Source organism: Pelecanus crispus, chromosome 7 (genome assembly GCF_030463565.1).
Source record: "Pelecanus crispus isolate bPelCri1 chromosome 7, bPelCri1.pri, whole genome shotgun sequence".
Classification (NCBI taxonomy): domain Eukaryota; kingdom Metazoa; phylum Chordata; class Aves; order Pelecaniformes; family Pelecanidae; genus Pelecanus; species Pelecanus crispus.
Genome location: NC_134649.1, coordinates 11440594 through 11501541, shown reverse-complemented (window position 1 = coordinate 11501541; position 60948 = coordinate 11440594). Strand labels below are relative to the sequence as shown.

The window sequence follows — 60948 nt, the reverse complement described above, 5'->3', positions numbered from 1 at the left end:
TTCAGACTATGGTCTCAGGAACGAAATGGTAGCCCCCAAACTCTCAACCCAACCAGAGGAAATTCACCCCAATCATTACTCATTTCTTACGTAACACAACAGCTCATTTAACATGTAAACACAAGGCATGATGGCTCTCATTTGAAGCTTCTATTGTTGGCAAGTAATACTTCACAGGTATCAGAAATACCTTAGTTAATGTCTCCATATTTCCCCCATTTCTAAGATGCTTTCTTTTCCTTACAGAAGCTTCAGCTATTTAACATCAAACCAAACAATTGCACAAAAACTACAGCACCAAGCTTTGCTAAATGAAACCGCCGGAGAGCACACGCAGGAGAAAAGAATTTGACCGTGGCTGTTGAGTGGGCTAGAAGTCAAATGAGTTTAAATAAAACTAATATTAACACATTCCTTAATTGAAATGATTAATTCTTAGCAGAAATAAATTAAGATCAGCATGATCTTACTGTAGGCTAGTTGGTGACCCAGCCAGACTTTTGTGCAGATTAGGGTTTTGACTGTGCCTGTTCCGACTGCGAACAGATGAAAACATTGTGTTGCAACCTGGGACTTTACATTTGTGGAGCTGGCGGAGATGCACAGTTTTGTAATGAGCCCTGAAAGTTCCTTTATTACTGTAAGTTTTTTGACATATATGACAAGTTATTGGCAAACTGGAAGGTAAATTTGTAAAGTTTTGATGAGCTTTCTCAATTAAAGTACAGTCTTGGTAGAGTTCATCATTGGGCATTAGGCCGGGTCCTTCACAGCTTTCATCACTATCATCCAAGGGCATGGTGCATATTTCACTTCCTCCATCAGAATCCCAAGAAGAATGAGCACTGCTCTCAGATTTAATGCTGGAAGTAGTGCTTAGATCCAGAACAGCTCCATCATTCAATGGATCGTATCCGTAACTCTCAGAACAGGGTTCTCTAATTTTGCTCATTGGAAAAACAAAGCTGCCTGTCCTGTTCATTCCTTTGAAGATTACAGAAGTATGTCCAACATGTTGTTTTAAAGAGACATCTTGACAAAACTCCTTAGCCATGTCTTTCAAGAGGTATGTTGCATTGAAATGGTTGTTGAATTCCAGTGTATCTTTAGTCAGAAGCTTATGATGAAGATTTAGGTTTGAACTATGTCTAGAAGAACAAAGACAAGCTTAGCAAGAAAGTGTTTCGCCTCACTTAACAGCTGTTCCATAATGATCATTAACAAAGAAAAAAAATCAATATTTAGTAGCATGCATGAACTGTATACTTCTAATTTGACCAACTGCCACACTAGGAGTGCACATGGATGATTTACACATGTGACTGGGTATCTGAACTTGCTTGCACTGGCACGTATCAGAAATAACTCTACAGAAATCAATGTTTCAGATTCTCTCCTGGATTGTGGATAGCTGTCTGCTCTACTAGATCTCGTGTTGGGCCTAAAAGAATTGGGGGACAGACTAAAAAACTGTATACTGAACTGAGATCAGAGAATGGACTGAGGGGAGGAAGAAACAAGATTCTTTCCCAGTGCACAAAGCAGGAAAGGAGTGACACCAGCATCTGCAAAAAATATTGATGATCTCAAGTACTGTAACTATGTGCCAGGATGCAGCTGTACACATCAGTACAGAGCTTTTCCTTGACAGGAATTTCCTTGACGAAAGGAATATTGCATTTTATGCAACTTGTAGTTTTTGAATAGGCATCTCTAGATTCAGTTTAAAACCACCAAAACATACAAAATCACTGCTCCTCATTGAAAACTATCAATCAGCTCACTGGGAACTTCCAGGCTCTGGCTAGTAGATTCAGTTTATTGCAAGACACGGAAAAACACTCATTCTTCCCCTTGCCATCATGGTTTAATCCAAACCATGAACTGTTCAAAAGGGCACAGAAATGTTTTGCGCTTGCAGTCACAGCACTCTACGTTAAAGTCTAGAAACTTCTGCAAAGTTGTTCCAAATAACTAGTTTTGCACAAAGCTTGTGAACTTTCCTGTGAGTTGGCTTTTTTTTTTTTTTTTTTAAATAAATTCTTACAAAAGCACCTATGTTAAAACTTAACTGAATATATTGGTGTGGGAAGGAATTTGTGGCATGTGAATGCAAATCTTACTGCTGGCCTTCTTTCCTGTGGCCCATATCACAATTACAGTGGAGAGGAATTCACATCTGGGAAGATGCAGGCAGCAGATCAGGGTATGAAGCCCTGCCAGCAGCGGATGAATCTGTGCATCTCAGATGCAGCGGCCAGTCCTCAGAGGCTGGCTCATCCTCTCTCTGGACTGCATCAGCTGGCTCCAGTACTCCTAGCAGATTACAGACAATCTAAGCCTTGTGTCACTCTGAACTACTATCCAGGCATGCTTCCTGCAGCCAAAAGCTGCTGTAACTGTTACAGGAGAGTTAGAAAGCTTACAACACTTAGTCACACTTTAACAGGTTTGTTATCTACCACTTGTCAATTCAGATACATAACTGATGGCCAACAATAAAGCTTCAGTTCTTGTTTCTCAGCCTATGTGCCTAACAGGCTGGAAAAAAAAAAATGCTTTACAAGAACACAATACTGCAGCTAACAGTAAATTGAATCAAGCTCATGATATAGCTTAGGAATTGGTATGTAATCTCACATAAAAGCACTACCAATGTGGATACACACCAGATAGTGTTAGTTCAGCTAGCACTGTGTAATGTTAAATTTTGTACTGACATAGAGTAATCTTGCTTTTCTTAGGGGCTTTTTCCCACAGTCTGTTCAAAATCCTTGAGTAAACCAAGGACAAGGGCAAGTGAAGATTTTCTGAATTGATCTCATTGCTTTTTCATTAAAGAACACTGTATACCCTTTCAGTACTTAAAGGGGGCCTATAGGAAGGATGAGGGCAATCTTTTTAGCATGGCCTGTTGTGACAGGACAAGGAATAATGGATTTAAACTAAAGAAGAACAGATTTAGACTAGACATAAGAAAGAAATTTTTTACAATGAGGGTGGTCAAACACTGGAACAGGTTGCCCAGAGAGGTAGTGGAGGCCCCATCCCTGGCAACATTCCAGGTCAGGTTGGACGGGGCTCTGAGCACCCTGATCTGGTTAAAGCTGTCCCTGCTCACTGCAGGGGGGTTGGGCTAGATGACCTCTAAGGGTCCCTTCCAACCCAAAGCATTCTATGATTCTATACCTTAAAATACACATGAAAGTACATATTAAACATGTAAGTCCACACATGCATCTACTGGAAATTTGCTGAAATCATACCCTTGTGGCTTTCCCTTTACGTTCTAAAGTATTCTTTCAACTATTGCAGTCTTTATACTATGAAATTTTCAAGGCTTTATTTAATACCTCATGGTCTAGTGGAAAGGAAATGTTTCTTTCAATGGATTTTCATTTCATGAATGTTCTGATACGTTATCGTACCTGTTATACGAGGATACACAGAAAATCTTTGCAGGCTCCATTCCTCAAACACTCATTTTAATTTCAAACTAGGCTCCACTGTGATGGTAAAATAAAGACAATTTTGTTTATAATTTTCTTACCTGTCTCGACTTCTACGAGAAGGGAAAGCAGCATTACAGCCCTCAACTGTGCAAATATGCATTTCTTTGAGATGTACATTTTTAAAATGCATTTTTACACTGTAAGGGTTTTTAAAAGTCTTCTTACAGATGTCACAATGAAAGCGGCTTTCTTCCTTCTGAATCCCTAGTGCATGTTGACTGACATGATCCATATCTTTACAGTCTTCAAAACAAGGAATGGCAGCACCCCTGTTTGACAAAGTGCTGAAAAACCCCCCGGTCAGCAAGTGGTGTTGCAATTCAGGGCAGTCATTTTTAGGAATCCTGCGCTTTGACTGCTCTTTAATATACATGGGGGGTTCAGTCATTGGTTTTATAACATCATTGTGGTGGTGTTTTGGATCTTCATATATAATCTCATGGGAAACTATTTTTAATGGTTGGTTTTCTTCTGGTTTAACCTCTTTCTCACAGTGATGCAATTCATTCTCAGAGATATCCTTGATGTATTTGTTATTTGGCGCAAAGACAGATTCAAAATACTTTGGGCCCTCTACCCCAGAGACAGATTTCCATGAATTACCTGAATGGGGGTGCTTTTCCACCCTGTCGGTCACCCGCTTCTCTAGCTTATGCTCACAGGTCTCAAGCTCTCCATCGCTTACCACTTGCAGACGTGTATCATCTTCAGAACTGGCAACATCACTACTTTCATTAGGTGTCTCAACAGCTTCTTTCTCTATCTTAATAGGCATACTCGACTTACGAGATTTCTTCTTGGGTAGCATGTCAAATGGCAATTCATTTGAAACAAGCTGCTCTGGTATTGAGGAAGAAACAAGAGGCAGAGAAGGAAGAGTACCTGGAGTATTAGCAAGCTCAGCTGGTGTGACTGGACTACGATAAAAAGGAAGAACAGGCTGTACTGTCTTCAGGTTTGGAAAGAGGACACCATTCTGTCCAATGCTAGGAAATCCAGCCTGACCCTTTGAATCTGTACAAGAGCTGGCATAGCTGGTAATAGTTCTATCCGGAGTTAAAATTGTAAATTCTGTCCTTTTACTATCTCCAGGTCCAGCAATGGTCAAACCATTTCTTAGATCTTTATCCCTGTTATTTCTATTCATTGGCATATGGAGTCTGGGGTTAGGATTTGCACTATGACGATTTCGACTACGCAAAGAGCTAAATACCATATTGCAGCCCTCAATTGTGCATTTGTGCTTTATCTTCAGATGAACAGCATTGTAATGTATTTTCAAAGTACCTTTGTCATAAAATGTCTTTTCACATGCAGTGCAGAAAACACGCCCTTTCCTTGGCCCAGCGCCATTTTTTTCAGCAGATTTCATTTTGTTTTCTGGAGATAGTGCTGTCATTTCAAGCTTTGCTGCTGTATTATGTGAACTGGAATCACTTAAAAGGGCATCATCTTCTGTTTTAGTGGTGACATCTGGACCATTTATGCTCCTCTCATTTTCAACTTGAAATGGTGCAGAACTAGAAGTTAAGAAGCTGCTTTCAGAAAACGGTATCTGAACATCGTGTTTGGTTTCATTGCTATGGTCTTGACCTTGCTCAATCAAATGTCTTTCTGGTGGTGAACCTATCAAAGGTGGAGGCACTGGACTGAAAAACTGAAACGGCAGCATGAAAGCCATGTTATTTACAATATTCTCAAAGGGATGAATGTTGGTGGGACTCATTTTGTCCAAGGAAGCAGAAAAATTAGGACTGTGTTGATTGCAGCTCTCAATGAATGCCCTAATATCCAAATTGGCAGTTGGTGGTGGTATTATAATGGATTGCCCTTCTTTCTCTTGAATTGCCATTAACTCTACAATGGACTTAGTCTCTCCAAAACGAAGAAACTGCTGCAAAGTAGCCAGTTCTTCTTCAGTGGTCATTATGCTCCAGTGATCCAGCACCTTCCCTGAAGCATCCTAAAGCCAAAAAATAGTTAAATGAGTCAGACGTTACTTAAGGCAAACAAAAAACCCTCCCCCCAAATCTCTATTTTTTTCAGGCACTAAAAATTCTTCTCTAGTGAAATGATAAATTCATTCCATTTAATGAGAGATTAATGCCAATTCTGTGATACTTTCTTCCAAATTTTACCACATTGGTGATATTATTTCTTTCTGAACTGACAGTAATACTTTCCAATAAACTATTTTTCCACAAAAATTAAGACACGTCATTTGAACAACAGTTAGTATCATGTAAGTACAGACAGCAGAGATGGAGCAATCAGACCAAGATTTAGCTCCTCATTTAAGTCAAGTATCCTTTCATTGCAAGTTTAATAATCTTCCAAGCAACTAAGATCAGAGAACAAATGAACCTGTATTGATCTATTGCCAGTGTTCACAGAGCACAGCTGTAATTACACTAGAGTGTTGGAGTTCTTTCAAACTCTAGCTATGCCTAACTTTTCCCAATAACTACAATAAATATTTTATCACAGAACATGTATTTGATGGCCTACTGAGATTCTTCACAGTGCATGTAAGAGTTTCTAAGATGATGAAGAACGTAACATTATAAATTTTTCATGTGGTAGAGGTTCAAGGTAATTGATTCCATATTTTTAATCCTAACACTAAAAAGCAAGATTATCAAGACCATTAAATATTGATTTGTGTCATAATGTAAGATCATAATGTTACTTTACATAAAAGGTAACTTCCACAGTAGCAAAGACTAACATCACTGTAAGCACACAGGGCCAAATTCATCCTTGATGTAGCTCCAGTAAGGTCAGTAGCACTACACCAGAGATGAATTTTGTCCCCGGTGTTTAAAATGATAGCAAGTTTATTTGTCAATGTGTTATTCTGCTGTATAAAAGTAAACTCACTGTTTAAATAATACTAGAGCAAATTCTGAAGCCTTTACTTTGATACGTTCCCAGTAACTTTTTTTTTTTTATCTTGGCTTAACTTTGTTGATAGATTTGAGCAAAGTAGGAAAATTTCAGTTAAGTCTGACTAAAAAGAGAGCAATGACCAAAAATCCACCCTTTCTTTTCTGGTGCTAAGCTTGTACAAGTCTATTACTGCCTTTCAGATGTTAACCACACTGTTAACGCATTGTGAACCACTGAGAAGATTAAGCTAGAAAACATTATGAAATACTACTTAGCTATCATATTAAAAAAGCCCCTCTAAATACCTGTAGCACATATCCACGTATATAATCCTGTAGTGTCCAATCCAGAGCATGGAGAATCTGTATCACCTCTTCCTGCTTCAGAACACTGAAAAGTCGATCTAGCAGAATTTTAAGGCGCACAGGAATGGCTTGGGTTCCATACAGCATGAGACTACTGATATCAAAGACAACATTGGATTGAACTATTTCTACCTGGCTTGATGGGTATAGGTTGGGAATCCGTAGTTTGCTCAGGGCTGAAAATAAAATCACAAAATGTAAATAAACTTGAGTCACAAGAGATAGATAAAATTGAATGTAACTACTATTGCGTGTGGGAGGGTGAGGGGTGACAGAAAAAGCATGCTGTAGTGAGAAGGATCCTAAAAGATTTTATATAGATTGTAAGAACAAATATTACCATGTGCTACCCATCCATGCCGGCACTGGTCACATTGTCGCTGATTTATTTTCCCAGGTTTGAAACACTGACAACTACAGTTCACGAGAGTGCATCGGATAGCCTGGAAATCAATAGAATGGATGATAGGTAATATATAAGCACCATCTAGAGTGTGCAGATTATACATACACAATATACCCATAAAATCCATATGAAGACAGAGTTAACATACCAGCACATACCTATCAATGTGCAATGTAAGTAATCCAGGCAAAACCCGAGTTATGCAAGACTACCTCTGCTTTAAAGAGAATCAGTCACCAGCTACAACACTGGAATATTATGGAAGCAAAATACTTAATGACATACGTAGCAACACCTCTGTGGATTTATTTAGGCAGAAGCACCTTTATAACAATAACAAAGTGTTCTTGTGCATTCACCTAAGCTATGATCTTCATGTAAGATCAATTTTTTCAGGAAGGTTTGAAAACAGAGACATACATATGAAAGTCCCACTCTCGAAGTTTTGCTGGAACGCCATGCTGCAATACAGGAAGTTCTAATGAGCAATGTGTTAGCTCTGTATAGATGCCATCCCTTACATTCAGCAGTATCCACATAGAATGTGTCCTGTCAAAGATACACGAGTTCACTAACGCTTCTCAGTAACAAAGCTCACTAAAAAGTACTCCAACTCCTCGAAGACTTTTTGTCTTACATTTTGTAAGGGACATGCTTGAAAGATAATAGGCAAAACAGAGCACGCAACAGATAGCAACCAGTTGCACAGTTCAATTTGTGCATACTTTACTCTCACCAAGGTCATCTATAATGCAAATCAAATTAGTATTCAGATACTGCTAATCAACACAGTAATACAAACTTGCTTCCTGGAATATATGCTTTCTTCTGTATGTGCCCATCTGCTGCAGAAGGCAGACAGACAACTTTGAGGTCCTAGTTAAAGCTCCATAGGGATTGCTACAGAGCAAAGCATTTGTAGGATTCTGTATTGCTTAGATCTGATACTGAGAACAGTTCCTGCATAAATGGCATATTTATTAAGGGAGGGAAAGTGAAGAAATTAATATGCAGAAAGTCTGCACTGGAATAAAGAAAAAAAAAAGTTAAGATTATGCAGTTGTAACATGTCTGCATTTTTCTGTTTTTAAAACAAAATGTTTTACATTTTAAAGTACAGAGAGGCAAATATGAAGTAAGACAAAGTTATGCCCACAACTGGCTGCTACTCCTGCTCCCAGGGTCTTAGGCAAAATGGGGACTTCCACTACTTATTAATACCCATAGAAAAGCAAGACAAGACTTGAAGAAAAAAGTAATGTCCTTTCAATGCAGGCATCCCCACATTGGCACTTTTCAGAAAACAGACAAAGCAGCAAAGTTTTGGACAATCAGGCTAAGAAAGATGGATGCAGGAAATGTTTAAAATGAAAAGGACAGAAGAGAAAGGTAATTTCACTGGGGTTTGCAATGGGCATTTCTTTAGGCTTGACGAATTTGACTGATTTTGGGCAGAAGAGGACACTACATACAACAGTCGACTACAAGCAAGCGTGTGCAGGATGCCTAGTGCTTTACATGGCTGGATTTGGACTGAGATTTTAAAAACTCAGTAACTGGCTTATCAAGGAGTTAGCGTACATGCACATCTCCCAACTGCAGTGACTTGATGCTGAGATTCATCTTTATTTGAAGGATCGGAACAAGTGGCAACAGGGCTATTGAAATCTCTGAATCACTTTGCCTTTAATCTTTTAAAGGAGCCATTGCAAAATACTGGATTCTTGAGAAAAGCTCTGTGCTCCCCATAAAGTCGTAAAATACACATCAATACCCTACACAGTGTGAATTGCTTCACTTTAATGGAGGCTATATTTTCACTTAGATGCTAAAATACTTTCATATAACAATAAAAAGCCATAAATTTCTTATGGAAAGGTTGGAAAAAGGTGTAGTTGGCTGATGATTCATTTCTATCACAAGATATCAAACAATAATGCAGTTCAAGTCTTCTACCTCTGTACATATATAATTTTCTGTGACTTGCACAGACTGAACGCCTTCCAGCTAGGTTCGGTAAGCTACAGTGCATTCCATGAATGCATCTTTTGCAGTCCCTCCAGACAAAATTACAAAAGAGTACTTCCTTTTTCTGCAAGAAGTAACAGAAATATGCACAATGAAAAAAGCTGTCATGATGATAAGTTAATTGAGATTTCAAAGTTTTTTTCATTCCTTTTCCTTTGGACACGTTCCACAAACCACTGACCTTTAAAACTATTTTTTCTTCTTAATTTGTGTACTTAGACAAGACAGATACACCGCACAAAATTTTGCATTTCATAGCTTTGTGTAAGATCTTTCTTCAATATGGTACATGTATTTATTTTGTCTTCCTGTATATGTGTAGAAGATTGCACATGCAAAAAACAGAAAAAGTGAAAGGAGGACATTTAGTTTTACATATATGAAAGCACTTATTAGAAAGGGAGAAGAGTTCCCCTTCTGTTCTAAACATGGAGTTGATCCCCTCTCAAGTCAATAGCTTACTGCTTCTGGACACCAGTCTTAGATGTAGTTAGCTTGCATACTGCTAACATACCAAAGGTATACCCTCAAATCAGGGATCTGTCACTGGCTTAAAAAATTACTTGTAAGAATCCCTGAGAAGAAACAAGTGTGATTTTCAGGTGCGTAGCATTTCCTTTCATTTGTGTCTGGCAGAGGCTGTGTCTCCTAAAACTTTTCTAGCAGCATTTGCATCAATAGAGTCACAGAGAACATATAACATGGCAAAATTAACTTCAAAAATAATCAGAGTCACAATTTTAAATCTTCATTCATTGTTCAACTTAAAAAGGCACTTGTAAAAGATGCACTTTGATTATCTCCCAAATTAACTTGTATCAGTTTAATGAAGGGAAACTTAGCAAAACTTTATGATGTTAATATGCTCGTCTTTTGCCTGTTAATCCTACTATCCTTAATATGCCTATTCTAAGGTACTGTAATTATATCAAGTCTTTTAATGAGCTTTATTTTCCCAACAAGTGGAATGTACACACAATTTCATTCTACAGAACAAAGGAATAACTTTCTATATTGCACATGTAAAGCTTCAAAATCATAATTAAAGGATTGGAAGTGTAGATGGAAATTAAAGTGGAAATTTTTTTAAGTGCAATCCTTTCATTCAGGTCTATTATTTAGTTTCATTTTCCAGAAACATAAGGCAGATATTTAAAAAAAAAAAATCTTACGCTATCATCTTTCTAGTCACTCGTCTCCCTCACAAATGGATCTTTCCAAATCCATTTTCAGCAACACTGCCTTCATTTTTTTTTAAATAGAGTTGAAAATTCTGATCAAAGTTTTCTGTGGTTTTACCAGCATGACTGTGGGAATAGGAACATCAGATTTTTAATACAAATGATTCCTCATTACAAGAGATTAACCATTAAACTGGCCACTGAAAAACATCTAACTACTAATCACCGAAAAAGAAGTCTCAACATCTGTTGCCTGAAATTCACGACTGCTGACATCTTTTTTGCCAGATATAGATGTGGCTTCGATTATGCTTCAAAAGTTACTGAATGTTTCTTTGCAACCCACTTGCAGCCTTCACAGCTAAAGAAAAGCACAGGCTAATGGGACAAGTTCATTCTGATTCCGGGTATATAATCAGGCTTCATTTCATAAAGCAAGTTTGAAATCATCTATACTCTCCTGAAGCCTTTTGGGACCTATGCTCACTTGCAACATAGTAAGAGCAGGTTTAAAAAAATGCAGCAGGAGAAGAAGGGTAGTATAATTGTATAAAAATCTCATTCAGTGTTAAGTGGATTCTGGTTTGACAGCACTTGGGCTTGGGAAATAAATTAAAAAATAAATAAATATTGAAGACCCTGTCAGGCCCGAGTTAGAGATCTCTGCTCATGCTAGAAAGCTGGTCTGGCGCTCCGCACGCAGTGAGAGCTGCAAGTGCAGGCACCGGTAAAATGGAAGAGCAAGTCCCAGATTACCCTGGCAGTATTTAGCGTCAGTAGTGCACAGGTCAGCACCCTCACTTGTTTCTGGCATCCAAGAGAAAGCCTTTTCTTCTCTGCACAAAGCCACCCCTCACTTTAGAAGCTGCTTTTTTTGAAGCTACTGCCATCGCATGAAGAGCACGAGAGCTTCGCTGCTCTGCTATGCGGATTACTGACAAAATGGTGTCACTGATGCTGTGTTATAGGAACATCTTTTGCAAGCAGGGATTAGAAATTCCTATCAGTTTAAAATGCAAGTCTGAAGAAGAAATGGGACTTACATGAAAGAAATGCGTGAGGGAAACTTCCATTAGATGAGATATAACAGACACTGCTTTTCACGTCCTTTATTGAGGGCTTCTAGCAACAAGCCGTATCTCCTATGGCCATCTCATCTTCATTTCCCAGAAAAAGTAATCCCACTGAATATATGTAACCCTCCAAGATAATGTGCTCCAGTGAGCACATATTCTATGGGAAAGAACTGGGACGTGTCCCATTTCTGCAGAATAGACTTGCAGTGGCTCCACAGTAAGAAAACTTATGGAGGAAGAGGCAAGATTTATAACAGGGCAAGAAGATCAATTTGTAAAGCATTACGATTTTTTTTTTTTTTTTTGGTCTGCCAATCAGCTAAAATATGAAAGCCTTTTTACTTCCTAGAGTACAGGTAACAATTTTCTCGCATATTAAGAATAAAATCCACAGAAATTAAGCTCTCTTTTTGCTTTGTAGAAATAAAATTAAACATGGGACATATGTCTGGTTATAAGGAAATATTTTCCTGCTTGCACCTTGTAAAAGATTTGCAAGGGAAGCAAAGGGGTGGATACATTTACTATCTCTTAAATTTAAAGTACAGTCCACAGCTAAATCAAAGGCCAAATCCAAATCTGTGTGCATTTTTTCAGTAAACAGTAACTACACATGAGTGTGAAGTTGTCTTCCTGTCCAATTTGTTTTCCTTCCTATTTTTACTTTTATCCACTGGGTTTCTTGAGGTTGCAAAGTTTAAATAAGTCTTCCTTTTCCATCACCCAGCTACATTTGATTACTTCTGCATTTGAACCCTTTGAACAACCACTGACAGCAAAGACAAATTAAAAAAAAAAAACCTATCTTGAGCATCTCTGTCAATGCCATACTTTTCCACATCATACAATGAGCAAAGCTTTGCTTTGTCCATTTTTTGTCAGGCAACTTTTGCCACTTCCCCTAGGAATATATTCCACTGATAAATAATACCATCTGTCAGCTTTGTCATGATTTAAAACAAGTTCTCAATTCACATTTTGTCCACCTTACTTTCACTGTATCACAACCCAGCTGTGTTGATCTGTATCACACTAGTAATACTTGTTTTTTTCATCTATCCCACATGTATTTGTATCCACCCTGTCCGCTCTATAGTACATATTTACCCCTTGTGCATGTTCTTCCTAAACACGGACTTCAGGTTTTGATACTCTGTTGAGCTCCCTACAGTTTACTGGAACTAAAATGTATTCTACTACATTCCAAGAACAGTCACAAAAGGTGTTGGGCTGCTCCAGATGGTGTGAGTACTTGTTGAAGACATAGCCCAACAATTCAGCCTAAACGGCATGTTGATGTTATATCTGCTAGTTTAGCTTAAGCATCTTATATCTCTATTGTTCCTTGAAAGTTTCAATGTATTGCAAGTTTAGTAAGGCTATGAATCCCATCTGCCTGTTGAGAACATTAGGAGGGCCACTGCAGCATCTTCAAGGAAAGGCTCCGGCCCATTTTCTTTTTCCTGAGATGCTCACTTCAAAGAGGAAATGGGATGCCTGGAGGATGGACAGAATATGGAAACCCTTTGCTGCCTGTAAGTAGAGCTGGGAGGTCACATACGGGGAAAAGGGAGACACCAGGCAAGAGTGCACTGAAATGCACTTAGATGTGTACAGGTCTGACGGCAAGGCCAATCTGAGAGCTACTCTGCACAAAGTAGACTTGGCCCATGCTACAACTTGCACATGTTCAGCTCAGTACTGTGGTGTTTTCTTCTGTCACGTGTTTAAGGTTCTCAGTTATGGCTGAGGTCAAAGCTGTACTGGGACAGTATGCATACACTGCCTGCCTTTAACAACCTTGGCCCTTGAAGCAAAGGGATTTCCATTCATGGACATTTATGCCTACTCAAGTACGTTTGGTTCTTGCAAGTTCTGCTGTTTCTGTAGTAAAGTTTAAAACTACTCAAGACTAAAATAAATAATTATGTAAAATTATTAAAGCAAGGAAAAGGTCCTTACAAGATTTCTAATATATCGGACTGAATGCTGCACAGGCTATTTCCACAGACTTCTCTCACAAAAAATGTTTCTTACAAAGTAACAGCTGCCATTAACACGGTTATTTAATAAACATAGTAAGTAACAACAAACATCTTTCATGAGAAGCAAACAAGCTTTACAGTTTGTTTTACTCAGAAAAGTCTTCCGTATTTTGAGCTCATAATTAAGTTGAGAAAAGTGGCACATGGATGTGACAGAGTAACCAGCACTGACCAAATAGCTCCAACCTTCTCCATTAACAGACATGTTTAAAATGCTACCCCAAGATGATTCATTTGACAAACTGCTTATTAGTAAAATAACTTCGCAAAATTCTTGTCTCCTGCTTAAGAGGCCAGCTAGGAGAGAGATGGGAAAGATGGAGATGGGCCACAACTTGCCTTTTACAGTGCCACTAAACACGAAGTTACACTCACAACTCAGTTCCTAAAACCACAATGGCTCCTCAATAACTGGGTTGGTTTTCATTCACAGCGACCACACATGCTCCTACCAAGCTCAGGAGGTGTAAGAACGTTTGAAAAAACCCAGACAAAAAGCTTTTGTTTCAGAGGCCAAACACAGATTTAGGAATTGAACTTAACACCTATTGTGCTGGAAATTTTGGCTGGTGCTGATACCACTCAACTCCCACTTACCCCTTTCTCCATGGGGAAATTATGTTATGATTTTTACTCCTAGGAGAACACAAAGGCCACAAGTTGAATACATTTTCTAGATAAGACCACAGAATACATCCCATTAATTATCTGGATCCTTATGTATATATTCATATTGTTTATTTGGGGTCAGACACCAAAACCTGACCCCCTTTTAAACAGCCACAGCCTGAGAATACACGTAAGCAGAGTATTTACAACCCAGATCCTGCATCAAGTTGCATTACCCCATTACCTTCTCCCTCAGAGGAGCTGAACAAAGCCAGTTTTGGCCTAGAATTTGACCAAATCTCTCTCTTGTGGGTGCTGTTGAGCACCTTGAGCTGAAAATGTTTAATTGTCCTTGTAATAATTGACCAGAACATCCTCAAAACCAGCCAAAAAGTGAGGGGGAGAAGTGAAAAAGCTCAGTAAGATGGAATTGAAATTAGGCAATACTTTCACAGGATGGCACCACCCTGTCAAATCAACCATGCTTGTGGATTTATAAGACAGTTTTAGCTGGCTACTGAATTATGGGCCACGAGTCCACATGTCACCACTTTGTTAAAAAGTTTTTTTGAGCACAGTCCTGAGAGTTAGGAGCTGAGATGAGAGACTAAACTAAATAAAGACTCACAACCCTACAGCCAATTTGGGCTCAGCGGCAGTTTTCGCGGCTAACAGAGAGGAGATCTGGGCAGTCTCGGGCAATGCAGTGGGGCGAGGAAGCAGAAGGGAGCCGTTTCTGAGAAAGGCAGCACGCTACAAGGCCAAACTTTAATCACAGCATAACTTGCGGGATGAAAATCACTCCTCATGCATGTCACTTACCCTAAAGGGCCCCTTAGGGCAACTCTTGTTAATGGCACTGTCAAAATAATTATAAAGAGAAAAGAATGCATGTGTCTGTGTCTGTGTGTGTGTGTGTGTGAGAGAGAGAGCACACACACTCAGACTGCTGCTCTTTAAACAAGAAGCACGGATAGTAAACCTTAATTTTGCTGTTCAGCAACGTACTTGTAGATACGTTGGCTTACGCTGCAATTAATCTCACTTGTTAACAACAGGTGTGTGCTGACAGACAGCTTGGTCAAACTCAGGAACACATTTAGATCCTCTTTTACCATTCAGTTTGGAAAAGAAAACAAGAAATACAAATTGAGGAATGAAAAATGTCACATTATCATTATCTTAGTTGTTACTTACTTTTGATTCTGAAACAGACTACAATGCCAGAGTTCCCATTGCATACCTGCCCTAGCCTGTGAGGGTCAGAAACCCTTACATTTTGCTGAGCATTAAGCAGTATCTATCACGAGATATTGAAGTAACTTCCCTTTTTAATAAATTTACAGGAAAAATTCTTATTAGTGCATTTAAAAAACGAGTAACAGATTGCTGCATACTGATGAGAAAAACTGCTCAGGCTTTGGGGGTAACGATAAGTCACTGGACAGAAATGGTGTGATATTTCTATGATAAAGCACTAGATGCTATTTAATCTAGCAAATAAATTGCACTCATACTGTTTACCCATATTGACGTGCTATGCATACCACGTTAAATTCTGAAACTACAGATCTATCCGTGAACTAAAGTTTAATTACATATTTAACTCCAAGCCCTATGTTAGCAAGAAATAAGTGTTATAAACACAGATGCACATGTATCAGAGAAATGAAGAATATTAGTATAAATCAACTGCAAGCCTTTTAAAATATGTAAACCCTTTAAAGTATGCCTTTCACTCTTCACCTAGTTTATAAAATGTTGTATGTGCGCGATGTGGGTGAGTTAATGTTTCAAAGACAATCCTAACTTATTCAGCTCCTCACACTACTGCTTAAGTCTCAAAGCCATAAAATATGCATGCTTAAATTTTTTTCCTTTTTTCCTGTTACAGAGAGAAGCTATAACGAATAAAAGAAAACTAACAGCATTCAAACAGTTAGCATTACACAATTTCATTTAGTGCAATTTCATAAATTTTAAACCCAAACAGTATTTGTACACACACACATGATACTATCTATGGTGCTACAGTTATGCAATATTTTACGCAACAGTGTAGCTCCATTGGTAATTTCACAATTTAAAACTCAGTATTCCTTTTTATTGAACACAGGTGAGGAAATTTTAAATGGCTTTCAGACATCAGTTTAAATAGCTACTTTCATATGAAAAAATACCCATTTCTCACTGATAATCAGCTGTACTTGAAATATGAAGTAAAAAGTTTGGGGTTAAAGAAACAATCCTACCATGGTTTTAAAATGTGGAATGAAAATGTCATCGCTCTTTTTTCTAAAATGACTGAAGTCTGTTAGAAATTTTCACTTTTCCTCATTCCCTCAGTAATATTTTTTTGACTCTGAATACTGAAATTTCAGTCCCTAAGCAGATTTTTTTAGACAGAAATTAGCAATAAAATAATAAGAAATAAAAACTAAAAAAGACGAAAGACAATGACACTTGCTGTAAAACTTCAGCTGTAGCATCTGCTAGGACAAAAACTGCTGGCTGCCCAGCGCGTAAGAACTGTGGGAGTTCCTGCACCACTGAAGCCAGGAAGGGCAAGAGATGACCCAGAGGGCCCAGACAATAGCTTTTCTTCCCTGCTTTTTTCATCCCTGGTGGATGTTTCGCTGGAATAATGAATGCAAGTTCCATACCTGAATTTTAGCTCAAATCTGTATGAAAATTTTTATCAAATGCCAAATGATACAAAAGGTGTTTTTAAAACACATATGCATAGCAAAAGCTTTAATCTAAAATAAAATAAGAACATTTCTGTTCTCATCAGAGGCATATTTAGTATTATAGTAATGAAGTCTTTACTACTGCAAGTAAAATAAATCACTGGCTTGTTTGATTGGAAATGGAACGACATGCTCAATGTTGTATGAACAGATTTTTTAACAATGTCACGAACAGGCACGGAAGCTGGAAGTCAAGACGTTTGGTATGAAAAGGCCAAACCTTTTTGCAGCCTCAGTAGGCAGAATTTCAGCTCGGCTATAGTAAAGCCCATGAAGTGGCCCAACATTTGTAATAATTTTTCCTGTTTCTGTGAAGATTTAGCTCTCCTGCAGGTTTGGATATATTTGTAGATACCATTATTTTTAGGGTTCTGAATAGGTTCTAGATGGTTCAGTAGTTCAAAGAGTAAACAGAACAATTACTTTTTTAAATCAATCAAGCAGAAAATCCATATTTTAAGTACAACATAAATGTATTTCCTGTAACATTAGTTACTTTTTACATTTTCACCTATTGTTAAAATAAAAGTCTGATTAAGCTGCAAAATAGTAAAAACTCCAGCTTAATTCAAACAGAAACGCATAATTATACTGATTATAATGAAAACTTATTAGCATTCTATACATCATGATAAATAGATATAATGAAATATAGGTGGTAAGTTCTTTGAAAGTCCGTATTTTTTCCCTTTTCTGTAAAAGAAGAAATTAGAAAGGTATTCTTCAGTGTATCCTGTTCTAATCACTAGAACAAAGAAAACCAACACGCACCGTTGTTAGTAGTTCAAAGTAATGCTAGTCCTACTTTGCACCATGACCTGAAGTGGAGTGAGGCTCCCCGCCTCCCACTCCTCCAGCGCTCAGAGCTGAGCCACAATTTCAGTATTTTAAAACCAAAGTACAGAAACAGAGACTCTAACGTAACACTTGCATATTTTGCAGCAAACGAGTAAACAGAACTGTATTTTCAAAAAGAATGTTAAAAATAGAAGCATATGATCTTTTCCCACCTAGAATTGTATCCTTACAATTAAAGACTATTAGCTGGCATCCCTTTTAACCGTCAAATTCAGACAGTGGCAGTTCTATAGCCACAAAGAGAAGCAGTAAATGAGAAGAACATGTTACTACACTGCATTTGAGAAAGTTTGGCTCCAAGCTATGCACTGATTAATATCAGATCTCCTTCTTTACTTGCCTCTTGACAATCTTGTCACATCTGGCTGACAAATCCTTACAAGCTTATCCAAACCAAGGCAGCCCAGATCATGCTCCGGGAGTAGCTTGAAGGAAGCGGCAACACCAGCCATGCACTGATGTGCCATCATGAAACTAATGAAGCTGACTTCACTTGCAGACTGCAGGAACACGAAGAAACACAACATGCCTCAAGGTTTTGCAACATAACGCAGAGTTAGCTCACCAAAGATAAGACAAACAATCAGCTCCCGAGGTTCAAGAAGCCAAGTAGTTACATGAATTACAAAAATTTATACAGAAATCGCTTGAACAACAATCTCAACTAAATGAGCACAATAAACTCCAACTTCAGATCAGATGTGAAAATTGACTGCTAAATGCCTTTCAAACAATGGTTTGTTTTAAATTAAACCAAACCCAGTTCATTTCATTTTCTCTCTCCCACATCCCCAAAATATCAGAATGTTCCCTGGCTTCCAGGTTATTCTGACTGAAAAACATTAAAAAAAAAAAAAAAAAAAAAAAGAGGGAAAAAATACAGTGTCACTTTTTATCCACAGGATTTTACAGAAGGATAAACCACAGCCTGTGTATATCAGTAGCCCTCCCCTGGGTTAGCGATCTGCCCTTTCCTCATTTTTAAACCAAGGATTCATTACACAGAGGACTGGAAGTATTTGGCCAATTAATAAACCAGAAAGTAAAATGCTGTATCTTAAACACATCTAACAAAACCTCATTATGTATGAGCTGACAATTAAACCATGTTTATTTTTCTATGTGATGAAAAAAAAAATCAAAATAAATTAAATAAGTGTCTCATATTCTGATGCATTTAACCTCTTAATTAGTGCAACATATTTAAAAAAACAGCCCCCCCCATACACACACACACACATTCTCCCCCCTGCCTCCCCCCCCCCCCCGAAATACAAACAGACTGATCCTAAGAATTACTGGCCTTATTTTCTGGATGTGAAATAGTCAACAATAAATTGTATATAAAGGGCATACATTAGACTCCACTTTCGTGGTAATTTCTGAAGAACTTCGTAGTGAAATTACATTGTTGTCTGCTCTTCAGTACATTTATACGTCACGATAATGATAATGTATCTGCTTAAAGCACTTGACTCAGAACACATCTGAGTCACAAATCACAGATTTTATTGCTATTACTGTATGTTGAGGACTTGTACAATTAAACATTGTCAAGTATTTATGATTTACATGCTACTACTTCAATTGGAAAACAATTACACAAGTGATGGCTCTGCTTATTATAATCAGCCTGCAATTCTGCATTACTTACTGTAGAACAGAAAAGTCATACAGTTGTTTACAGTGCACAGCAGAAAGAAAACCAGGATTTTTTACATAAACTAGTTTTCTACTTTCACAGTATCTTTTTGTAATTAAGAAATGAGGAGTACAGCTCCCTACAGCTCTCATCTCCATTGTTCATTACCCAAAACAACACCATTACAAGATTTTTTTACTGCCTCCACAGTGCATAACCACAAGTAAAAGTTGCACAGTAAAAATACACATTCATATAGAACTGCAAAGAACTTTCCTTACCTCAGACATTCTTACTGTGCTTATGTTTCCAGAGCTATAAAACAGTTTCCCATTCCCTCAGTGAGTTGTACAAAGAAGTACTGGAAACACTCCTGCCTGTACAAGTACTAAGGCAGAACCATCACACGCCTCTTTACTCTTGTCTGACTCTGAGCACCTCAAGGTCTGATGTATGCTCAGGCTGTGCACAGGGGAGTGAAATAAGATCCTCCCCCTTGGTGTTCTCCAGACCTACAGTACGAAGTTGTGTCTGCCTCTCACCTCTGCAGCCAGCTCTCACCTCGCTGCCCCGGAGTGCGGTGCTCCGGCGCGCTCCTCCAGTCGCAGGGCAGTCCCCTCACAGCTGGCTTGAAGAGGGCATGACACTCATCTTTCACAGAGATTTGATCAAAAGGAGTCACAGAGGCTTGAGGCGCTCCTAATGCAGTGCGAGGAGATTCTACCTCTGCTCTGGCAGCCTAAGTAATGCGTTAAATCAATGCAGCTGACCTAAGGCCTATTACAGGGGTTTTTTTTTCCCTTCTCAGAGTGTACGACTATCTGCAAATAAGCTCTGAGGTACTTATGATTAAAATTACTTATTTTTAGCGTCAGAGTGTTGTTTTCAAATTGCAGCTGCTGTGGATTTTTTTTTTCCCTTTTGAACATTTGCAGGTCTTAAAGGTTCACCGAGTGGGGTGTGTATTTTTTAAAGTTAAAACATTTCCCCCTATCAACTTACTTCTGAGTTAGGGCTGAATTTTATTTCTTTTTATGAAGTTGAAGCTTCCTATTAAGAGAAATACAGGTCATAAAGACAGGAGAAGAATTACTTTCCAGTAATTGGGGCAAAATCTGGTTTCAGTTATTCAGGTGTTGGGTTGCATTCATGAGTTAGAGCAGGGTTTTTGTCATAGTCATTTCTCACCTATTTAAAAAAACACAAAACAAAAACAAAACCCCAAACAAAACACTTCTCCCCTCCTCTCTACTCTACTTTTGCCTCCTGTAGATAATTTCTTGGCACTCTGCTAACCCAGGAATACACTGTACTATGCCCAGAGATAGACATGAGCAAGTCACATTGAACTCAGTGGGAATCCTTGCAGGGACATACCAGGACAATATTTGACCAGATGAATTACCTGTAATCCCGTAGGAAAGGCAGCAGGAAGTAAGATGGCTGTAGGGAGAAGACAGCTAACGTATTATTATTGTTGGTTAATTTGTTGTCTTCTAATCCTATTTACTATTTGCTAGATACATGCACAATGCTTAAGGAGAGAACCTAATTGACATTTTACTAAATACTGGAGTACAGTTAATGTTTACTCCATGGCCGTAGCTGGAACCAGGGCAGGATAAAGCCCATGCACTACCAGAATCTGCTCCCATAGAGCACGACATGAAGCATATGCTTTCCCTAAATCCCTAGTTTTCTCCACCCTTATTTCTCCCACTGAGCTATTGAACAACACTGAAAAACAGAGAGGGGGATTTAGTTTCATAGTACGGTCTGGTAGACACTTCTGCCAAAACACACTGAAGTATGAGAAGAGTCAACCACTGATGGCAGCTCGGTCCTTCCCCAGCAGAGCTCTACACGGGGGCTCCAGTGCCCCCTCTGCCCCCCACAACATGCCGGGGCACTTCCCTTTCAGGTACCCAGGACAGTTACGCACAGATTATCAGCAGTCTTGTAAGCTGTAGGAAAAGTGCCTGAGAAGTCATGGCCATCATCGTGCTATTTGAGGTGATTCTTAATAGCAGTGTTTTAAAAGCATACGTTCCGTGAAGAGGACAAAACCTCACTGCTCTCTCATGATGATAACTCAAAGCCAAAGGCACACCTTGTTACTAAAAATCATACTTCCTTCTTAATGAAATAAGCAGCAATGTAACTAAAAAGGACTCTACCTGATTGAGAATTCTGCAACGAAAAGTGGGAAGAGTGGCTTAAGATTACATGAACTGCCAGAAGCTCTGAATTGACTTCAAAATGATAAGTGACTAAAACTTAGCTGTGTGGAGAGCTGCTCTCCCCTCTAGCCACTTCCCAGGGAAAACCTATTTACTAGCTATCTGCCATTTGCCTGGAAGACGATAATTCTTATTAAATAGGCTAACTATCCATAGCAAACATTTTAAGACCAATTTATTTTTTTCTTAATTATCTAATAACAGTGTTTTATTTTAAGCATTATTTTCATTATTTGAGCTTTTTCAATGAATATTTTATGGGAACATATTCATGCCTTGCTCTTTTTAAACTATTCACTATTACTGATGAGCAATTTTTCAGCGTTTTACTATCTGTGCACGTTTAAGTAAAATCCAACGGTCTCCGGCATAATATGACATGTGCGAGGCACAGTTTCTATCTACAGGTCAACTTTTAAAGGAATACTGGCACATTAATAGCATTTTCAGTAATTTCAGCTGATTCATAGTTCAAGCTTGCTCGTACGGAACAGTTATCAAGACGTGTCTTGAAGAATGACCAAAATGGAAACCAGAGGGTGACTCCCATAACTCCTCTTCCAGCAGTAAAATCTAATGGAAAAACAGCTTCTCGTGGAAAGAAACAGGCATCGGGACAGGGCACCAGGCTTGAGCCAGAGGTCTTGAGCTTCATTTGGGGCTCTGCCACTGAGTTGCTATTTGACCTTGGGCAAGTCATTTCAATTCTGATTTCTATTTCCTTGCTTCTGAATTTTTTTTTTTAAATCCATTTGAGTTGTAAGCTCCTTGAGAAAACCATGGTGTCTTACTGTTTTCTCAGGGACAGTGCTGAGGGCAAAGGAAAGGGGTCCCCAGGTCTGAACTCCATGTAAGTCGTAACGTAAATACCTAGAATCACGGTCTAACACTGCAGCCCAAGGAAAGCTGTTTTCTCCTCCCACCTGCCCCAGCCTGTTTCTTCTTCTCCGTGTCTCAGCCTGTGTGTTCAGAGCAGCATGAAAGTAGGGGGAGGTAGGGCAGATTGTGAAGTGCTAAAACTACTTAACAAAATACACGAGTATTCATAGTTTTGAGAAGAGCTCCAACACGTAGAACTCACTATAAACAAAAAGCTGTTGCTCTTCCCTGATTTTATTATCTAGGATGCTTAAAAAATGGGTATTAAGCCTAGTGAATCACTACAATTGAGCCAGTGTGATACAGCACAAAAGCTCAACACAGTCCCCAGGAAAAGACTTCCCCTAACTTTTAAATTTCAGTCATGACCTGAATTTTGGTGTTTGAGTCCAAAAAGAAAAAAAAAAAATCATTCTAAAAAGAATATCAATAAACTAATCAAGCACCGACTAACTGTTAGGATTAGGTGTGGTCTTTGCTGCTGCATTCTCTAGGCAAACAGGCACGTAACTTCCCCAACCGCACGGTGCCTGCTTCACGCTTCTACCAGAGTTAGCTGCAAAACGGTGTTAACCTCCATGTCCTGCCTGCTTGGCCTAAATTCCAAACACATAATACACTATGTCCCTCTTACTTAAATCAGTGCTGGCAAAGATCTTAGCGCTAATTTAATGTTCTGTTCACTTATTGCCTCGGAGAAATGTGTGGATTAAACATTTCACATCTCAGAAGACATATGAAGTAATGGTCATACATGATGGCACTGGGTCACCTTTCAGGGAGAAAAGCCAACAGGAATAAGAATTGCTGTCCAGGACTGAAGGGACACAAGATTTTGGGGAGGTAGGAGGGGAAAGAGAAAACAGACCTTGAAAAGGAGGAGGTCCTGTGAGCAAGACCGTAAACACAGCTGTGGGTTTCAGGCAACTTGCAAGCCCCGTGGTTTTTAAAATTTAACAAACTTTTGCACATGAAGATGAAAATAGTTTTAAACTTAGTGTGCTGCAGCATAGGTTTTGAGCACTAGTCAAACTACAAATAAGCCTGCTAAAGCCATAAAGTACTTGATGAAGTTCCTTAAAATCTGTGGAAGGTCAGGTAGGGTACCCCAGTTCTCATTGAAGCAACAGAGAACCCAAAATCTCTTATTTGGTATTTCCAGGTAGGCTGATTTTGTAAGGTGGCCCAAGCAGATAATACTGAGCTATAAAGTGTCCAAAACTGTTTTGCCCTAACAGTTTAAACAGAGTTCAAATGCTGATCCCTGTCTTGCTATTTACATCCCCTTCAGCGCAATTAGACAAAAAGAACCCAACCAAAAAAAGAAGTTTTATTTAATACTACTGCATTTGCACCCCGATTCAGCACTAATTTTCACCTAACTGTTCACTGCATGACTTTCTTCTGTAGCTCAAAATGGCATTGAAGTTAAATGAGCAGTGGCCATTACAAAATGCTAATATTTAAAGTAGTGCATATGGCAGACCCAGAAAGACATCATCAATACCAGACCGTACCACTGATCCATCCCTGTGAAACACTGCCTCTCCACTGAAACGGTCACTAGGATCAAGAAACCCTGCAGTTAACGATTATGAGAAGACCTGCCCGAATAGTAAGTTTCTTTTAAACATTTATTAATTATTGCTTTATGCCACAATGTATTTGTCTTTGAAAGATTTGATTCTATAAAAGTTTGCCATCTAATATTGTTTGCTTTTTTAAAATTACATCCTTTTCCAAGGCCAATTTCTCAGCACGAGTGGTACCATATTTATACAACATAACTTAATTATGCATTGCACAGAAAAAGCTTTTTAATATACTGGTTTTAAAACACGTTGCTTTAAAATGTGAAACAGAATAAACCAAAGGACTTGGTTTGACTTCTCTGTGCTGATCACTACTTTTGTTCATGTCATCTCTTATTAATCTCTTCACTAACTGAGGTGGTCCTGTTGACGATCCTCCTACCAAAGCCTTCCCCTGCTTCCAATGATTTCTAAAATTGTGTATTTTGCTTCTCCAATTTTCATTCTTCATTCTTTGCTTAAATATTTTTGGAGATGTCTTAGGATCACCAGAAGGGATATGCTGCCCCACTTGACTATTTTATAGCATCAGCTATACTTTAAATGTTACTCTATTCCACTCTTGTGCTTTCAAGCGTTTTAGTTTTCTCCCTTTAATGCTGTTTTGCACTGAGCAGGAGACACAACTTTTAGCATATACTTGATGACAAACAGATAAATACAGCATTTTCTCTCTCCTAATGAAAGCAACAGAGTTAATTCATTGTTCATATATGCCATACTGGTGAGTTCATCCAATTTTGTGATAACTGGGCCTTTCTGTTGAATGCTTACAATTTCATTCCAGGACCTGACAGCATTTACAAAAACTCCAAATAACTTCTTTCCAGCATGCTCTACTTTGCATTTTTCAACAGTTTTATCTGCTCTTTAGGTAGGTTTTTTAGATCCTTTTGGAAAGCCTTACAATTCAGAGTCTTAATGAGTCCAAAACATGTATCTTCTCCGCAAGCAGCATTCCTTCTGTACCCCCTCCACCCTCCCCAGCTTTTTAATAAACACCATCTGACCCAATGTGGAGCCTGGAGCATCCAGCTAAACTGTTAGCCATCTGCAAGCTCACTGGCTGTTCCTATTGTTTGTTCTCTGTCTTCTTGCCAGTTCATAATGTTAAACTAAATAGATTACCTTTCACCTTCTTGCTTAGTAGCTTTCTACACTTGGATTTCCATATGTACCACCAAAGAGTACAAAAAAAGAAATTACAAAGAACTTACACAGTAACATTATCATCTTTAAAATGTTTTGTAAAGCAGATCAACCTCTGCAAAATTCAAACTTCAAGGACAAGAGGGCTTCACAATCCAAATCTTTATTTGTAAGTAAAGCTTATAAATAGGCTAAAAATGAACCAAATTTGAAGTTGTATACCCCTAGAAATATATTTATTTAAAAACACAAAAATAGAAACATTTTGTATATATATGCAGTGAATGTCAAGATTATAAAAGTTGTTGCAAAAATATGAATCGCAACACATTGCTATCCAAAGTAAGCATATTTAAGTGACTTGCCTGAATCGGAACCGTTTTAGACATACACTAAAGGATGCTCCCTCCTCCCACTGCCCTCCACCCCAGGCTGTGAGAAAGAAAATTGGCTTACCCATTGGTTCTGTTCTCTACCTTTCTAACTTTTTTTAACTGCGATGAAGTATGCAGCTTCCATCTAAATGGATGGCAAAAGACTGTATCATTTTGTCATATGAATGTCGTATGTATGAGGTACCTACCCAGCTAGAGATATCATTCTAAAAAGTGAGATTGGAATGCTGCAGCAAGGATGAGTTACCCAAGTGTTCCTGGCAGCTATACCCATCCTTCTTTGCATGGTCAATCTAGTTTGGGGTGGGCTTGCATGACAGTGCTAGCAGAGAATATGAACCTGCAAACCTTTGGGCTAGATGAGAAAGGTGTTATCAAGTGAAATGCTATTTTCAAATATTATCTAATAACCAAACAATAATGGGAGTTGAAGTCTTTCACTGTCAGGGATTAAGGTGGGAGCTGTATTGGCTACACATTTCTCTTTCTGCACACTTCTACTGACCGCCCTCTCAGCTTGCAAGTCCTCTGAGGAGTTAAAAACATTTAATTGCTAACTCTATTATTAAGGAATCTACTTTGTCAAACTGCAGCTCCTAACAACGTTAAGTCTCTCAGAGCAAATCAGTTTTGATAGTGATGTTTCTCAGAGGTGCAGCATTTAATCCTCAAATTACAACACAAGTTTTAACAGGCAGATTCTGTCTGTCACACAGATTTAGTAATTAACAAAAAAATTCAACCCCCTTCCTCACACTAATGGTTTATCAAAAGAATACCAGTAATTTCAGTTAAGATATACTGATGAACCAGGCAGAAATACAATGGGGAGACAGACGTGTTTACGCTATCTGATTGAAAGGGCCGAGACAGAATTCCAGAGACTTCATGTTGTCATAAGAGGAATAGTCAGGAACCACGTTTGTGCCCCCGGGCCAAAGGGTGTGACATCGGGCCAGAGGTGTGTTGAAGTCAGAAGTCAGAACAAAATGTCTGCCATAAAACTGGTAGCCACTCATATTCACATGGTTAAAGAAAAGGAGAGTCAGCAGTATGATACCTGAAACTAATGCTGTAGGGATTTTTTTTCCAAAGATGATAGAGTCCTACCAATACAGGAGTCACTTCACCTACAGTATGGAGCTTTGTATTTATTTTCACAGCCTCCAGCCTTTTCCTTCCTTTTGGTTGTGGTTTTGTTTGGTTTTTTTTCCTTCCCCTGTCCTTCTTGTTCTTTAATACCAGGTAGTGGTTTTCAACCATTTAAACTATGGCATGTAATAACTGATGAGTAACATAGCAGTAATACCAGTGGTGGCAATTTTGCTTTGTTTCATGGGAGTGTTAGAGTATTAGAGAGATGACTAGGACGTGCCTCAGTGGCCGACTGATAAAATGAAAGATGAATTTTCCCTGCCTACGAGTGTTGTCAAGTTTTAATCATAAACATCACACAGATTACAGGACCCTTTTTTTCCCAGGTAATGAAATAAAAAGCAACCATTCTATATTTTCAAAGGAATTTTTGGATAAAGAATTATTGAAAAAAATTACTACAGTTTATCTGTGGAAGATTTTTCCCAAGCTCATAAGCTACAAATTTCTGACCAAATGGTTGAGTTTAACAAACATGCCTAAAGTACTGTTACTACTAGGACAATCGATGTTTATTATGGAGGCATATATACCAGCTCTTCCACTCTGCTGAAGACTTTTCTTACAACTTTATGCTTTAGCCAAAACTTGTATTGCCAGTTGTCTTTTACCATCGGCATCCCCCTCCCATCTACATCCCCTTGTTATTGATAGGGAGGAAGAAATTTCAGTTCCTCTATTCCAGGAAAACTTCCTTGAAATGGTCACCCACCCTCCACATAGTAGATTCCTTTAAAACTGCCTCTTTTCAACTTAATCCAGACATGTGCCTGTTCTTTTTATGTCTGAAAGACATGTTGAACTTCTGAAGTTTACCCAGGAGCGAAAGCAGAAGGTATACCAATGTCCTGGAGTAGCGTCCGACTACCCCCTTCAACCGGGATAGCACATCGATACCAGGATGGTTTGCAGTGAGCTGTTTTTAATGGACAGCTCCCAGGTGACACCAGACACTGCTGCTGCAGCAGCCGCAATATCATACATCCTTGATTGAACTTTGATTAATTTTCCAGACTTTCAGAGCCTGTGGCAAAAGGATCCACAGCGGTAGCTGCAGCCATTAACTCCATCTTTTGTGATTTCTCCTTCTTCATTATGTTTGGGTCTTGATTGAACTTTGTTCCAAGTTAGTAGCTTTTGGCTATGGACAAGGGAGATAAGACTTCAGAAATGGAGTGCAGAAGGATAATGTGAAAAACTTGCAGTGAAAGCTGCTTGGCTAGTTGGTGGTAGCTTTCGATATACTTGGTGATGTGAGTGGCGTTAACAAAAATGTTGGAATTCTGGCTAACACCAGTCTAAACACCACAAACCATCACTGTATGCAGCCATAGTCCAAATGTCTTCCAACATTTGTGCATAGCGGATGCTATTTTATTACGCTGAACAAATTCAAAGTTGCTGCATGCACATAATGAATAAAATTACCATTACTGGGCAATGCCAGAACTTTACAGAAGCACTTGTTTAAAATACATGAATAGTCTCAGTGGCTTCCAAAGATTATTTGCAGAGTGTGCTGCTAAATGGTGCGAGCAACTACCCCACTATTTGTCTGCTCAATAGGACAACTTTACACTGTAGAGTCAATCTACTGTCTGTTATATTATCTTATCCAAAAAACCAGTTTATCAGCAGCTAAGACAGATCTTACAGTTCTTGGGAAAAAAACTAAACCTGATAATACTTGACTGAAAATGTTACACTGAATTTTTCCAAATGGTCCTTCAGTGCTTTCATTACCTTACTCTCTCCCTCATTTTTGGTCACATAATGTCTAAATACTTTGCTAGTAAAGGGACATTTCAATTCTAAGATTACTTCACAAAAAAAGGAAAGTAGTCTGGTTTTCCTACTCTTTTTTCAATTAATGCTTGAACCTGTCACTGTGATACATTCTCAGAATCACTTATATCTAGTTTTATTGCCTACTGTTGGTATTTGCCAATGGTGGTGTATAGAAATGGTATGCAGAGGTGGCTGTAGTGATCCTTAGAAATTTTTGCCAGAACCTACAAATGCTGTCTAAAAGCCCCTTTCAGAGCTTGAAAACTGAAATTAACTGATGGGAAAAAAATATTAAACTATTAAGGGTGATTCAAAATCCACTATGAATCAAACATATACATGATGTTTCCATAACATCTGACACAATGAGGCTTTGTCCCTACAAGAGGCCTCTGGGCATTCCTGTGATATAAGCAATAATAGATTTGTCTCTGTGAAGCTTTGAGTTATTGTGGCACCTCCAGTACAGGCAACCTTTGAAATAATTGAAAACCTGGAAATAAAAGCAACCTTTTAAAAATAAAATGCATACATACATATACACATACACACACATATATAAATAAATATAACTCTTCCTTGCTTTAACCTTTTTATTCATTGCCAAGAATAGCTGGCTGAGGAATCGGCATCTGCCGTGAGCTCTCATTTATTTTCCGATGCTGCCTTGCCCCATTGCCTAGGCAGTCTCCGCAGTTCCCCTCCTCTCATCCCCTCACCACTTTGCCTTCCTCTGAACCCAGGATACAGAGCAGCCTTCCAGCACAGAGCCCTTCTCCGCTTACAGACACCCCGGCTTTCCAGCCCCTTTCCTCCTCCTGCCAATCCCTGTCTCACTGAGCTTTCTGACAGGAGGCTGCTTATCCAGAAAAAAACAGAATCTCTCTGCTACCTGGTGTTTTTTAGGCAGCATTAACAACAGACTTTTATACTGGAAATCATTAGCTTAAATGTGTTCAGACTGAAACTAAACTCCTTGTCAGCTCAAGCTGTATGTATCTGGGTGATCTGGACACTAGACTTGGGCAGAGTGGCTAGGATGCTTGCTTAGACAGCCAGCAAGTTTGGGAACTAAATAACTTGTGGGAATGTTTGAGCGTTGCAACAGGTAGAAGCAATTCAAGAAAGACAAAGTTGCTATGAATAAGTGTTGTGTTGGCTACTGAGTCCCTTAAATTTTAGGGTGAGACCAGAGCTGTCCTGTTAATAATTTTGAAACACTGGACTGGTTGCCAGGGCTTTCCCTCCGTTAATACTCTGGTTTAAAATAATAGGGGAGTATGCATAGCATGAAAAGTGGAAAAGAAGAAAAATGCTTCAAGACCAACCACTTTTTAGTGAACGCTTGGGAATTGCTTGGAGGAGCGCCAGGCCTAGGACAAGGTGCGAAATCATACAATTAAAAGAAGGATGGCAGGTGTAAAACAGAAGTCTCTTATGGAGCAGTGGTTTGGGGTAGAATATCTGCAGGAAGCTGACTGCCAGACCAACACAGAAGTGATTGAAGAAGGGGGCCTGGCAGGATTACCACAAGGAAGTAACAAGCCTTCAGGTATACTAAACACACACACGGTTTGTGCGACTTTTCACAAACCTCCTTTTCTCTTTTATGTTGTCCTAATGTTAAAATAAACCATACAGTGGTGGTAAGAAGGAGCCTGAGGCTCCTACAGAGAAGAGCTGAATGGTCATGGCCCTATAGGATGTAAAGGTGACTATACTGCCGCAGACCGTATTGGAGCAGCATGGGGTTAATGGGAGTTCAGGCTTAGTTTTGATGCCTTTTTCAGTGGCTCAGACAGGTGTCCCCTCCTGCTGAGGGTCTCCACAAGCTAAAGGACTTTATCCTGCCTTTGCACGGCTGATGTGACTTGCGTCGCTTGCTTCAAGGGAAGTGGGATCAAGCCCTCTAGCAGTAACTGTGAGACATTTTTATTAGTCCGGCCACATGCTTTGCTCCAAAACCCCTGGCTTCTCATAAATTTTTCTGCATTAAACTCTTCACCCAGACACGTCCCTACCGTACGCAGTTTGCCCAGCAGATTATTAAGAGAACATTCTTTTTGAACTGTCTCTTCTACAACCAGGAGATGCAGCTGGCATCCAGCCTCTGTGACTCTCTAGTAAAGGAGCACTACAACTCTGTGTTGATTAGACAAAAACCTGAATAGGGAAGAAACACTAAACTCAACACACGCATTTAGTGCTATCTTCTTTTGAAATTGCTCATGCTAAAATGAGGCCATGGTATTGTCAGCACAATCTTTATTAAAAAACTGTTGCGTTTTTAAATAGAAATTAAATACTTGGTGTGATCTTTAGTTTTCTCTATAGTAGAGACAGACTACTAAGAAGGAAATGCCTTTTTGTACTCTGAATATATTCAAATCCTCATTGGTATAAATCAGTTTAGTTCCAAGAAATGCAATTTATACCAGATCTGTAATAAATTCCATATAGCTCTGAGGCCATTCTTTTCAAGTAATTTCAATGCATTTTATTAAAAAAAAAAACAAACCACCAATAAAACACCATAACCCACACTGTAAGCTTAGCATTACCTCCCTTTTACAAGCTGGTAAATTTGTGATTTACCCAAAGTTATATAATAAGCCTGTGACAGAGCCAGCCTGTCATTCAGTCAGTTCTGTGGCTTCATCCTCCTCCCAAGAATAGCACTTTCTTCTGTTCTCCATTTTAGCAAGCAAGTGACAAATACTGTTTATGAAAATAGCAGAGTATAGGTACAATCCTTGCCTTTACAAAGTCTTCCTCTGTAGACTTAGAAAAAGATGACTTTGTGCAGAACCATCATATTATACTGGCCAGCAAAGAAATAGCAGAGCCTTTGCAATATATCTATTGAAAAAACCTGGCTTCTGTAGAAAGCTCTAAAAAGTCATTTCTAGGCCTAGAAATTGTGTATTCTGTTTATCAACATGCTTTCTCCGTACTCCAAACTACCTGATCTGGATGACATTCATTGTGAAGCATCAGCCTCACAGAATGCAAAACACGTGTTTACAGGGGAGGAGGGATGGAACCTACTTTCATATACAGATTTTGTGATGTAAATAAGCTCTTGGAAAGCCAGTTTGTGACAATGCCAGTATTTGGTGCTGCTTTAGTCTAATTAGAAACTGCTCTGCACAGCCCAGCCGTTAGCAGTGGAACACGTTCCTTATTTTACTTAACCAATTAAAGTGTTGCATCGCACCTAGCCAGTCATAATTAGAAGAACTGGCACAGTGAGGATAAGTAAACAACAGTTGTGACCAGGAGTACAGCAGATACCTACTTTATTATCTCTCTTAGTAAATAGGCATGGTTTGAAACAATAAGCATTTATCCAAGACCAGCAGTTTGCAAACCTCAGGTGACTAACAGCTGCACACAGGACTGGAAATTACCGACTGGCCCCTTACCATCTATACCAAGCTCCGAACACACAGCTAACTTTGAAACTTGGCTGACAAATAAATAAGCCAATCAAATAACAGTAATTTGGGAAAAGGCAGGCATCCATGTGAAAGAGCATTTGCTCCTCCTCTCTGAAATCATACAGTTCTTTACCAGGAAGCACAGGTATCACTCAAGCATACACCTAGGGAACACAGAAGGGACGCCAGGTCCAGCATCCCGCTGCGATGCTTTAGGTGAAAATACACCCGATTACCAATGCCAGTACCTCGCACCAACCAGTTAGGGCTGCACAGCAGGAGTGACATTTGCACTGATCTCCTTTTAACTTACCTATAAGCATTTATGATTTTTTTTGCTCAAGTTATAATCATTGCCTTTTAAAAAACAATGAACTTGAGTTTCACTTAATATTAACAGTAAAAGGACTGCCAAGTTATTTTCCAAGTACAATTTTGAAAAAAAAAAAATATTTGAGCAGCTCTTTATAATTTTATTTTGGGTCAAACTGCTTAATCTATGTCAAAAATATTTTATTTCAGATTCAGATTGTTTCTTTAAGGTTAAATTTAAGCATAATCAGATTGTTAATGTTTTTAAAATTCTTAAGTGACTTGTGTGTCACTTTTAAATTTTCACTCTACAGATGAAACTGCACAAAGGATGTCACTGAACCTGCAATTAAAAACCAAATGAACAAACCTCAACCATATGAGAGAAAGGTTTTCTCTCCTTCTTGCAAAAAATTCTCTGGTGCCTCAGACAGCAAAATCCACAGGCCCCACGATAGCGCAAGCAGATATTTAAAAATATGTCTCATTTTAGCTGTTGAGGAAAGGCATCAAATAGACATTTGAGGGGCCTGCAGACAGCAACTAGGTGCGTATGCTTTCCCACCTTGTCCCACCTACCACCCAAATCTAGCTCTGGAGAGATCAACTCTAGAAAAACATGTTCTCATTTCACAGCTTATTCAAATCTTTGCTTTCCCTGATCTTGCTGAATATGATCCCATTCACCAGGGAAAAAAAAAAAAGATCAGAAAAAGAGACAGCAGTTTCAGCAATGTGCACACCTTCCCATGTGAGAACTAATCTGAATCCATACGGGAACTGGACAGAGACCTATCAGCTTTCACTTCTATATGGTGGAACAGTTTCCAGTCATCATTACTGAGGTTAAAGCAAGACAGTAATCCATCCTGTTTCAAAATTATCTGTACTATGTTTTGTGACATTCATTCTGCTGTGCAATGATCTCATGTAGAAGAGTGATGAGCCACAGGTTAAGTTTTAAATGCCAACATTTTATCTCTGCGGAACAATGATGTTTTTTATTTGTAGAAGATCTATTTATCTCTTTATGTACAGCAACACCAATACACTATTGGAACAAATGTCTCATGTTTCTTTGTCCACTTACATAGCCATGCAAGTGATTTTAGGCATTTCTTTCAATTACACCTGGATTACCAGTGATCTATTAAGAACAGGTGAGAACAACACGAGGGTGAACTTGAAAGTGAAGCAAGGCAGGTTTTGGTGAACCATCATCTTTGTGCTTATGCGCGCTTATTTTACCATCTGTAAAAGGAACCAAGGACATCTGTCCGCTGTAATCACTGCATTTCACATTTCCATCAGTAATAAGGTGAGGACCCCAGCTTTTTAATGTCTGGAGACAATAACTGACACAGACTACAAAAGTACACTGGAAAAGGGACACAAAGCACTGAAGAAATGTAATTACACCAGTGGTGTATTTGACTTGCAGGTTTGCTTTATTTATTTATTAGGTTTTTTTGGAAGTTCACCTCCTGCATGCCTCTCAGACAAAGTTCTTTTTGGTTTTATTTATGTGCTAAAACACACACACACACGCTCCCCTTTTAAAATGAATGGATATGCTCCAAAGCAGACCCCTGGGCAGCTGACTGTACCCCAGAAAAGGCTGCATTCTTCTGTCCTCACTACCGTGTCTGTAAAGGCTGCTGGAAGGCATGGGCACCTATTTTGATCTGCAGTGTCACATTAACAGGCAGATAACATTCAGCCACAGATCCATTTCTGAGTGCCTGAAAAAGACAGGGGACTTTACGAAACAATCTGACTGTGACTCTTTTCAGATTAGCTAGAAGAGAGTGGGGTTTTTGGCTGGAGAAGTATTTGGAGGACTGAGTAGGAGCAGTGCCTGCTCCACATATGCACTGACTATTCTTGGCTTCTGGGTTTATATGCAACAGCGCTCGTCTAGAGAGCAGCCTGTTTATGGCTGGGGAAGAGACCATGCAGATTCACCTTGCCTTGGTCACCTCTATACAAGATTAATGCAGTGCATTCTTCTTAGCTGGGCTGAAAGCAGAGCAGGTGCAGAAAAGCATCTGTTTTCCCCCGGAGCAGAGAGGAGCTATGTGAGCCGGCAACACCTGCACACAGGCCGTTCACTGGGTTCGGGTGACTTCCTGGAGCCATTCACTGTGCTAGAAAAGTTTCTTCCAAGTCCTGTGTAGTTCTAGACTCAATCGTAAGTGATATCCTCGCACTGAAAGTACTGTCACAGCTATTAAGATCTGCCAGGAAGCTCTTGCTCTAAGACTGAGGTAAGATCTCCTGGGACTGCCAGGCTCTCAGCCTTTGAAATTCATTCCCTTTGGCAGCTTCCCAAAGCCAGATGCTAATGACCTTAGGCATGATGCAAGACCTTTTTATTGGTGTAATTTTTTTTTTTTTTTTTAATTCCTGAGGTAGCAATGAAGCCAGACATTACTTCTTATCTTTGGAGAAAGTGTCCATTTTAGCATTGCAAGTAACCACCTAACTTCTACAGAAACCTTGTCTGAATCAATCTTACATGTAAAAAGGTCATTCACTCAGTAGCATTCAACAACAAAAGGTTTTGAATGGTTCTTTACATAACAAAGCGAGACCTTATGATGCAAGTTTAATCTGAAATACCTTTGGACTTGTGTACATTTGTTATACAGTTTTCCAGGGAATTTGGCCTAATGGGCTAAATGCTAACTTTGGACTTGAGAGACCTGGACTGTATTCCCAACCTTCTGCCAGACAATTGTGTGACTACAGGCAGGTGATTCCATCTCTCTCTCGTCCCTATTCCCTGTGCAATGGGGTTTGCCCTATTTGCAGAAGCAAGAGAGTACCTTGGGCTCTGCTGCTAAGGGCTGTTTCGGAGCCAGATAGTCCAGTGCTATTGTTCCATTAGTTAACCTCTTGTAAAGTTTTGAATACTGCATGTTCAAAAGAATGAAACTTGAGTAAACTGATTTTTAGCACAACAGTTTCCAGACTTCTCTGATAACTAGTAAGTGTCAGTAGAGGATATTCTGAAAGATTATTCTCTCCAGGCTTCCTCTACTTCCCTTCAGTGCAGAGGGAGAGGCTCCTTCTGCGGGTGTTTCAAAACAGGAGCCTAACGCAGATATTCTGTATAGGTCTGCACAGTCCTCTACAGAAATGTTGATACATGGGGTCTAGGACAATTAGCTTAATTAAGCATCATCCTTCCTCCCTTCCTTCTCTCTTGCCTCCAAAGTTATTGAAGAAGACACTACCAAATCAAGGTAATGTTATCAAACTACAGATTTCATAGTTTAAATTCCCTTTAAAGCATATTTAAAATTAGATCCCAGTGTGTTATCAGTGATATAAGCAGCAACAGTGACTGTGTTCCTGCACAAAGATACAGTAAATAATAACAGGACACTTTGATATTCTGTGGTAAATGAATTTTAGTTTGAGACTTTTAAGTATCTTGACTGTTTTCTTGAATGGGCATTTTATAACAAGTCCCCAAATGTTCTCTATGAACCTTCTCAAAAATGAGTTCTTGCTCAGTATTTCCATCAACTACCATAAATACAAAAAAAAACCAGCTGCAACTCACTTTCACAAGAAAATAGGCACAATAAACAGGTTTACATCTTATTGCAGGGAACTTCAGCTTCTAAACAGACAGAACACCAAAATAAGATATATAAGAGACAATGAAGGACTTGCCTATGTTTAAGACAGCTCTATAATTCTAATCAGAAACAAAGTCACTGACATTTTGCTGTTCTCCAGTTTTAAACTTAAGGGAAATCATTATTTTGGGGGTACTTTGTTTAGTGTTACCATCTCGGCATTAGGTCATCAGTGCACAAATCCTCAGTGGCAGAGTTACAAAGATGCTGCAGCACTAATGAGGTGAGCACAGAACGAGGGAGCGCTTCACACCTCTCCTACAATCAGGAAAAAGGAAATCACCACTTTCAAGACCAATGGGAGGAAACAAAATATGTTTAAAAAACCTTATCCCTAGAGATTTTCACGGGCTGACAAAACCCATCTTTTTTTGAATGGGCAAATAGTTCATTCAGCCACCTCTCTCTCAGATTCAGTGGGCTGCATCTGTTCATTTGCTCAAGGAGCCTACACAGGTATCAGCATCGAGCTACAGTTACAGGTTTGGAAAACAGCTATCACATTAGCTGTTATCTGGAAATGAGGTAAGAGCATGAGCTCTACAACTGGAGCCAAAGGATGGAGACTCATACCGCATTTCAGTGGCAGACTCCTGCTCTCTGTGCATTAAAGAGATGTAACCTCAGCCGAGCAGTGGGGTTATACTGGACTTCCTGTACTTGACTATGAGAAGTACCCGGCACAGTTTGCCATGCTAATGGTATTTAAGCTCTTTGCAAAGGTTGTCCCCAAAGACATGACTGGGGACTGGTCCTTCCCTGTTTTTATGCTGGCTGGAGGAGCTGATGTAGCAGAGGCAGGCAAGCACTCGCTGTTAAATATTCTTTCTCTGACAGGCTCTGCTGCAGTACTCTATAGGATTCTGATCAGTTGCACCACTTCTACAGTTCAATTGTGGATACTTTCAAAGTATTTCTAATGATCTATTATTAATTGCTGAGAATTACATTCTAGTCTTAAATTCAGAAGGGAGAGAAACTGTGCAGCTTTCGGCTGTCAAGGACAGTAATTCAGTACTTAAATCACAAGCGTCAGAAGTTGTAAGTGGACTGATTTATACTAATTTGCACAACCTTGTTCATCTAGGTGAAATCTGTAAATGAAAGAAAAACAGGGAAAGGGCATTTGAGTAAGCTGGTATCACTAAACCAGCATACAAGTGATTAAATCAATGAAATAAAGATGTGCTGGTGTTTGTATTTTAGTGAGAAGTGAGGACTACAGGCTCACTGCAAAGTGTAAGGAAACTGTAGTTGGAAAAGGTCAAATAAAGGGAAAAATTCAGATTTGCAAGCCAGATCCTTAGTATACCTCAGAGTGGTATAACACCACTAAGGTCAGTTAAACCATGCCATTTCCCACTGATTTGAGGTTTTGTCCTGTGTTTATGCAAAAGAAAATGACAGTGTTAACTAGTTTGTAAAATAAAGACCTGGCAGGTCTGCAAAATAGTCTGCTGCCTGACTTTTTGGTTAGGGTATGCATTCCATGGCTGTATAAAGAAAAGGGGGGCGGGGGGCAGAGAAAAAAAGAAAAAAAGAAAAAAGAGGACTGGAAACTCCACCTGGATGCTATCAGTCTTGCCCAAGTAAACAGTACTGACATTAGTGCTAGCCTGCTGAGTGGTACAGGTTAGGAAGGGTCACAAAGGCAAAATGGTGACCAAACGTGCCTTGAGGTAGAGATGCTCTGGAATCTGTCACAAAAGGAGAGAGCTGAAAGCTCATTTTATCTAGAAGTCATTTCATTTTAGAGTTCAAAACAATTAAAGACACTGAAAGAATTGTACAAACATGGATTATAGCAAGACAGAAACAATCTCCTTTTTCATATAAACATGCACTCAACTACATGGATACAGTGTGACGTGTATTGTTCTTGAGATAACAACGCAGCACATCCATAAAATGGCAAGGGAATGTATGAGACACATAGCAACCCCCCCCCCCCCAAACCCAGGAAGTCTTCCTCATAATACTAAACAAATACTCATACCCATGTAATACAACTAAGAATTTTTGGTTTTTTTTTTTTTTTAAAAAAAAAAAAAAGAGGAGTAAAGCCTTTAAGAGGCAAATGCCATAAAATAATTTCATTGTCATGTCCCAATAACTAAACAGTTTTTGCTGAAGCCCCTTGAGATAAACTTTCTTTTGACACTCAACTTGTTAAGTTGCACCCAAATCTGCAAACCAGAGAAATATCTATTTGTATGCATTAATCACTAGGTTGTAACAACTGTTTCATGAGGATTTTTTTCACATGGCTTCAAATTCCCTTGAAAACCTTATTAAGGGAAACAGCCTACAATAATTACTCACTTGAATTTTCTAGTTTGTTTTCTTTCTCTTCTGTCTACAAAAGCAACCCTGAAACTACACCTGGAAACCCCAATTCCTGAAAAATAAATTTTACCAGTAATACTTTTTTGTAAGAGAAGCTACATAGATGAAAGATTTTTTTTCCTAATATCACTTCCAGTTCCCTCCCAATGCTTTAGTCCATACCAAAGAAACAGAACAAAGCATGAGTGATACTTGCATATGGCATTAAGCAACAAGACTCAAAGTGTTTGCATATTTTGACAATTGTCCAAATCTACAACCAGGGTGGGAGGCTGTGGCTAACTTGGAAATGAAATGGTTAATAAATCTTAAACACTGATCCTTTTCCAGACATGTTCAAATAACACAGTAAAAAAAAAAAGCCTCAACTGTAAAGTGAAGTTCTGAACTAATTTTACTTCTCCTACAGCATGCCAGGAAGTGTATTACATGCCATTGGCGAGATACCAAACCTGTGACTCTAGGGGGATGACTGAAGGAATCCTCACAATTCTACATCTTGGAAATAAATTCTATGCTAGAAGGAAAAGCTCTGTAACACTTTGCTTTCTTTTTATGAAAAAGGAGAAAAGAGAGAGGCTGCTTCCTCATATATAGACCAAGACACAGCAGGCCAAAACCAACTCTTGGTAACAGCAGCAGAAACAGCAACTCAGCTGGTGCTTTTCTCTCCCAGTTGCATCTCTGTAGAACAGAGGCATTTCCATAAGTCTCAGTATCAATCTGAGTTATCTCAGATTTATATCAGGAAGCCTATTGTAATAACTGGGAGTGTCATTTGGCCCATTAATTGCAAGAGAATAGCATCTAATTGCATTGTAAATGGAAAGGGTTATGCTGAAGCCACTGTACTGCACTGAACTCAGCTCTCAGCTATTGTATTTTTCCTTTAAAATATAATTTGTAATGTCTTAAGCAAAAATTGAAACTACGTCCAAAATTGAAAATCAAGTATTTTATTTAACCTTAAAATAAGTAAATAAAAGCTCATCTGAAATCAATATTCTATCATATACAGAAAGTCCAGATCAGAAGCAATTACTACTTCAAGATTACTGAAAGGACGCTTCAATAATTCTTTGAGAAACACTTACTTTAAGTAGATGAGAAAAATTCATATACAAATAAGACTCTTATCCTGATAGGTAAAGAACTATCTACCATTCATTCCCACTGCCCCAATAAGCTGTGCTACCTATTCTTTATCCTGCTAGGAGTTAAAGTAGAAATGGCTATGAGCCAGTGTGAGTTAGCCCCAAGGAAATTCCTGCAGAGTAGCAGGAGGCACGTTGGGGACATGGCTTGAACATTTCTGCATTCCAGCTCTCTCCGGTGGCTGTAATGACCTAGTGGGGCCATCTGCAGCCACATTTCAGTTTGGGCAACACCCAGGCTGCTCTAACCTGGGGTACGGACCAAAGGACCTCATCTGGCTGAGGATACAGATACCAAAGTGATACAAAGCTCCCTTCCTTGTATACAAAGTACTGTACTGATACAGTGATTTATTTGGGTCATTCATTAACCTGTTGAAGGACTTGGCCCATATAAATTAAAGTTAGCATTCAAATCTCATGAGACAAAGAACACCTCATTTATACATTTATAATGATAGGAAATCACCAGCATAATAAAAATCAATAATTTATATCATAAGGCCTTGCAATACTAGTGTAACAGTTTGTTCCATAATAAGGCAGTAAAAGTTATTAAACAAGCAATGTTTATTTATATTATATAACATAATCATAGTTTGTATCATGACTGGGGTCTATTTTCCTCTGAGTGCAAATATTTAACTCCCATTAATGTTAACAAGAGGTTACCTAGCATGTACTTTGGCAAGAGAATAAAACCCGATTTTTAACATTAATCTTAAGCAAGGTTTCAACCTGAAAGAATCTTGAGAGTACCTTGTATTAACACTATCTTAATTGCTTTGAAATCTGGATTTTGCATGAAGCATATACACAGATAAAAACAACTCATGTTAACTTTAAATTGCACGTTTTAGGATAATGGAAAATAATTGCATGTCACCTTTCTGTAAACTGCATAGCTCGCTCTGTGAAGGCACTGTTAGCAGAGACAATGATAAAATCTTTGAAGAATTCTCTCGATTTCGAAGAAGATTTTTTCCCTAGCCTTGCTTCACAGAGGAAAATTAACTCACGGTATTTTTCACAACAGGAATGGTGGAGGAAATTCGTATTATATTTGAAAGAGAAACAACTTTTTGGCATTCTCTATTTACAGTTTGGGGAATCTCCTTGTTCACATACGCACTCTCACTGAGGACAGTGAGGTAGCATAGATATATAGTGCAAGTAGAATCTGGCCCTTTTCATTTTGTGAAACTGCTTTGATCATGACTCTCTCAAGACATTATTTTAAACTAGAATGCAATTGACCGCTATTGCACCATATGTTCCTTATGTGTGAGCTCTGTCTTGTTCATTAATTTTTATGCCACTACTGTTGGAATTCAGCCAGTGTAATGTGGAGGCAATTAGCAATGTCAGAGTGTTCATGCCAGCATATAATGAGAGAGAGAGAGAGAGAGAGAGAAAGAGAGAAATGGGGAGATTATACTTGCTGCTACAGGCAAGGGTCCTCTTCAGAGGGTTTTCTTTCTTTTTTTTTTATGTTATTTGAAAACTGAAAAATCTAATAAAAACAGACAGGTGACAAGAAATAAAAGTCTTGTTATAGAAGTCAGATTTACTCACTTTAAAAACTCTCCCATAGCTTTTTAATATGTTCACCTATTTTCAGAGGATGAAACTGAAGACGCCCTGTGGCCTGATGACCTCATCTTCTAATCATACAAACACTGCAGTCTGTTTTAGCTCTGTATCAAAATGCTTAATTTTAGCTTACAAAAAAAGATGCAAGCCTATACTAGAACAGAAATGTACATTAAATAGTACATGTTCCTATGACATAGCATTTACTGACCAAATCTGCAGCTTCTTGTTTTCTTAAAAAAAGAACTACTACTGCAAATTTGGCCATCTGAGATCTAAGATAGTTGCCATTCTTGTTGCTATTTGTGTTCTTTAAATTTTCAAGATAAAAAACTATGATATATGCCTGAAGTTCCAAGGAGTACTGAAGACCTCACTAAAGTATCCACCTTTTCCCATTCTAAGCGTACACACACGCAGGTACCCCCACTTCCCTTCCAGCGAGGAAATGGGCCAGTTTCAGAATATAGTTTCTGCCTTACCTCAGGATACAAACGCACCTAACATAACACTGCAAAAATTCTACAGTATTAGAAATGTTGTGCCCATAAATCCAAAAGTAGAACTCTACCTCTCACAGCATCTTCCTATTGAACTCCATATTATTCTCCCATGAGACCGAAGACAGATAAACACTATATACATAGAAACCCCCTCACAGTTTAAGACTTGATAGAATTTTGTTGTTCTTGTGTAAACATCTACATGTATGTTTACAAAGGAGATAACTCGGGAAAACCTGACTAATCAGAATGGCTCAAGCTGCAAAATCTAAATCCATATTCTCCTATGCTTCTTTCCACTTCACATCATAAGTGATTCAGACCCAGGCTTGGGTTTCACAGTCCATTAAGGAGACAGACAACTTTGAAGTTCGCTGGGGACACACATTTTCAGTTCCATAGCGTTTAATGGTTTAATCATCTATTTGCCTGTGAAGTCATTAAGCAACTCTGCACTAGTAACATGGTTATTAAGAGATACCTCCCACTGCAGTCATTTAAATACCAGTTACAGTAGCATGGTGCTGCCAGTGGTAAGGGTCTTGTGGCTTAGTGGCAGCCTTTCACTTTTGAAAGTCTGGCAAGTATATAAAGGTAGTTTGACTAATCCACCTTAATTCGTACTGGATATTTACCCTTGTCACAAAAATCACAGCATCTGGCCAGCTTCGTAGTGTACAATCGTCTTTAAAGAATCCCACTCAGAGGTTAGCAAAGGCATTGCTGCACTGAACTAACACACATAAAGAGCCTGATCCAAAGCCCAGAGGTCCAAGTCATGGCTTATTGGGCTGAGAAGAAATATATGCAGTTTAGCAGTACGGCCTGCCTAGGATCCAGCTACTGTCATTTGTTCAAACTTCATGAGCAATAGAATTCAGTCAGAGTTTTTAGAAAGTTGCTAAAGCAGCTCAGAGGAGTGTCAAAAACTTTCTAAATTGGAAGAGTTTTAGTGAAACTTAGTCAAAACAGAATGTTTTGATAGCATGACATCAGAAAGTTTCATTGAAAATTTGGAATTAATCACTTAGTTTGAATTAAATGATGAAATATTTTGTTTTGAAAGTACATTTCTTTTGTCCAATTCATTTGGACTTTTATATTATGTATTATATTTAATATTGAGCAATAAAAGTGGAATAAAGCTGGGAACTTCCAGAAGGACAGATTTCTGTAGCTTAGCAGCTTCCACAAGCCCATTTGTGTCTTCTTCAGTGGATGCAGTAAGAGACCTACAGGGCTATTTAAATCAGGAACAAACCCCACCTTTATATCAGAGAGAAACAAAATCATACCTAGTCATTACTGAACATCTACTTATTCTACTGGTAAGGGGACAAATTATGTGCTGGCATAAGTCCCATGAAGTCAACTAAATTATCAGAGCAATACAATTTAACTGATAGGAGTGAGCAAAGCATTGACATTTGAAAAGTATGTGCTTCGCTTACTTTCATGTTGTTTGCAGTAATAATACAGGGGAGTTTCACTTTAATTGCATGTTAAGATTAGAAAAGAAAGGAGAAGGCTTAGAGAGCAGTCATGAGGTGATTGGATTAAGAAACAAAACCCAGCACTACTGAGTAGCAGTGTAATTCTGCAGTCAAATGTTATTAGAACAATTAGTATAGTCCTTCCACTGCAAACTAATCCAGTGATTTCAGTTTCCTCTGTTAGTTAAGGGTTTGGGTTTTTTTAAAAAGTTGATAGATTTGCATGTAGCATGCGAGACCAATTTAGAAAAAAATCTTTTACAGCTTTACAGAAATCTCACTTTAGTAGCTAGATTTTTTTCATAGATTTCATAGATTTTTTTCATATTAGCAAATGATGTCTCTGACATTTGCATCGCAGTTTCAATAGACTGTCCTCCACCTTTTCTGATCACCCGAGAAAAGCAACAGTGACCGCTGCTCACTGAGTCTGTGCAGTCGCCTGTGAGCGTGTGGCTCCCCTCCTCTGGCATTCACTTTGGAGGCCCTCCTCCCCTCAGTGTTCCGACTGTGTTCAGACACCCGGGACACCGGGAGAGGCTGTGCATTCGGCATGAGACATGACAAAAGGCCGGCTACAATCACAAACTTGCCCCAACCAATTCTGCTTCCGATATAAATTGTGCGTCAGGCACAGAGTTGGCAGGAAGCAGTTTCATGGGCAAATGGCAACGAGGGCAGTGGAATTTTATTTCTGAAGCAAATCTCTACTTTGTTTCCTCCTGTCCTTGTCTAGAGCTCTCTCCAAGGCCAAAGTATTCACACAGTATGAAAGACAAACTCCAACCTTTCTGCCTCAAAACCTAAGGAATGTGCTGCATGCTGCAAAACTGCAAGTGAGCAGAAACGGTGCAACGAGTCTTAGCCTCCGTGAAAACCTAGGCACAGGCAGCGTTCGGTTGCTGAAAAGATACCTCCTAACACGTAATGTGTAAGGCTCCCAAATGCCATAACATGCGTATCGTGACCCTGTCACCTACTTGGGACATCACAAGCCTCCCTCAGCTTAAACTCATGGCTATTTGATACTTAACTGAAGGTTCCCTTCTAGCTGTAGATGTGGCACCAGGGGTTCCTTTCTCCTTCTTAAGACCCTCAACTATCACATACCCAGCAGATACCCCATATCTGTTCAGATAGGTTGGCTGAACTCTGATCACTTCTTTCCACGGCAGGATTTGGTGTATCAGGCCCCCAGCAGCACTGCACACTAGCAGTAGCACGCCGAGCAGCGTAGGTACGTTCCCAGAACTACTGCCTAGGTATTGCTACTATGGAGGATACTGTACCTTCCAAGTCTATACTCTGGCCATATTTTCAAGCTTCCCCCTTCAAAGTGAAGGCCAGAAGGATGCTCAATTCAAAATATAAGCTGAAATTCTGAGGTAATCAATCAATTTCAAAAGATGTCCAAGACACAAGCTGATGTAGTTACGCCTTAATGTGATCCACAGCCGTTGCTGGCAGAAGAAAAGAAATCCTGGCTCCAGAGGTCATCCTTTTGCCCACAGTTTTCAAAGGAAGGAACTGTGATATTTACCCTCTGTCCTAGTTCTGAAATGGATGTTATGCACTTTTGAGCACATAAAATTTCCATAGGTTCCTTTCCTCGTATATAAGATAAACAACATTATCTATCAGCTGGCCCACTGATCAGGCTGAATTTATTTTTTGTGAAGGACTTGAGGTCCTTTGGGATAAGGTGCTGTATATGTGAAAACTATTCTTACTCCATTCTTGTAATAACTCCAGAACATCCCAGGAAGTCCAACAGCAAAGCTCTCCCACTGAACACAAAAACAGTTTTACAAAAAGTGAAAATTAACATAACAAAAAAACCCTAAAATACTGAACATTCTGGAGAATTAAATAAGAGACCGGCTGGTAGTTTTCATGTGCAGTCATCTGAGTCAGCTCTCCAAGGAGTGCCAAGGGCTAAATTCATCCTTGAGTTATGCTGGCTTCTGCCAATGTAAACCAGGACACGCGGCCTCTGCCAGCAAAGCAGGAAGAGGCTGCAGCAGTGGAAAGCACCCACAGCCTTCCTCTTTGTTGGGGGTCTAAATGCAGCAGCAGCACCAAGAGAGAGCGGCCTGGCCAGGGCAGGTTCACAGCTCTGGCAACCCAAGGTGTCGTGGTGTAAGCATCTTTTACGGTGGGCTCTATTACAGAGATTCAAGCAGATTTTAAAGCAGTCTTTGACAGAGCCTACTGCAACAAGGAATAATGGTGACAAAACCTCTTAGCAAACCAAGGCAGGGTGAGCTTATAATGGAAGTGTCACTGGCACAAAGAGAAGTAAACCCACCTCTAGGAATTTTGTCCATCTTCAGATTTTTCTGTGCAATTTGTGTCACTGGCCACATTTGCCAGCCTGTGTTGCATAACACAACCTAATGTACAGTCAGATCAAGCCTGCGATTTAACTGGGAAACAGCTGTGTGACTCAGATGTTTTAAGGGGAAGGCATAATACTGTGTACAGAAAACTGTCCTCATTCCACCACGAACAAAGAGTGGCAAAAACAGAGGCACCTCCACTATGCCAGCTGTATTGCTGAAGCGTAGCAGTCCGTACTTGGCAAGATATAAAAAAGGAGATTAGCAAGTATAATAGCATTTTACTGTGCTCTTTAGAGTGAAAAATCATTTGTATGTTACCACTACTGATGGTCCAAAACCACAATCCTGAAACTAAACAGGGAATCCAGATCTGAACCTTCATCCAAACCCCACCCTCTGGGTTCAGTTCCTTCTTAGATCCAAGACTGGAAGGTACCTATTTTCTGTCTTCTGGGAGGCTGGTGTTTTGCAAGGCCTCATCAAATTCATACACTTCACAGCTGAAAATCTTGGGAGGAGAATCTCAATTTTGATTGCCACAAACCAGACTTGCCAACCTTGGCAACCCCCAAACTAAGTCTCAACCAGAAGCATGCACCACTACCCAGTCTCTCCCAGGGTGGAGCTCTGCCAGCAGAAGAGGCCAGCAGCCGCCCAGGTATAGCTCCATTACATTATGAGGATGGCTCCAAGTTTAATCCGGAGGAATACACAAAGATTTGGCTTTATGTAAGGGCTAAGTTGTGACTGAGTGTCTCATCTTGGTCCCCGTTGGAGCAGAGCCCAAAACCACCACACGCTTTGGCACTGTTTGTTGTACTTGGCAATCTTCGCTCAAGCTAGGTGGGTGCATTGGCAGGACTTGTGAGGAACCCCTCCTCTTTAATTGGTGGGAATGTACCTGTAAGGCTGAGCTGTGTTTGGTAAGGCTAAGTGTTCCCGCAAGGGAAAACGACTTGAGACAATGCAGTTGGTGTTTAGAGTAACAAGACAGAGGATGACTGAGGCACTCTTTCATGTTACCTGGAGGGCCCTGTTAAGCTCTCTTACCTCCTTCTGTTTCACCATGAAACTGTGTCCCTTGCTTTAGTTAAAGGGAAAGCTGATGAAATAGTGAGAAAGCCCAAAAGAGTTTTTTCCCCCGGTAGTTGAGAGAAACCTAGACAGTATCTAGCTTCGGTCACTACTTTGTTACATGTCAGAGGTTAAAAACCAAACACAAATACAATTTTTGCCATGAATTGTCTAAAGCAAAGAAATTAAAAGCTCGAACTGCTGCTTTTTTAATTTATTAAAATAATTTCTTACGGACAGGAAGACTACATGAAAATTAAACCTTGTTCTACTTACAGGCTGCCTAGCACTTTTTTTTTTTTTTTTTTGTATGTGACAAGAGTTGGTGATGATTATACATTTCCTAAAGCTAAGTATACATTTCATGCATTGACTTGACAGCTATTAATTCTACAAGCACGGAATAGAAGAGGTTTAAGCTGTGTTGGATTTTAACATTAGTAGGAGTGTTTTCTCCAAGCCCCGTGTCTTTGCATTAGATGACAGAAGGCTGTATATCACTTCCCGCACAAAATTAAAGATGTTCAGAAGTATGTGAACTCTACTGTCTGAGCTAATGGAGTCTCCGATACCTCAAGACTGAAATTATTACAGATAGCTGAAATATCATGTCTCATATTCTATTCAGTAGAGGGCAGTGGTAGATAAAAGCCATCCACACCTATTAACCTATTTAAAGTCCTGTCTCCAAACTGCTTGGTTGTCATGAATCTAATGGCAGCAAACACACTGGACAGCCAGAAACAAGAATGGTGGATTCAGTGCTTTTTTGTGTTTCTCTGCTCACTCTCTCCCATCCCCCCTCCCACCCATCACCACCCCCTTTTTTTTTTTTTCTGCTATGGATGGTATCATCAAGGCCGAACGCCTTCTACAAGGTGCTCCCCCTGAAAAGCCATCAGGAAATAAAAATGCTCAGAACCTTGTGGGATCAAGTTCTTAATGGCTCTAAATGAGAGTAAAGTAAACACATGCACATGTGCATGCATGCACACACACACCCAGCATCTATTTGTCAGACCTTTTTACCAGACGAGGAGAACACAAGCTGGAAAGAGACTGTTGCCTAGTGGCAAGGGCACTCAGAGGCATGGGGGGGAGTAAATTCTAGTGCAGTCCTTACACTTAGCAAATTAAGTAATCAATTCATTATACAGTGTTATGGTTACAATTAAATATAGGTGCCAAGAAATACAGCAAGAATGTTACATTTTGCTAAGTAGCTCACAATTACACATGCAGTGTCACTTCACAAACACCAATTTCTCGATCTGTGTTTTCGAGCAGGAAAAAGATACATACATTATTAGAGTATGTAGCATTGCACATTTAAATTTACATACATAAATATATATGAACAACTGTACATATTCTAACTTTTCCTGATCTAAAATATCCTATCTCGGCAATCTTAAACCATACGAGAGAAGAAGGAAAACCCTACTGAACAATGGAGAGATTCCAAGTGGGAGCACAAGACTGAAGAGATGGGGGCCAGGTCAGGAATACTGGAAACAGGAATTCTGAAACAACTCTTATGTTATTTGTTTTCAGGGAAAAAAAAACCCTTGCAACCCCACTTCTTTTATTTACAGGTAAGGGATAATTCTGCCACAATGGAGTATATCTTTATGCCTTACTACAATTACCTTGAAAGAGAATTACTGTTGAAAGCAAGAAGCATGGTGCATGTATATTTTTACATACTTATATAAGCTGCTAAATGGTGAATGGCCAGAAATACTGATTCATTAAAAAAAAAATCCCCTGCATCTTAACTGGTGGGGAGGAAAAAAGGCAATGACTACTACATGCACAGTTTGCCATAAATGCAAGTTACTGCAACATTTCTAAAGATCAGACAGTTTTACCTGCCCGGCTGGAGAGTGGACAAGACATGCAAGTGGCACACCGGTCTGACTGACGAGTACTGTCCTGTAAGGCTTTGCCTCAGCACGCCTACACCTGCGTCCCTTCCTCAGTTCTGTAGGCTTCAAGTTCAGTTTGGTCTACAGCCTTTCCAGAGACCTATCTGCAACTGTCAGACTTCATAGCTCTTGAATGACACTTCCTATCAGCAGCTACTTAATGAAAGAGGCTTTCCAAGAGAAGGATCAAATGTCAGTCTACTTTGCCCTTCTTCTCTTCTGGAAAACCATGCAGGTCCAAATGAGAAAGACTATTTAGCTGCCATCTCAACAGGATTCCACCGCAGTGCTTTAAACGTGGTCCAGTTTCATCACTGGGCTGTTATCTCTTCAGCTGGAATGGATTCACTGGGGGAAAGTGCGATAGCCTTTCCTCCCACCCCACAGCACTGCTGAAGGCACTGCTTGTGTCTTGGGGTCACGTGGAAAAGTTGCAGCTGAGCTCTGCCAGCCCACATCCAAATGATGGCTGCATTTAGCCCTGCTCTTCAGAGCCCCATCCTACTGCCATTACCAACAGATTTCTCGAATCAGGAAATATGGCTGGGAGAGATCCCAAGTGTGTAATGACTTTTTTAAAAAATGCAGATTATGCTTCACTATCTTAACAGTAAAGTACAGCTTTATTCTGCTCTCATTTCAAGTATTCAATGTTTTGAGCTAAATTTAGCTGAAGAACTTCATTTGCATCGAGGAACAAACACCATATTTACTATGCTAAATGATGCTATTCTGCTTATGTATGTGTTTGTATGTAAGCAATAATGCCATTCACATGCAATTCCCTCATCTCCAATAGTCTTTAAATGAAAAAAAACACCAAATGAACAAATGCACGCTGGTACAATCTACCGAAGCATACGCTCAATTAAGGTACCTTATAACAGCAGTAAAGAGATAAAAAGGCATGAAAACAATACTAACAGGTAGAATTAAACATTTGGTTCTTAGTAAGATATAACTGTCCGCTTTGCCAGAGCACCAAAGAAGTTTCTTGTTAGCAAGTTGGCAACATCTGAAGTATTATTTCCTGATTAAGTTGATAGCTGGTATTCACTGCAATCACTTGAGGATATCTTAGTATCCTGTGCAATTTTAACTCCTCCGTAAAATATCTGGAAGGAAGCCTTGCAGGCTATCTAGCATTGACTCAGCTACTTGGTGACCAGCTGCTTTGCTGTGGTAGCAGTAAACTGCAAAGTCCTGTACTTACAGAACACTAAACACCAAAGCTTTGTAAGTACAGAAACAATACACTCAGCAACTATTTATTTGCTGCCTTGTCTTTCTGGGAAAAGCCCTGCAACTTTCTCATAGCCTGCCTAACAAAAGCCCTGCATGGATTTCCTCCTACATGATACATGGGAACCTACTGCTTTCTCAGAAAGAGCCGTAATGTGTAATCTTTGCCCAGATTCGTACATCCAGCCATCGGGCTGAGGCTTGGCAGTGGTCAGTATGCAAAATGCTCCCACGCACAACTAACCTCAGAGGGAAAATTCATAGAGAATCCACCCCCATGTAGACTGCAGAGGCAAAGCGCAGCTGTCTGCAGCTACCCGAATGTCTCAGGCTTGGTCATCTTGATCTTTTTAATGACCCTGCATATCAGTAGAATACAGGCATCTGTTCAAAAGAACCTAGCAGCTCCTGACAGAGCAGAGCACACATCAAAGCGGAGTGGGTCACATTCTGCCCTCACTAGATACATTAATTCAGAATAACTGAAACGAAATCAACAGAATTATCCTTCGTTAACACTACAGTAACCAAGAGCTAAATTTACGCTGTTCGCTTTTCACTGTAACTTACACAGATGTGCTACTTTTTGTACTTCAAAATATATGTATGCTTTATGGCCTAGCTATTTTTCATTTTCCTTTGGCAAATCAAGGGTAGATTCTAAAGGAAAAGACTGACTATATTTCTATCAGAACTTTTTGTCACTGGCATTGCTGAAATGCCAGCAAATGCCACAGATCTGCAACACATCTCGGGGTGCAAAGAGTTAATCTCCTTTCTTGCAGATCATCTGTGTCAGTCCAGATGCTTGGTTGGGAGGAAATATAACCCAAGTGCCTGGACTAGTGCAGCAGGCTAAAGAATAAAAATATTTTTATGTACTGTGCTTATAAAATATTCTATTTGCTGTGCAGTACCAGTTACGTTTAGAACCTTCCTTCAAGGATTTTCTTTTCATATTGAGAAAAATAGATCCATACACTCCTTGTTAAAAAACACCCCTGCCTAAATGTCTAACCTCCTCTGTGAAAACTGATCCTTTGCTGTTGGTCTGCATCTTTATTGTGCCTTCAAACTTATATGTTAAAATAAAGCCAAGACAATGGAAATCACAGTAAAGTGCCACTTAAAGTCGATGTAAAGTTTATAATCCTTTGCAGTCCATTCTTCTATTAGGCTGATGACAAGTTAATTTGGGTGATAAAATGGAAACAAAAAGCAAGGAAGTAATCCTGTTTTACGGAATATTATTTAAACAATAATAGCTTCCTTCGCATAACACTTATTTCATTCCATCATTACTACTATTATTACTACTATCTTAAGCTATGACAGATTGTGAAGGGTCAAAGATAATTTTTATCAATCAGCCTCCCTTTGTCTTTGGCAGGTTTAATCATGTCACTTGGAATGTAGCATGAGGGGCCTGATGAAATTGGAAAAGCATGTGAAGATAAAAATCACTCTCAGATGAATTCAGACACTTCCTGCCACTCTGCAGATGCCACAGTGCTGCAAGCCACCCTCCCAGGAGAGATGATTCACCTGGAAGGAGGGCCAGGCTCTGCCAGATGTGTAGGAGGCTGCCTGAGACCCACATGCTAACACTGTCTCAATTGTATGAAGCATATGCTTTCAGTCAAGGGTGAAAAATGCAGGCACCAGCACATGCCAGAAGTCTTTCAAGCATGGCCCACCAGTCAGCCTGAAGCTTAATGCACTGATCCATCGAGTCAGCAGATGTGTGTCACCACAGTACAAGTTGAAGCTGGTTAAAGCTATAAAAGAGTGAAGTGACCTAATCCAGACATTCAAATGTCACAAAGAAAACCGTATTGTTGTCACTTTGCGGGGCTTAATGTGGGACTTAAGCACAAACACTGAAAGCCTTCTTGGAGTAAAAAGGTATGTTGCTGCGAAGGCATAAATCCCAACCCTGAGCTACACTTGTACTGATTTCAAGTTGATCTGATAAAAGCATAGCACGGCTTTCCTTTTTAGTACTGCACATACAAAAAAGAACATCTGCAGAATTTTATTGCTAGAGCCATAAATGCTCCTTATCCGCTTGGTTTGAGGCAGAAGTCCAAAAATACCTGGATAGAAAGTTTATTTGCAGAGTACCACTACGTACTTGGTAGAGCCAGTGAGTTATACAACATATTCTTTCACTCCTGGCAGAGTGCTGTCGGTGTCAGCTAGGAGTCCGGCAGCAGAAGCTGGCTCCGTAATGCCTGGGAACTCCTCCCTCCTTTCCATTTAATAATCATTTAGTGGGTACAGTATTTCCCGACACAAAAGTCAAAGCACACTTCACAATGAAAATATTCACCTTGTTCACATGCAGAAAGATTTGTTTAAAGAAACCAGATCTCCTTAGCACTCAAAAGATCAACCCGACACTGGACGTGTGCAAACCCACTTCACTGTCAACAGCAGTTGTTTCAAATAGCTTGTTCAGAGGTAGGTGATAAGATGTAGTTCTCACTGGGCAAACACAATTAGGCAGATGTAAAGATTTTTCTTGAAGTCTTTTCTGTCTATCACCTGGAATCCAGTTCACAGAGCTTTCTTAAGTATTCCTGGCTGTAATAGCCAGGTCTCTGGAAGAATACTGATGTTTCACAATGACCTCATTGTGCTTTGACATAGCTTTCCCGAGCTGTGGCCTGTGGCAAATGCACACCTGTTCCATTTATGCCCAAGAGGCCAAAAAAAAAAAAAAAAAAAAAAGTAACTTCAAATAATATTCAAGTTCAAACAACAAGCAGGGCTCTTCTGCCTTAAGAAAAGTCCATCCTGCAATCCATTTTGCAAAAAACGATACCCGGTCATTTAAAAGTTTTACTAACCACCATAGGTCAGAGTTAAGAAAACCTGTGCCAGCTTAAGGTGGGAAACACCCACTGTGAGTCTGAAGTTTTTTCCCCCACACTCATTTCTCCATTTATAAGTGTTGAATATTACCATTGCTTAATAACTGAGGCTTTCTGTAGCCTAAAATCAGGACTAAGCTGGTAACTGTGCTAAGCATCATACGTATGTATTGTGAAAAGAAGGTCGCAAGACCAAAATCTATGTAAGCTAAGTACAGAATGAAAGGCAACAGAGATACAAGACACAGATGGTTCTGCCAGGAACAGAAGTACAAAGTAAAAAAGTGTGTATGTAAATACACACACATGTATACACACACACACACACACACGTCTCCTTGTGTTACTCCTATCCAGATAATGAAGGATGTTTTAAATTATGTTGATCAAAAAGGTTTTGAATTGGGTTGGGTTTTGGTTTTCTTTTTTTTTTTTAGTTCTCTCCTGATTTTTCCATTTCCCAGCTCACCTGCAATTTTTAGTGGGCCAAAAAAGATTTCTGGCAACTGCCCTTATACCAAATGCCTTTTGCATGTCAGCTATACAATACTTTGCATCATCCATAGTCTCCATTAGCAAATTTGCCCCTTCACCCCAATAGCACACATCTACCATTTCCACAGCTTCAGAGGCTTTTCCTCCTCCACCAAAACATATCTGGGGGTGGTTTCAGGGCAAATTCTTTGGTTCTGGTGCTGGAGCATTAGTGAGAAGAAAAAAATAGGAGAGAACAGTTAAGTGGTTTCAAAAGAAAGTGAGTAAGACAAAAGTAGAGCCCTGTAACTATGATTTTTTCACAACTCCTTCTCTCTTGCATCATTTGTGAAAGAATTGCTGAATGCTACTTTCCCTACCCAAAAAGCTTTTGTTCCTCGGAGGGGTAAAGGATGTGCTGTGGGTCCTATGGAAGAGTAACCAGAGGCTAGTAGAGGAGTGGAAGTGAAAGGGTCTTCGAGACACCCCCTGCGGTGCTTGAATGCTTTGTCTTTGTCTTTCATGTCATGGCAAGACTGGATTCAGCAGGACCCAAAATAACAGTATCAATACTTGTGCAGGATACCAAAAATATAAACAGAGATGGGAAGGAAAAGATAACAGTGAAACAACAGAACACAAAAAAATAGCAGGTATCAAGTTTAGTTTTCTTATAGGATAAGATAAAACATGGCTTTGCACTACCTAAATGCCATCGAAACCTCACATGATAGCATTGGTTTCCATGGTTTTATATATGCTGCCTCAGTATTAGCTAGAGTAAAATTATTCTTCATTCATAAGATATTAATCAATTTTCTGCACTATGTGCTGTAGAGGCGTTCATTGCTCACTTCTTTTTTGAGACTAATATGGAGAGAGTAAATTAAGAGCTCTTCAGGCTTACCACATTTTTCCCCCGAATGCATGGACACTAGTGAGCACAATAGTAGTACTGCTGTGACACTGCTATCAGCTCATGCTCCTGAAGAGTTTAAGGAAACAAGAAATTCTGCAGAACAACAAAAATGCATTATGTGATTGAGATATGTTTATGCTTTTTTGCAAAAATAAACTGTTATTAAGGAGTTAAGCCACTGTATGTGTGGGCGAACTGCTTTCTGTAATTGCTATCTATATACAGATCTTGAGAGAGATATTGATCTTCTGAAATGAAGGGTGCAGACGCAAGTCTTTTTAAACCAATAAAAATACCAACATTTAAGTGTTTTTTTTGCCATAGATCCTTTGTATGCAAATCACTCAGGTCAGATAGAAAATTAAAGACTTCTCCTTGGACAAAACATTGTCATTTGAACTTAGGAAAATACATGGCTGCCAACAGAAATCTAATCTGTGTTTGACAAAGTGCTCCACTTTCATTATATGATTTCTATTTGGAATTTACACATATTAATATTAAAAAAATAATCATGGCTGTCATTCTCCTGCTTCTTTGGAGTAAGCCATTCTGCAGCACTATGTACATTATGTCTACCACCAAAATCCTCTGGCTTTGCACTGAGAAAAATATCTCGCTCTCTACCAGGAAAAAAAAAAAAAACCCTTCTAAAACCTGTCCCCCTCACATCCCAATCAAAACATGTTGATGTGTGTACACAAGTTCAGAATTATTTCAGATGGCTCTGAAATATCCTAAACAAATATTTTTAAGGGCCTATCCTAGTTGTGCATATCAAGCAGTAATTCTACCTTGCAGTGGAATAACTACGTAGAAAGAGGTTAAAGACTGAAAACTAGACCTGAGTGCTGCCAGTGTTGGAACCTCTCTTAGTGCTCTGTTTTCCAGAGCTTTCCTTGTGTAATACCTTATTCAATACAACTTCAGTGTACTACACACATGCCTGATATCTCATATTCAATGTGGCCACACATTTTCCTTTCTTTAGGCTTGATCTTGCAAAACTTTTTCTTCCATGAGTAACCTTCTCTCACAAAAGGTGTATCATGGAGGTCTGTACTCAAGTAGGAAAAATACTTCTGAAGATGGAATTACAACATGAGTGCCAAGCAAACAGCTGGTGGGCTTACCTAGCCTGCAAAATATCTCCTGGCCCATGGACTCCCCATGAATGTTGGCTCATGTCAAAACTGTATAGCAGTGCATGGGGCACAGTGCTGACTCACACTGTAAGATTTCACAAGGCTCTGCAGACCTGTCTGGAGGTACCAGTTCAAGCCTGGAAGCAGTAAAATCACATTTGCATTGAATCTTCCTCGTAGGGGTTTAAGCTAGGAAGAAACACTATGCAAGGGTAGCTACGCCACTTCCCCAAAGCAAATCAGCCCCAAACTGGTTCAGACAGTGCCAAATATCAAGGAGCAGTATATTGGTATTCAAATTTAGATTTTATCTTTATATAACCGTGCAGAATTTTGTAACTTTGCTGTAAGTGGCCCTTCTACACGCCAGAATATAAAGTAGATTTGGTATCTCTGGATTATAGACTGGTGCCTGCAGTTTGCAATTCCAGGGTTTGCTTTGAAGCTTCAGCTTTTTTTCCTTGCAGTGATTTGAAAATGGTCATGATTCAGCATATTCAACATGCTTAGATCCAGCTGGCTTTCCCTTTATCATTTGCAGCTGAAGGAAAACAACAACTTTTTCTAGCCCTTTATGTCACATTAATGGACCAGTTAGATTTTACAGCCTTTGCACTCTTCAGAGGACACAGACAAATTCCTGCTCCTTCCTTGCCGCCCAAGAGGAGTGGTACAACCAGATATAAATAAGTCTAATTCTTCATCCCACCAGAAAGTAGACACAAGATGGAGCAACACTTGTGCTCCCCAGGAATGCCAGACAGTATTCAAACAACACTCAGCAGAACCACCCTGAGGTGTATTTGCTCCATATTGTTCCCAGCACCAGACAGACCCCCAAATTAACTGTGATCCATTATTTCATTGAGTTTGAATATGAGGTCAGTGGGAGTTGTCAGGATCAGCCTTCCTACATTTGTGGAAGAAAATATTTCCTTTTCATATCTCTTATCTATCCTACCTGTAGACATAATATTTGTTACAGGTTCAATCAATGAATTAGAATATTTCTCTTAAAACCCACGTTAATTCACTGACTTGACTCTACTAATTTTCCAAATACTTTACTTGTTACTCTTTCTGTGTATGAATCTTTATTGCTACACAACGATCTAGCTGTGCTGTTCGTAGTTTTCTGACAATAATTCACTCCAAAAAGGGCACTCTCTCCCCAAGCGTGATAAATAACAACTTGATTTGTGTACTAGTCTAGTACAGACTATTGGATTCTTTCACTTCAAACAGTCAAAATTGCAAAGAAGATGAACATGCTGCATATTTTAGAAAGGACCATTTATGGCATAGCACATGTTACATTCATTCCCATGAATGAAGCTGTGACCTCACTGGGTTATTTTAGGGAAACCTTCTACAATTCTGAATGCTAGGGCTGCAGTTAGGCCTAATATATTTTCTAATGTTTCTAATAAATTATTTGCATCCTTATACATATACTGCTCCTACAGAATGTCACAAAATCGGATTATGGGCAAGAAAAAACTGTGCTGCTACCTTAGGGTTACTCATGGGAGCAGGACAGTTACTTAGAAATGCTCTAGTAACTAGAAAGAATCTGTGGGAGGAGACAATCCAGGGAACAGTTAATGGTTTTGGGTTTTGACAGTGGTCTTAGGGATCAGTGTTTCAGTTTAAAACTTGCATTTTACTTAAGCCTTTGCAATGTCCTTCACGATCCAACTGCAAACCGGGTCCTCACAGCTACACTGGTCCCACAGCCAGGCAAGCTATCCCAGCTTCAACAGAAAACTCATTTTTTCCTGATATACTATGATGAGGTACAAATTTTGAAGTCAAAGTATTATTACAGAGATGCCAAAATTGACTTTATTCCCTGCTGAATGCCGACCCTCCAGGTACATTCAGCAACTGCTATAACTAAATGCAACTGGCCATAGTTGGCATGCCCCAATACTATGTTTGTTCAAACAGATAGGCCACGTAGACTGATGCCAGAACACACGCATGTTCCAACAGTGAAGGCTGTGAAACATCAGGTTGTGACAGCTGGCTTTAAAATAAAAACTGTCCAATGAAATATAGGAAAACATAAACAAGAGGAATCTTGTTAGCCAAGGGGATTCAGTCATTTTCTCAATGCTAGTTTTAACTTTGCTATGTTTATCAAATTTATACCTTCAATGCATTCATAGTTTCACCTATTTATAAAGTGAACAACTGAGTACAAACTGAAGAGTACCTTTTGTGCAGAGACATAAAAGATAACATTCTCAGCTTCCTCATTACTTTAATCACTATAAGCTGCACAAAGCAAGTAAAGAGGTCATCAAAATGCTGTGACAGTGCTCCATGTTCATGTTGCAAATCCAGACTCAGGAACTTCAAGGTCACAATGTTTGCTGTATTTCTACTTTCCTCACAGATAATCCCCTTGCAGAAACCAGACAGAGTACAAGACATACAGTAATCTACAGTTTTAGAGCTACAAGACAATAAGGAATTTCATTAAGAGCTACAATTTCTAGAGACAGCTCACCTGCAGACAACCTAGAGTGCCACCGCTCATCTAATGCAGAAGGATCCACAAGCCCTCTAGAAGTCTTTTCTATTTACTAATCAGAAAAAGGCAGGTAGCTTGAAAGGTCCTGCCAGCAAGCAGATCATGACTGCAGTAAGGAAACCCGTGACACCCCTACAAGCCTCTTCAGGGAAAAGAGCTCAGAGTCAGGTCTCCAGTTTTCCAAAGATCTCTCATTTCAGCCTGTGATATGAATCGGGTCTTTCCAGGGAATACCTACACACCGTTTCTTCATTTTGCAGTATCTTCCCTGCCATTTAATAGTTCAGGATCACTTTGAAAGTAAGGCTCTAATTTCTATTAGATGTCAAAATTACCTTTACATTTTCCCCTTTAACTTAAATCTTTCCTGTGCACCTTGTATACCATCTAGCGCCACAAAAATCCCCAAACAAGCTCTTCCCCTGGGGTGTAAAAGACCAAAGAAAAAACCCCACCATATATCTATACCTCTTAGAATGAATAATTATTGCAAAAGGACACTCTTAGGCTTATGAAGAACGGTAGTTTCAAAGGATAAAATTATATAAATTACAGTCTTTTCATGATTATTTTTGTTGAAAGGTGGAGCTCCTCTAGAAAGGAGGGTTATCATTAAAGGTAGAATTGAGAGACAACTCTGCATAATTATTTTTTCTTAGTACTAATTTTTTCCAGTCATGAAACATCTATTTGATCATTTTTTTTTCATGTGACATGTGAGAGTGCTTTTTCTTGCTTTACAGCATCATCCTAAATGAACCACCCAGCACTATTTGATTCTTCACCTTAAACAAGAAACATACACACCTTGGACTTCTTCAACCCACAAAAAAAACCCTCATTACACAGTATCCTGCTCAACATGATCCAAAGAAATAGATAAAAGTTATTACTTCCTGTCTGTCCCCTTACAGTTATCCCTATTTCCCTCTGTCATCTCCTCCACTTACATTCTGAAAACATAAATATCCACTTTTGAGGGTTGTTATATCATTTTTGGGTAAATGAAAGGGAATCTCAAGAGAAAACTTCACCAGGAATGTAAAAGGAGAACCTATCGCTTGTGAGTTTTAATTAAGGGTAAGTCACATGAACTGTCGGTATGAAGCATATAAATGGTTTATATTTTTGGAAGCAAACAAAACCACTATGTCCTAGCTAACGATTTATTGAATAAGTTGATCTGAAATGATGATCTTTCTATTAAATGTTAAAATTTCTTCCAATAAATATTTTATTAGCTTGCAAGCTGTGTTCTGTATACACAATCAGACAAACGTTATACCTGTGTCCTGTAGATACAATGATAGTCTACTGGAAAAGTTACAGGCTATGACTAGAAAAGAAAAGAATGCCTGCCCAGAGAAAAACGCAGTTGCAACTGTGAATGTTTTAAGGGTATGAACAGGGCAAATGGTCAGGTTTTGCTTATCCACTTAACAGGCTTGGGGGCAAATGTGATCTATTTGGCCTGAGTCTACCACAGCCACTACCTTCACTGGCAAAGCAAACTCCTCTGGAGCTGTTCTGCCAGGGACTCAGGCAGGCTGGGGCTAAGCTGCTGTTCCCTTTTGGGTCCTAAGGACACAAGAAAAGGCAGACAGCAGGGGACGGATGCAGTATTCCCCCCACTGAGTCAGCCAGGGCTGCAGAAAGCCCTACGCGAGGCTCCCAGGTGGTGAGAGCGAGCTGTCTACAGAGTCCCCTTTACATCTGCAAAAGATACAGTCCGTGTCCAAAAAGCCTTCTCTGCAATAAAGTGTGGGACACAACTCCCAGTTCTTGATTTACGTGACTATACAGCTTTGATGACAATGGAGATTCCTTGGTTTTAAAACTGAGTCATTTGACAGAAGCCCTTTACTAGAAGTAGTAAGATAGACTTTATATGTTTTATTCTGCTTCTGTACAGTGTATTCACTAAACAGTACACTTATAAAACCTAGTTCAAGAATGATTTTTCTAACTTTGACGTAGTACCAATTACAGTCTAAAGATGCACACTGAAGTAAATATCTGTTGCTACAGACTGTATTCTTCCTTTTATACAATATTTGTTAATCTATATTTTGTAATAACCAATACCATGATATTTATATAAATATTTTAAATGAAATCAGACATCAGTACAGTCCTTACATTTTATGCTTTGAACTGCACAACCATGGCATGGTTTTGTCATTGTTACAGTAGAGCGAGTCTGGTATTTCAGATCAAACACAGTATGTAGTCCAGATGTGTTAGCTGTCACTCCGTGAGTAAACACTTCTGATGGACAGTGTGTTAACAACAGATTATTACTCATGATGTTGCATGATGGTTACAAAAAGTTAGCCTGAGTGTCAGAGATAACACCAGTGAGAACTGCTGGTGGAAGTGATGCAGACTGGTATGTTTACAGTGATTTCTGTCATGTGCCTCCCCCATTTACTCTTCAAGGGCGAATCAAATATAATTTGAACAACTCCCCATAGCTACTATGGTGAAAGCATGGAGCTATTTGATCTGAGGAGCAGGACTCACACTGAAGCAATAGCTATCAAGGAATGTTAAGCAATGCAGTATTAAATTCATAACTGAGCAGTTAAACTATTAAACAGATGCAGGTTTGCCTGAAGTGCTACGTACATTAATTTATACTGTTATTTATATGCCCTTTTAAGGGGATACTTGTGAAGTGCCTTAGATTGACAGACATTAAATGACAAAATGTTTATCAGCCCATACAACAAAGGCAGGACAAGCAATAGTATCTGCAGTTTGCACAGGCTGACCTCAGCCTGGGCCAGAAGAGACCCTTCCAAGACAGGGCCACCATTTATCTTCTATAAACACTCACCCTTCAGTTTCCCTTCTGTCACAGGGAGAAGGGGTATCCAACTGCTAACAAGGTATTGTGCCTTTGCGTCCTTGGCACGTCTCTAGAAAACAGGATGGAGGGAACAAGGCATGGCATACAGATCAGCAAATTCCAGTAATCGTGCAGTGGGCACCTTCTGTTGTGCATGTACAGCCCAAACAAAAAACCTCTGCTAGACCTGTGCTGGCTGGATGTAGGGTCAAGCCCGGGTGTGTCTCCACCTTGCTCCTCGAACTGCAAGCAGTGGCAGCAGAAGCTTTGCTGGCAGTGGTAAAGAAGGCATATGGCAAGTGACAGAAGTCCTGAGGCAAATGTCAGTAGTCCTGGTAAGGCGTGAAAGATTGCCCATTTCTTGGAGCCTGGTTAGACTATCAACTAATTGAGAACTGTTAGTATAGATCCCTAAACTGCCTTCATGGCCATGACTTCTGGCTGTTGAGCTGAATGCAAGCCATTTCAAAGTACTTCCCCCGCCCCTGACTTGTTAGAATATGACTGT

The 60948-nt window shown here is 39.4% G+C and overlaps 1 protein-coding gene across 1 annotated transcript; it reads right to left on the bottom strand.

The window, feature by feature from the left end:
• Positions 1-466: 466 nt before the first annotated feature.
• On the bottom strand, positions 467-7632 carry BNC1 (basonuclin zinc finger protein 1). The gene is made up of 5 exons (XM_075714155.1): positions 7593-7632; positions 7107-7253; positions 6707-6942; positions 3551-5475; positions 467-1148 (listed from the first exon to the last, which is right to left on the bottom strand). The coding sequence occupies exons 1-5, from the start codon at positions 7630-7632 to the stop codon at positions 467-469; spliced, it is 3030 nt and encodes a 1009-aa protein (XP_075570270.1).
• Between the last annotated feature and the right edge of the window lie 53316 nt (positions 7633-60948).

Bases quoted from the DNA above. Each gene is read 5' to 3' on its own strand.
- BNC1 (XM_075714155.1), bottom strand. From the start codon at position 7,632: ATGGCGTTCCAGCAAAACTTCGAGAGTGGGACTTTCATAT. The intron at 7,254-7,592 runs GTATGTCTCTGT...TGCACACTCTAG, and splicing joins CGAGAGTGGGACTTTCATAT to ATGGTGCTTATATATTACCT. The intron at 1,149-3,550 runs GTAAGAAAATTA...TTGTTCTTCTAG, and splicing joins TCTCGTAGAAGTCGAGACAG to ACATAGTTCAAACCTAAATC.